This window comes from Oncorhynchus kisutch, linkage group LG14 (assembly GCF_002021735.2).
Source record: "Oncorhynchus kisutch isolate 150728-3 linkage group LG14, Okis_V2, whole genome shotgun sequence".
Classification (NCBI taxonomy): Eukaryota; Metazoa; Chordata; class Actinopteri; order Salmoniformes; family Salmonidae; genus Oncorhynchus; species Oncorhynchus kisutch.
Genome location: NC_034187.2, coordinates 48909086 through 48968161, shown reverse-complemented (window position 1 = coordinate 48968161; position 59076 = coordinate 48909086). Strand labels below are relative to the sequence as shown.

At 41.0% G+C, this 59076-nt stretch overlaps 3 protein-coding genes across 3 annotated transcripts; 1 reads left to right on the top strand and 2 right to left on the bottom strand.

The window, feature by feature from the left end:
• The first annotated feature begins 260 nt into the window (after positions 1 to 260).
• apoea (apolipoprotein Ea) lies at positions 261 to 15523 on the top strand. The gene is made up of 7 exons (XM_020500722.2): positions 261 to 494; positions 8014 to 8130; positions 8456 to 8519; positions 8766 to 8919; positions 12370 to 12657; positions 12987 to 13143; positions 14883 to 15523. The coding sequence occupies exons 3-7, from the start codon at positions 8477 to 8479 to the stop codon at positions 15051 to 15053; spliced, it is 813 nt and encodes a 270-aa protein (XP_020356311.1). The 5' UTR covers positions 261 to 494; positions 8014 to 8130; positions 8456 to 8476; the 3' UTR covers positions 15054 to 15523.
• A 1320-nt stretch (positions 15524 to 16843) lies between these two features.
• Positions 16844 to 31355, bottom strand: LOC109903785 (uncharacterized). Its single transcript, XM_020500726.2, has 4 exons — positions 31181 to 31355; positions 29945 to 30008; positions 29599 to 29748; positions 16844 to 29485 (listed from the first exon to the last, which is right to left on the bottom strand). The coding sequence occupies exons 3-4, from the start codon at positions 29698 to 29700 to the stop codon at positions 20696 to 20698; spliced, it is 8892 nt and encodes a 2963-aa protein (XP_020356315.1). The 5' UTR covers positions 29701 to 29748; positions 29945 to 30008; positions 31181 to 31355; the 3' UTR covers positions 16844 to 20695.
• A 154-nt stretch (positions 31356 to 31509) lies between these two features.
• On the bottom strand, positions 31510 to 35281 carry LOC109903786 (uncharacterized). Its single transcript, XM_020500727.2, has 2 exons — positions 35124 to 35281; positions 31510 to 34282 (listed from the first exon to the last, which is right to left on the bottom strand). The coding sequence occupies exon 2, from the start codon at positions 34212 to 34214 to the stop codon at positions 33093 to 33095; it is 1122 nt and encodes a 373-aa protein (XP_020356316.1). The 5' UTR covers positions 34215 to 34282; positions 35124 to 35281; the 3' UTR covers positions 31510 to 33092.
• Between the last annotated feature and the right edge of the window lie 23795 nt (positions 35282 to 59076).

Here is a 59076-nt window from a genome sequence, read left to right as displayed (position 1 = left end):
TTTGCACAAGCATTCTATACACTTAGTTTGTGTATCTACTGTCCGCAAACTATTCTCTGCTAGTTTGTCTTTTGTTATCAAGTTGTTGCTAAAATAATTTTGTTTAGAGGCTAATGCTAATCAATTGTCAGCTGGCTAGCTAGCTTGCTAAATGTACTAAGAGTCTGAGCAAATCTAGCTAGCTAGCTAATACTGCCTGGTACCAAGCATGTGTGTGCAACGGTATCATATAGTGGAATAGGGTCCAGCTGCAACATATCTCAGGACAGTCTGTCATGTGAACATTTTCCCAGCGTGAAATAGCTACCCACTTTGGGTGATGATTTCCACCTTTTAATCACACCATTCATATGCGTATTCGTATCCCACGTGTAATACGCGTTACCTTTTTGAATAGTGATTCCGAACTAGAAGGCCAAAGTTCAACTGGCATTACTAGGCTTCCATTTGCAGTCTTGGCTACATGGAGTAAGATTATCTAGATCCACGTACAGGTAAGTCTTTTGTTTTCGCTAGGTTTTTGTTCTTTGGTGGGGTTTTAATGGTGGACTACTACAACCCAAAGAGGTGTGTTTCTGCCACCTACTGGATGTGGTGATTCTAAGTGAATACACCCTAAATCAAGCTTATCCAACTGGCCGAATTTGGCCCGTGGGTGGTTTTATTTGGTCCCGCAAGTTTTCTCTGCAAAATAAATAAGAAATGCAAGTTTCATTCTAGATGCCCTAACAGTAGACAGATTCAGACCAAATACACGGCCGGACAGTAAGTTGTACATACTTTGAATATGTAAAAATGTAAATGTGTGACTTGTGCAATAACTTTTCAGTTTTTTGTACTGTATGTAATATATTGTGTTTGTATGCTGACGTTTGCAAATGAATTTCCATGTAAATTGTAAAAAGTACCATGTAAAATGGATTAAATTGATTTGTTTCCTCATCAATCTACACACAATACCCCATAAATGACAAGCGAAAAGTTTTTATTTCTTGAAAATAAAAAACCTTATTTACATAAATATTCAGACCCTTTGCCATGAGTCTCGAATTTGAGTTCAGGTGCATCCTGTTTCCGTTGATCATCCTTGATGAAGACTATCTGTGTCCTGAAAGGCACACATCGGTCTACAGTATATAAGGTTCTGCAAAAAAAACACAAACCATGAGTTGAAGGAATTGTGTCGAGGCAGAGATCTGTGGAAGGGTACCAAAACAATTCTGCAGCATTGAAGGTTCCTAAGAACGTTGTGGCCTCCATCATTCTTAAATGGAAGAAGACTCTTCCTAGTGCTGGCCGCCAAGCTAAACTGAGCAATCGGGAGAAGGGCATTGGTCAAGGAGGTGACCAAGAATCCGATGGTCACTCTGACAGAGCTCCAAAGTTCCTCTATGGAGATGGGAGAACCTTCCAGAAGGACAACCATATCTGCAGCCAGAGCCGGGCGGCCCTATACGCTCACTACGCAAATTGCGTAGGGCTCCGCCAATTGCGCAAGGGCCCCTTATGTCGAAGCGGGAATCAATGTTTACAACTTCGATGAGAGGATGAAGTGGAACTATCCTTCTGGTCACGAAAAGAAAAGGGGGAAAAAAACACCATGAGAGTGAATTGCGGGACAGCAACAATAAGTGCCATGAGATTTTCAATGACCACAGGAAAAGGCGGGCCGAACAGGCCTCCATTAACATTGATGGGGCTGTAGTGGAGCGGGTCAAAAGTTTCAAGTTCTTTGGTGTCCACATCACCAACGAACGATCATGGTCCAAACACACTAAGACAGTCGTGAAGAGGGCACGACAACAACTTTTCCCCCTCAGGAGACACAAAAGATTTGTCATGGGTCCCCAGATCCTCAAAAACTTCCACAGCGGCACCATCGACAGCATCCTCACCGGTTGCATCACCGCCTGGTATGGCACGGCTCTACAGAGGATGGTGTGGTGTGCCCAATGCATCACCGGTGGCAAACTACCTGCCCTCCAGGACAGCTACAGCACCCGATGTCACAGTAAGGCCAGAAATATCATCAAGGACATCAACCACCCGAGCCACGGCCTGTTTGCCCCGCTATCAACCAGAAGGCGAGGTCAGCAAAGGTGCATCAAAGCAGGGACCGAGAAGCTGTTTTTCAGTCTCTATCAAGACCAATCGGACTGTTAAATAGCAATCACTAGCTGGGTTCCAACCGGTTACGCAACCATGCCCCTTAGAGGCTGCTGCCCTATATTCATAGACTTGGAATCACTGGCCAATTTAATAATGTTTACATATTGCTTTGCTCATCTCATATGTATATACTGTATTCTATTCGACTGTATTTTAGTCAATGACACTCCGACATTGCTCAGTCTAATATTTATATATTTCTTAATTCCATTATTTTACTTTTAGATTTGTGTGTATTGTTAGATACTACTGCACTGTTGGAGCTAGGAACACAAGCATTTCGCTACACCCACGATAACATCTGCTAAATATGTGTTTGTGACCAATACAATTTGATTTGATTCATGACAACTGGGAACATGTAAAAAAACAAGGTTGAATCATGACGTCAGTGATTTTCAGGTCGGAGCTTTAGAAAGAGGCCCGAGTTACCAACTTGGAATTCCGAGTTGGATGACTGTTCAAAACGTACTTTACCAGTCGGAGCTTGTTTTTTTTCTTCTAAGTTCCTAGTTGTCTTGAACTCACTGAAGTCTAAGATTTCCCAGTTGTTTTGAGAGCGGCAGAAGTCATGCTAGATTGACAGCATGACCAATGTTTTCAACCTTTTCTAGCCCATGGTGTGGTCGCAAGTGAATGTTTAGCTTGGAAAAGAGACCCTTAAACCCAGAATTGGACCATACACCTACACCGAATAGGAGGCTAGTGATTGCTTTGCAACGCTTGCACTTAGCCACTGATTCCATTCAAACCACTCATTGTTGAATTTGGAATTTCCAACTATACATTCACGTGCACATGCATCTATCTATTCAATGTTATCATGATTTGTATAAGACATATTATACTTTAGTAGTCCACATGACCTGGTGATGTAAAAGTTTAAATTACATTATCTTCCATATTCCTAGAAATACCTTTAAAAATTGATATTCCTTCAAAAATATTGCCTGACCAGGGTAATCTGGGACTGCCTCCTGGGGGAAATCGGGCATGTGAAGACTATCTGTGTCCTGCGTCACTTAATGAGGATAGACACGAGGACCAGCAGTGGCTCTGAACCTCGCCACCGTGTGCCAGAAGTGAGGTCTGCTGCTCTGCAGGATGTTTCAAGGATGGAGGCAATCGGTGTGCGAGAGATCTTCACCTCCTACTTCTTTGAAGAGGGTGCTGTTCCCTGGCAACACCATAGACTACACTATGCACAACCAAAGGCTCTTTTAAGAGCCATCCACATTGCAATAAGAGTTTTCTTCCTTTCCTTCTGGAAATAATTCTGTATTTTTTCCACATTTTGTTACGTTACTGCCTTATACTTAAATAGATTATGTTATTTGTTTTCCTAATCAATCTACACACAGTACCCGATAATGACAAAGCGAAAACTGTTTTTTATAAACATTTGCAAATGTATAAAAATAAATACAAGAAAGATAACTTATTTACATAAGTATTTAGACCCTTTACTATGAGACTCGAAATTGAGCTCAGGAGCATCCTGTTTCCATTGATCATCCTTGAGATGTTTCTACAACTTGACTGGAGTCCACCTGTGGTAAATTTAAATTGATTGGACATGATTTGGAAAGGCAAACTCCTGTCTATATAAGATTCCACAGTTGACAGTGCATGTCAGAGCAAAAACCAAGCCATGAGGTCGAAGGAATCGTCCGTAGAGCTCCGAGACAGGATTGTGTCGAGGAACAGATCTGTGGAAGTGTACCAAAAATGTCTGTTGCATTGATGGTCCCCAAGAACACAGTAGCCTCCATCATTCTTAAATGGTGATCACTCCATAGTTCCTCTGTGGAGATGGGAGAATCTTCCAGAAGGACAACCATCTCTGCAGCACTCCACCAATCAGGCCTTTATGGTAGAGTGGCAAGATGGAAGCCACTCCTCAGTAAAAGGCACATGACAGCCCGCTTGGAGTTGGCCAAAAAGCACATAAAGGACTCTGACCATGAGAGTCTGATGAAACCAAGACTGAACTATTTGGCCTGAATGCCAAGCGTCACTTCTGGAGGAAACCTGGCACCATCCCTAAGGTGAAGCATGGTGATGGCGGCATCATGCTATGGGAATGTTTTTCAGCGACAGGGACTGGGAGACTAGTCAGGATTGAGGGAAAGATGAACGGCGCAAAGTACAGAGATCCTTGATGAAAACCTGCTCCAGAGCGCTCAGGACCTGAGACTGGGGCAAAGGTTCACTTTCCAACAGGACAACGACCCTAAGCACACAGCCAAGACAACTCAGGAGTGGCTTCGGGACAAGTCTCTGAATGTCCTTGAGTGGTCCAGCCAGAGCCCAGACTTGAACCCGAACGAACGAACATCTCTGGAGGCCTGAAAATAGTTGTGCAGCGACACTCCCCATCCAACCTGACAGAGCTTAAGAGGATCTGCAGAGAAGAATGAGAGAAACTCCACAAATACAGTTGTGCCAAGCTTGTAGTGTCATACCCAAGAAGACTCAAGGCTGTAATTGCTGCCTGATGTGCTTCAAGAAAGTACTGAGTAAAGGGTCTGAATATTTATGTAAATGTGATATTTCAAGAACATTTTTTTAGAAATTATTTATCATTTCTAAAACCAGTTTTTGAATTGTCATTATGGGGTGTTGTGTGTAGATTAATGAGGGGAAAAAAACGACTTGATCAATTTTAGAATAAGGCTGTAACCTAACAAAATGTGGAAAAGGTCAAGGGGTCTGAACACTTCCCGACTGTACTGTACACCACATGACCATAAGTATGTGGACATCTACTCGTCAAACATCTCATTCCAACCTCATGGGCATTAATATGGAGTTGGACCCCCTTGGCTGCTACAACAGCCTCCACTCTTCTGGGAAGGCTTTCCACTAGATGTTGGAACATTTCTGCGGGGACTGGCTTTCATTCAGCCACAAGAGCATTAGTGAGGTCGGGCACTGATGTTGGGCAATTAGACCTGGCTCGCAGTCAGCGGTCCAATTCATCCCAAAGGTGTTCGATGGGGTTGAGGTCAGGGCTCTGCAGGCCAGTCAGGTTCCACACCGATCTCGATAAACCATTTCTGTATGGACCTCACTTTGTGCACAGGGGCATTGTCATGCTGAAACAGGAAAGGGCCTTCAACCAAACTGTTGCCACGAAGTTGGAAGCACAGAATCATCTAGAATGTCATTGTATGATGTAGGGTTAAGATTTCCCTTCACTGGAACTAAGGACCCTAGCTTGAACCGTGAAAAACAGCCCCAGACCATTATTCCTCCTCCACCAAACTTTACAGTTGGCACTATGCATTGGGGCAGGTAGTGTTCTCCTGGCATCTGCCAAATCCAGATTTGTCCGTCGGACTGCCAGATGGTGAAGCATGATTCATCACTTCAAATGGAAGCTTTACACCACTCCAGCTGACGCTTGGCATTGCGCATGGTGATCTTACGCTTGTGTGTGGCTGCTCGGCCAGCTTCTGACAAAACAGTTATTGTGCTGACGTTGCTTTCAGAAGCAGTTTGGAACTCGGTAGTGAGTGTTGCAACCGAGGACAGACCGGTTCTGTGAACTTGTGTGGCCTACCACTTTGCGGCTGAGTCGTTGTTAATCGTAGACGTTTCCGCTTCACAACAACAGCGCTTACAGTTGACCGTGGCAGCTCTATCAGGGCAGAAAGGTGGCATCCTATGACGTTGGAAAGTTGAAAGTAACCGAGCTCGTCAGTAAGGCCATTCTACTGCCAATGTTTGTCTATGGAGATTAAATGGCTGTGTGCTCGATCTTATAGACCTGTCAGCATCGGGTGTGGCTGAAATAGCCAAATCCACTCATTTTAAGGGGTGTCCACATAATTTGTGATGTAGTGTTTGATATACACTGTGTACAAAATATTCAGAATGCCTTCCTAACGCTGAAGCTCTGCTTTATAGTGCGATTGACAATTAAAGGCATTATATTCCTGTGGTCGGGGAAAATTCATTCATTCACGCTATATGTCAACTCAATCAGAAATTACTTTTACATTTTAAAGCGGATCTTCTGCGATACAGATTGAATCCAGGCCTTTAAGGCAATGTTCCCACATTAGCAGAGACTGCATTCATGGTAAATTCTGCATATATCGGTACAGTCTGAAATTACCTTCACATTTCTATTGCGCACTCTGTAACGCTTCAGCGATACAGATAGAATATATCCCCAAGTATTGTATCAAAGGACACTTCTCTGCACTAAACATTTTATAGACCGAGGCTGGATGTAGATATTTCTGTATTTCATTTTCAATACATTTGCTAACATTTCTAAAAACATGTTTTCACTATGGGGTATTATTGTGTGTAGATGGGTGAGAAGAAAATCTATTGAATCCATTTTGAATTCAGGCTGTAACAACAAAATGTGGATTTAATTTGTATTATTTAACCTTTATTTAACTAGGCAAGTCAGTTAAGAACAAATTCTTATTTACAATGATGGCCTACCAAAAGGAAAAGGGCCTCTTGCATGGACAGGGGCTGGAATTAAGAATAAATTAAATTAAAATATAGGACAAAACACACAATCACCACAAGAGAGACAACACAACACTACATAAAGAGAGACCTAAGACAACAACATAGCATGGCAGCAGCACATGACAACACAGCATGGTAGCAACACAACATGACAACAACATGGTAGCAGCACATGGCAGCAGCTCAACATGGTACACACATTATTGGGCACAGACAACAGCACAAAGGGCAGGAAGGTAGAGACAACAATACATCACACAAAGCAGCCACAGCTGTCAGTAAGAGTGTCCATGATTGAGTCTTTGAATGAAGAGATTGAGATAAAACTGTCCAGTTTGAGTGTTTGTTGCAACTCGTTCCAGATGCTAGCTGCAGCGAACTGAAAAGACAAGAGACCCAGGGATATGTGTGCTTTGGGGACCTTTAACAGAATGTGACTGGCAGAACGGGTGTTGTATGTGGAGGATGAGGGCTGTAGTAGATATCTCAGATAGGGGGGAGAGAGGCCTAAGAGGGTTTTATAAATAAGCATCGACCAGTGGGTCTTGCGACAGGTATACAGAGATGACCAGTTTACAGAAGACTATAGAGTGCAGTGACGTGTCCTATAAGGAACATTGGTGGCAAATCTGATGGCAGAATGGTTGATGTAAATTGAGAAGAGCGTGGGAATAATGGTAGTGGTAATAACACTGCAATAACTTCTCACTCACTGTTCATTACTCCAATGAATTCCTATCCATGTGCTAGTGTCTGAAACACTGACAATGACTTCAAAGGTCAAAAGTATTCCAGGTTATAGACAGGATCAAGAAACATTGACCAATGTATTGGAGACCAATATAAACCATGACAGCATAAGACTTGCTGGCCAAAGGCCGCTAAACAACATTACATATCAGTGTGATCTGAGCGTTCTGATTGATATCAGGCATGCTCTCTGCCATTCTTGTCATTAAACATAAACCTTTGGAATAGTACATTGATAGGACACTTTCCAATTGGCTAAACACTATGAATACTGACAATTGGCTTTCTTTACTCGTCTCCTTACCTCGATCTAAAAAGATAGGGTTGGTTAAACCGATGACCAAGGGATTTGGTTTCACCTTTTAAGTCTCGTATTAGGGGCTTTTTTTCTAATATGCAACCTTTAAAGTCGCATATTAGGGGCTTTATGGGATGCTTTTACTGGACCGTATTAACCTGTATGTATCATGTCTGTTCTTTTGAGGGTGCTTGATAGCGTTTGACAGTGATAACAGCTTGATGGTGCGACGTGGAACAAAATTATAATCCAGCAATAAAAAATGACAACGCACTTTGTGTTGGGAACTTCGGACACAGGTTGGCCATTCACCGTGCTTTTATGGGATCACTTCAGAGCAATCAAAGTTGTATAAATACTCAGTGAGCGTCTGTCAGTGTTGACTTACCGTAACATCACCACAGAGGATCTCTAAGGTCAGTTATTTACTTAATGTATATTATGTTTTAATCACCCGATCATTGTTGTTTACCTTTCAAGATAGACAAAATTATACTATCCGTACCTCCTTAAACAAGAAAAGTGTGAATACTAATATTCATTGATTCCATGTTGTGTAAGTTGTGGCTCGGTTTGTTTTTGTAAACTAAGAAAGTTCCAGTGCATGAATAAGGGCATTTATAAAGTCCTGTATATCATTGTCATAAATCAGTGATCCTGTATATAATATTGTTATAAAATCACTGAATCAGAGTGGTATATTACTGTTGTATAAACAGATATTCTCCATTGTGTTCAAAGGTGTATTGTCAGCAGGTCACCATGAAGGTTGTCGCAGTAATCCTGGCTCTAGCAGTCCTCTCAGGTGACCTTTTAGTTCTACTGAGTTTGTGTCCAAAATACCACCCTATTCCCTATACAGCCTGGTCAAAAGTAGTACACTAAATACGGAATAGGTTGCCATTTGGGAGGCCGCCTACCTAAGATAATCAATCATCAGCTCTAGAAAAACATATGTTTTCTGAAACATTACCCAACAGGATAATTGATAGGGGCAATACAAATGACAACTGGTTTTAATCAATCGATTGCTCCATTCTCTTAACTATAGGCTGCCATGCATGGGTGCTACCCATGCAGGATGAGCCCCAAACTCCCTGGGAAAAGACAATTGACCAGTTTAAGGACTACATGACAGATCTGAACACTAAGGCTGATGAGAAGGTGAAGAACATCAGGGCCTCCCATCTCAGCAGAGAACTGGAGTGAGTTTATTTCTGTACCAATTTACCTTTACTTTCCTACAGTTGGCCATTAATCCTGGCAAAAACATTAAAACAAATATGATGAAATATCTCCCTGATGTGCATTTAGCTTCAAGCCTTTTTGCAGATGTCTTCAATACTATTGTGGATAATCATGCTCCCTTCAAAAAGTTAAGGGTTAAAGGTAGATCAAATGCCTGGTACATTCCGGAATTATCATTCAAGTAAGAGATTATGCTTGGGTCAAGGTCAGGCACACAGGTTTAGGCCTGGACTGGCAAGCTTTTAAGCAACTGAGGAATCATTGTGTAAGTCAAATCAGAAAGGCTAAATGATTATGTAACCGATCTTTCGGATTTTCATGGGAACCTGTCTAAATTCTGGAAAACTGTCAATCCCTCAAGAGTTCTACTTCCTCCTCTGCAACAACAAATTTATTTCAGAAACTGGCCTTATTACGGGACAAAAGGGATGCATATTATCACCATTTTATTTCAGGAGGCTCTTAGAAGTTATTTCAAAGCCTATTCACAATGATGCTGATAGAGGAAACTTGCTGAATGATCAGAGAAATGATAGTCAAAGCTTTTTTTTAGCCTATTTACAGAAAAAGAGGTCCTGGATGCTTTGCTAGCAATAGACAACAAGAAATCCACCGGGGCTGAAAAATTGGATCCTGGTCTGCTTAAGTGTGCAGCGCCCATTATTGTTGGCTCAATTAACACACATTTTCTATTTAACATTATCAGGAAATATTACAAAATTATGGAAATCAGCTCTTGTGCTGGGCGGGAATAGTAGTGTTCCTTGTCTAGCTATGATTCTTGAATCCTTGGTAAATGTAGAACTTTTTTTATCTGAGAAATGTTTTTGAATGTAAATCAATCAGGGTTTAGCCCTGAGCATAACACTATTACAGCAACCAATTTAGTTGTTAATGATCTTTAGACGCAAAATGAAATGTGCTGCTTTGTTTTTGGACCCGTTGAAAGATTTTGATACTGTTGATCATGATTATTGAATAAGTTGTCCTCGATAGGCCTGAGCTCTGACACCTGTTCATGGTTATCTTAGTGACAGAACTCAGGCCATCGTGATTGATGGGGTTAAGTCTGAATTTCTTGTACATGAAGGTGTACCACAGGAGGCGATTTTGGTACCTGTTCTCCACTATTTATACAAACACCATTGATCAATCTGTTAAAAATGTTAAACTTCATCTATATGCAGATTATATTATTACGTATGCTATTGCCCCGGCTGTTGATTTGGCTGTGTCAAAACCTAAGTCAGATTTTACAACTATGCAGGAATCCCTGACTGATTTAAAACTTGTGCTAATTACAGACAAAACTAAATAGATGTTGTTTTCAGACTTTCGTAAGGATGCTTCAGATGAACTACATGTTCACTCATTAGATGGTTCTCCAATCGAACGTGTTCCCGCATATCAATACTTAGGCATTTGGATTGATATGGATTTGACGTTTAAAAAACATATAGATGAGTTAAGATTTAGAGTTGTCTTTTTCTACAGAAACAGATATTGCCTTTCTCTAAGCAGTAGGACGCAGATTATTCAGTCAACCTTTTTATCTGTTCTTGATTAAGGTGATATTATCAGCTGCTACTACTTTTAAGCATTTGGATGCCATCTTCCATAGTGCCCTTTGTTTTGTTACAAGTGACAGTTTTGATACTAATCACTGCATCCTGTATCAAAAAGTTGGCTGGACTTCGCTAAAGACCTGTAGATCTCTACATTACTCCCTTTTTGTTTACAAGGCCCTACTTCATAAACTTCTGTCTTGTATAACTTTGCTATTGAAGTATAGTCACCTGAGTTGTCTGACCCGTTCACAGGATTGGTTAACTCTTGAGTTTCCTAGGGTCTCCACCGAGCTAGGTGAATCTGCTTTTAGTTTTAATGCACCGTATTGCTAGAACAAAATTCTAAATACATTTCATCTTGATGTTCTGGTGCCGTTCGTGCAATTTAAAGTATTGATTGGGGACTGACTGGGTTTTTCTGGGTGATTTGCAATGTTTTATTTGTTCTTCCCATTACTGTGTTTTTGTATTTTAATGTGTATACATATACAGTGCATTCAGAAAGTATTGAGACCCCTTGACTTTTCCCACATTTTGTTATTCTAAATGGATTAAAATGTAACATTTACATAAGTATTCAGACCCATTACTCAGTGCTTTGTTGAAGCACATTTGGCAGCGATTGCAGCATCGAATCTTCTTGTGTATGATACTACAAGCTTGGCACACCTGTATTTGGGGAGTTTCTCCCATTCTTCTCTGCAGATCCTCTCAGCCTGGGGAGCGTTGCTGCACAGCTATTCTCAGGTCTCTCCTGAGATGTTCGATCAGGTTCAAATCCGGGCTCTGGCTGGGCCACTCAAGGACATTCAGAAACCCATCCCAAAGCCACTCCTGCGTTGTCTTGGCTGTGTTCTTAGGGTTGTTGTCCTGTTGGAAGGTGAACCTTCACCCAAGTCTGAGGTCCTGAGCGCTCTGGAGCAGGTTTTCATCAAAGGATTTCTCTGCACTTTGCTCCGTTCATCTTTCCCCTCGATTCTGACTAGTCTCCCAGTCCCTGCTGCGGAAAAACATCCCCACAGCATGATGCTGCCACAACCATGCTTCACCTTAGGGATGGTGCCAGGTTTCCTCCAGAAGTAATGCTTGGCATTCAGGCCAAAGAGTTTAATCTTGGTTTCATCAGACCAGAGAATCTTGTTTCTCATGGTCTGAGAGTCCTTTAGGTGCCTGCCAATCTCCAAGCAGGCTGTCATGTGCCTTTTACTGAGGAGTGGCTTCCGTCTAGCCACTACCATAAAGGCCTGATTGGTGAGGTACTGCAGAGATGGTTGTCCTTCTGGAAGGTTGTCCCATCTCCACAGAGGAACTCTAGAGCTCTTTCAGAGTGACCATCAGGTTCTTGGTTCTTGGTTTTATATTTTTTCACATTTTGAGAAACCTGCGTTTGCTTTGTCATTATGGGGTATAGTGTGTAGATTTATGAGGAAAACATTTAATTTCATAAATGTTTGAATAAGGCTATAACGTAACAAAATGTGGGAAAAGTCAAATACTTTCAGAATGCACTGTATTGTTTGGGTATCATGTGTATATTTAGGTTGTATATACAGGGCGCTTTTGTAAAAGAGACGTACATCTCAATATGTCTTCCCTGTTAAAATAAAAAAACATTTAAAAATGTATATTTTCACCCAGTCCAAAGAATAACACTCACCTATTCTGATGTATTTGATAAATGTACAAAACATTAAGAACACCTTCCTAATATTGAGTTGAGTCAGATTCCCCTGGTCAGTATGTCATGGAAAGAGCAGGTGTTTACATTGTTACATTACAAATTAAATAGTAATTTAATAGGATCTATGTGTTAATAAACCTGTCTGTTTTCCCTCCCAGTACCCTGATCACAGACACCATCTCTGAGCTGAATATGTACAGTGATGATATGAAGACCAAACTGGGACCTCTCGCTAAGGACGCCGCTGAACGTCTGGGCAAGGAAGTGCAGCTCCTTGTTAACAAGTTGCAGGCTCACATGAGTGAAGCTAAAGACCGTACCACAGTGTACACCCTGGAACTCCAGACCATGTTGGAGCAGAATGCCAATGACGTCAGTCACAGGGTCAACACCTATAGCCGCAAGCTGAACAAGCGCCTGAGCAAAGACACCCAGGAGATTTGCAGGTGTGACAGAGAGAAGGCAGGAGCCGTTTGCCAGACTAAATCAATTAAAGTATTCAAGTCTTTAGATTGAAGTTTGATTGAAGATTGAAGTCTTTAGATTTAAAGCATTGTCTTATTGTGTCTAAATGTTGGCTGTTTTGTCATAATTCATCATGTATTGTTCACCGATTAAAAAAAAAAAACATTCAATACTATTTGTCTGTCACATAAGTAGTCGTGCACATAGAGGGAGTCATTTAACTGCAAACAAGTTCTGATGAAATGGAATGCTTTACCTTACTTTGACCAGTACCTGTCTTTGACATCTCCTTCCTCTACACTCTTTTTAGCAAAGTGACCACCTATTTTGAGGAGTTGCAGTCTCGAACCACCTCTGGAGTGGAATCCGTGATGGATCGCGTTGAGCCTTACTATGTCCAGATCCGTGAGCGCGCTGAGGATAAGATGGCTACCCTCAGCAAGCTGCTGGCGACCCAGGCTGAAAAGGTGAGTACTGTCTGTCTCAGTAAGTAGAGCAAGGTGCTTGCATTGCCAATAATTGTGGGTTCGATTCCCGCTGGGGCTACCCATACAAATAAATGTATGCATGATTGCAAGCGCTTTGGATAAAAGTGTCTGCTACATGGAATATACAGTGGCAAGAAGAAGTATGTGAACCCTTTGGAATTACCTAGATTTCTGCATAAATGTGTCATAACAATAGACAATAGACAAACACATTTTGCTTAAACTAATAACAAATTATTGTATTTTTCTTGTCTATATTGAATACATCATTTAAACATTCACAGTGTAGGTTGGAAAAGGTATGTGAACCCCTAGGCTAATGACTTTTCCAAAAGCTAATTGGAGTCAGGAGTCAGCTAACCTGGAGTCCAATCAATGAGACGAGATTGGAGGTGTTGGTTAGAGCTTCCCTGCCCTGTAAAAAATACTCACAAAATTTGAGTTTGCTATTCACAAGAAGCATTGCCTGATGTGAACCATGCCTTGAACAAAATAGATCTCAGAAGATCTAAGATTAAGAATTGTTGACTGGAAAGGGTTACAAAATTATCTTGAAAAGCCTTGATGTTCATCAGTCCACGGTAAGACAAATTGACTATCAATGGAGAAAGTTCAGCACTGTTGCTACTCTCCCCAGGAGTAGCCGTCCTGCAAAGATGACTGCAAGAGCACAGTGCAGAATGCTCAATAAGGTTAAGAAGAATCCTAGAGTGTCAGCTAAAAACATACAGAAATCTCTAGAACATGTTAACATCTCTGTTGATGAGTCTACGATACGTTAAACACTAAACAAGAATGGTGTTGATGGGAGAACACCACGGGAAAAGCCACTGCTGTCCAAAAAAAACATTGCTGCACATCTGAAGTTTGCAAAAGAACACCTGGATGTTCCACAGCTCCTCTGGCAAAATATTCTGTGGACAGATTTAAACTAAAGTTGACTTGTTTGGAAGGAACACACACAACACTATGTGTGGAGAAAAAAAGCACACCAACATCAAAACCTCATCCCAACTGTAAAGTATGGTGGAGGGAGCATCACAGTTTGGGGCTGCTTTTCTGCCTCAAGGCCTGGACAGCTTGCTATCATCGATGGAAAAATCAATTCCCAAGTTTAGCAAGACAATTTGCAGGAGAATGTAAGGCTATCTGTCCACCAATTGAAGCTCAACAGAAGTTGGGTGATGCAACACGACAACGACCCAAAACACAGTAAATCAACAACAGAATGGCTTCAACAGAAGAAAATACGCCTACTGGAGTGGCCCAGTCAGAGTCCTGACCTCAACCCGAATGAGATGCTGTGGCATGACCTCGAGAGCGGTTCACACCAGACATCCTAAGAATATTGCTGAACTGAAACCGTTTAAAGATGAATGGTCCAAAATTCCTCCTGACTGTTGTGCAGGTCTGAAAACGTTTGGTTGAGGTTATTGCTGCCAAAGGAGGGTCAACCAGTTATTAAATCCAAGGGTCCACATACTTATTCCACCCTACACTGTGAATGTTTACACGGTGTGTTCAATAAAGACATGAAAATGTATAATTGTTTGTCTGTCATTAGTTTAAGCTGTCTATTTTTGTGACTAAGATGATCAGATCAAATGTGATGACCAATTTATGCAGAAATCCAGGTAATTCCAAAGGGTTCACATACTTTTTCTTGACACTGTATTATATTACAACTAGCTGCACCTAAATGGCATTTATTATATCAGGTGAAGGACAAGCTTGAGTCCCGGGCTGAGGAGGTCCGCAAGCAGCTGGAGAAGACCACCGAGAACCTCCGCAGCAGCCTCGAGGACAAGACGGAGGAACTGCGCACCTGGTTCAACCCTTACGGCCTCATAATCCGTGATAAGGCTAAGGCCATCATGGAGACCATGTAAATCAACATACCACCATACAGGCTTAGGGTGGCGGTCTAGTTCACGCACTATGTCACATATTTCACCCAAGTTCAAAAATATTTTTAAAAAGGGAAGGGAAGTTGCCTTTCAGAAACCATTTAGTTTGTCACTCCATTCATAAACAAGACATAATGCATATTTGGCTGAGCACAGAGCTTTTCAGACTTGTAACAGGTTTCCAAGATCAACCAAACAAATCAACTTGTGTTAATATCCTCTCTCCCTCATTGTCATCCACCTCTACAAAAGGCACCTTTTCCAAGGCCTAGCTGATAAAGTTCACTGATATGCACACTCTAGCCATTACTGATTAACATCAAAATGTATATTAGCGGTACAGAACAGTTGGGGTAGGGGAATTGTATAAAGGGCTTTGTGAGTAAGTAATAATAACAAAACATACATTGGTGAAAGTCTGTCAATCCAATAAAAACATCTATACTAATCTGTGAATTGTTATTCTTATTTTAATTTTGTTTCTGGTGTCCTTTGACAGCTCTTTGGTCTTGGCCATAGTGGAGTTTGGAGTGTGACTGTTTGAGGTTGTGGACAGGTGTCTTTTATACTGATAACAAGTTCAAACAGGTGTCATTAATACAGGTAACGAGTGGAGGACAGAGGAGCCTCTTAAAGAAGAAGTTACAGGTCTGTGAGAGCCAGAAATCTTGCTTGTTTGTAGGTGACCAAATACTTATTTTCTACCATAATTTGCAAATAAATTCATTAAAGATCCTACAATGTGATTTTCTGAATTTTTTTTCTGTCATAGTTGAAGTGTACCTATGATGAAAATTACAGGCCTCTCATCTTTTTAAGTGGGAGAACTTGCACAATTGGTGGCTGACTAAATACTTTTTTGCCCCACTGTATGACATGATAATCATCATAAGCTACGTTTCCATCCAATTGGCAACAGATTTATGTGAATATTCTCAAATCTGAATTTTTAAAAATGCACATTTTCCCACCAAAGGTGTTTCAATTACAGATATGGAGGACTCGGGGCCCAAAAGCCCGTTTTAGCATGGGCAGCGCCATCGAGGACTTTCACCATCTTGAGGTAGTCAACTGGGTGGGACTTCCTATGGGTTAAGGAAGGATCACATAATTTGTATTCAGGCCCTTTACTCAGTACTTTGGTGAAGCACCTTTGCTACAGCCTCAAGTCCCCAGCAAAAGGTGCACCTGTGTAATGACCATACTGTTTAATCAGCTCCTTGATATGCAACACTTGTCAGGTGGATGGATTCTCGTGGCAAAGGAGAAATGCTCACTTACAGGGATGTAAACAAATTTGTGCACAACATTTGACAGAAATAAGCTTTTTGTGAGTATGGATCATTTCGGGGATCTTTTATTTCAGCTCATGAAACCAAAAATAAACCACTTGCTATGTATTGGAAATGTGCATCAACTTCATCACCGTCCATCACTTGACCATGAAGTTATTTAAATCTGCTTATAAACGCTAATGCTTTTCTACATCGCACTGGTAGTACAACGTAGCATGCAATCACGTGACTCCCAAGTTTAATTTGACATGGTTTATCATATAAATATTTGCCCATAAAAAGGAGTTTCCACTGCAACTGTGGGATATTTTTTTTTTTTAAAGATCCCACCATGTTGAAAGAACAAATTGTCTGTGCCGACACGTCGTGTTTCAATCCGTCGTCTTCATTTTTTATACGGCATGGCTTTACTTGCATAAAAACTGTGGATGGAAACGCAGTTACTGTGGAGAAACTTCAGCGGAAACAACACAAAAGTCAAAGTCAAGATACTTTTATTGTAAGACAACTGTATATAAAAACTTTTTTTAAACTTTTGCATTGATAATGAGACATCTAAAGAATGAAAATTATCAGCACAGAATCAATATAACAAATCCTTTCCATCACATCTTTGTGTTGACAATAGCTTTGCTGTACAGTGCTTAAAGATGGAATGAGTAATGTTTACTGAATGTCCAGTGACATCTTTGACACTTGAAATGACTAATTACAATAGTGTCACAAACCACACTTCACATTTCCAGAAAACAAAGATGGTAAGTAATCACCATTTACCAAACAATTGACTGTTTGGAAAGCAGATCTAACCGTTACCCCAAAAGGACACAACATAGGGTGTTTTCACATTTGTTCCCTTTCAGCCAATATTTGTGAACTCTGTGCAGTTCGCTTAATTTATTGTACATTGTTAACACTCCAGAGAAACTCAAACCCCTCAAAAGAGCCCCCGAACCGAACAGAGATCATCTCGAGAGGTGGTCTGAGTTGGGTTCGCTTGAATTCTGTGGTCCGGTTCCCATTTTTAGGACAATGTAAACACAAAAGTCCCCAGGTTCGCTTGTAACTATTCCCACACAACACACTAGACTACAGCAACACTGTTTCCCCTGCCATAAACCCTTACATTGGTGCCACGAGAGATGGAGTTTTTAGTTCAGATTATTGGTTTGCAATATGTGCTCTATATGCTAAGAGAGTTTTATAAGCTGTTTATTGATCGTGGGGTTTGAATAGTGTGAGAAGACAACATATTTGGTGAGAATCACAACCTATAAAATCTATTCTAGCTCTTAAAGGGGAAGTAGCCTACATTGGGTGTAAAATTTTCAATTACAGCATTATTTAATCTGCAGTTACTCAATTGCTATTTGTTCTGTTACCAATAATATTTACAAGTTAATCGTATCATCTGATTACAGTTATGTCTCATATTTGAACTAAAAGCAATCTATTAGCTTCCAAACTGTAAGTATGTATATCTAGCTGTCCCATAACACATTGTGATTGAATGGCTTGTCCTGCATGAGTGAATGTTGGAAAAAGATGTTGGTTCTTTTCAAAACATAGCAATGTGAATGCAAAAAAAGAGGACTCAGTCCACAAAATAGGTGAAGTGAACTGGTAAAAGAGTTGCAAAGGCAAGGGCAGTGTAACTACAAAGATAACAACATTTTGTTACCCTCCAGTTGACTTTAAAGAGGACTGATATCGGTTATTTTAAAAGAGGACTATATGTGAATACACCCTTAGAGTGTGTTACAACATCTACAACGTTAAACATTAAAAAAACATGTACAGTCCATTCTGAAAGTATTCAGACCCCTTAACATTTGAGACGTAGTAACGTTACAGCCTTATTCTATAAGGAATTGTATACACAATACCCGATAATGACAAAGCAAAAACAGGTTTAGAAATGTTTAAATGCAAATGTATAAAGAAAAAGGAATATACCTTATTTACATAAATATTCAAATCCTTTGCTATGAGCCTTGAAATTGAGCTGTTTCCATTGACCATCCTTGAGATGTTTCCACAACTTGATTGGAGTCCACTTCTGGTAAATGCAATTGATTGGATATGATGTGCACACACCTGTTTATATAAGGTCCCACAGTTGACAGTGCATGTCAGAACAAAAACCAAGCCATGAGGTTGAAGGAATTGTCCGTAGAGCTCCGAGACAGGATTATGTCGAGGCACAGATCTGGGGAAGGGTAGCAAAACAAAAAATTCTCCAGTACTCCCGAAGAAGTTTGGAACCACCAAGACTCTTCCTAGAGCTGGCCACCCAGCCAAATTGAGCAATCGGGGGAGAAGGGCCTTGGTCAGGGAGGTGACCAAGAACCCGATGATCACTGACAGAGCTCTAGAGTTCCTCTGTGGAAATGGGAGAATCTTCCAGAAGGATAACCATCTCTGCAGCACTCAACCAATCAGGCATTTATGGGTGTGGCCAGACAGAAGCCACTCTACAGTGAAAGGCACATGACAGCACACATGGAGTTTGCCAAAAGGCACCTAAAGAATCTCAGACCATGAGAAACAAGATTCTCTGGTCTGATGAAACCGAGATTGAACTATTTGGCCTGAATGCCAAGCGTCACGTCTGGTGGAAACCTGGTACCATCCCTATGGTGAAGCATGGTGGTGGCAGCAACATGCTGTGGGGATGTTTTTTTAGCAGCGGGGACTGGGAGACTAGTCAGGATTGAGGGAAAGATGAACGGAGTAAAGTACAGAGATCCTTGATGAAAAGCTGCTGCAGAGCTCTCAGGACCTCAGACTTTGGCGAAGGTTCACCTTCCAACAGGAAAACAATCCTAAGCACACAGCCAAGACAATGCAGGAGCGGCTTCGGGACAAGTCTCAATGTACTTGAGAGGCCCAACCAGAGCCCAGACTTGAACCCTATCGGACTTCTCTGGAGAGACCTGAAAATAGCTGTGCAGCGACGCTCCCCATCCAACTTGACAGAGCTTGAGTGGATCTCTAGAGAAGAATGGGAGAAACTCCCCAAATACAGGTGTGCCAAGCTTGTAGCGTGATACCCAAGAAGACTCAAGGCTGTAATTGCTGCCAAAGGTGCTTCAACAAAACACTGAAAAGGGTCTGAATACTTATGTAAATGTAACATCATTTATTCATTTTTTTGGCTCAAATTCCTAAAAACCTGCTTTTGCTTTGTCATGATGGTGTTTTGTGTGTAGATTGTTTGAGGGGGAAAAAAACTATAGAATCCATTTTAGAAAATGAAAGTCAAAGGGTCTGAAAGGGGTACTTTCCAAATGCTCTTCCAAAAAGAGAACAAATAAAACAGGATAGATTGGAGTAACTGTTTAAAAGTACGACAAGTTCGTAATCTATTCAAAAGGCACATTTTTGTAGTACTGTACAATTTGGGGGTGGGAGAAAAATCTATTCCCCGGATATATTCAAATAATATAAATAATGTTTTTTTTAAGGAAAAAAAGTTCATGTCAACGTTAAACAAATAATATACACTGAAGGAATGAAACACCTCTCAAATTGGTGATAGTCTGTTCTATGATTATTTTCACCATGGCATGATTTAACTTCTGGTCCGAAATTGTGTTGTGCCGCGTCATCACGATAAAGTTTTTGTCTTTGGAGATAGGCAATAACAAACTAGCATATTTCATAATTCTTTTAAAACAATTACCTGCACTCCAGATTGCCAAATCAAACAATAGATGACATTGACATACTAGTCTAGAACACATCCAACAGTCTATATTGTCATGACAAAGTATATATTTCATTCAAACTCAAAGTGCACCGTCAGATCAATGTCCTTTAACTACCATCACGCAAAGCGACCTTCGCAGTGCAGGCAGGGTCATTGCGTTGTCATAGCAACCTCACTCACTATTTTGAGCAAGACAATCTCCACCAGGTTGAACATGGTGAGATTGTAACTCCTAAAATTAATAGCGCAGTGTGTTTCAGGGATTTTACAGCTGACTAGCTACTTCACATGCTGATATTGATTTTGATATTATCGTGTGTAGCTATGTTTTGTAGCTAGCCAGCAATCCTGTCCAGAGAGAGCTCCAACAGATTCCTACAAAAATTATCATATGTTGCTTCCTGCCTTATAACGACAAAATGCAAAAGGCGTTATTTAACAATGTAAATCATAGTAATTAGGGGTTTTGTGTGGATTATTCCTTTAACCATTGCTATAGCTATTAAGACAACTATGGTTAACTCAGAAACAGATATCGTACTCTTCAGGTGTAAATGACCAATATCATCAAAAGCAATTATATACAATAGTGGAATTGTGAAAATATGTATTGACATTCACTTCACCCCCCTGGCATGATGTATGTAATGCTCATGTAGCTCTGAGACGTCACTAAATGTTACCCAACAATCCGCACACTCAAAGGCATCATACCCCCACTTTTTGCCCCTTGGTATCACAAATGTTGAGGCTCTAAAGAAAGCATCATGATCACCCTTAGACTTGTCTCGTATTTGGGCTGGTACATTCCGAGGACCTTTATCCAGGGGACAGGGTGAGGGTGGTTCATGTGTCGGCATGTTTGTGGTGTCTGTTTGGGGCTTTGGTGTACATTGAGTTGGTTCATCAGTAAGAACACATGAGGAGGGATATGAGGGCTGAGGTAAATCGGAGTTGCTTGCCTCACAACAATCATTGCTAGGGATGATTTGCCCTTCATGTTCAAGGGACACAGTGTTACAGGGTGTGTCGTAGACTGAGGATAAGCTAATGTTTAGAAGCTCTTGAGGCTCTTCTTCTGTGTCTGAAATAATGACTGATGGCTGTGAGGATATTTTAGGGACGACATAAAGACGATCAGGGTTAGGATACCTATACATGTTCCTTTTCTTTGACGGAGGAATTGGTATTGTCTGAGGGGATAGCAGCGTGACTCTCTGTCTTGGCTTGTTTGAAAGCTTGGAGGTAAGGGATGCAGAAACATAATTAGCTGAAATGCTGCTATATGCTTTTTCCCCCCCAATAAGATGGCAAACCTGATGGGCTTGGAGTAAGTCTGTGGTTGTAAATCTGGCATTACATTTTTCACAGCGATATGGAAATAGAAGTGGTTCCAATGGCCCTTCAGGGAGAGGGATAACAGGGCGGGCTTTGTGAGCCTTCAAGTGATTCTGTAAGGCTTGGTTACTAGGAAATGGGAGCATGCAAGGGAGACAGTAGTGTGAGCTAGCACCTCTGTGTAAAAGACGATGTTTCTCCAAGTATCTGAAACCGGTGAACTCCTTTCCACACGTGTCACATTTCAGGCTTTCACGCGGCTGGTGATTTTCACACAGATGGGTATTTAAGTCTTCTTCAATGACATAGGTTTTGGGACATAATGGACAAGCATATGGTCTCTGTGCTGCATGTTCCTGCATGTGCTCCCTATAGGAGCCAAAGAAGCGAAACTCTAAATTGCACTGATTGCATGAGAAGCTACAGCGTTTTTCTCTGTGTAGTCCCTGATGCAACCAAAGCTTGTTCCACTGGTTAAAGGATTTTCCACATTGTCCACATGAATACCTGTCACAAGGGGCATGGGTCTGTAAACAAGAGCGAACACCTGCAGGCTGTTGAACCACACGTACGGAATTACAGCTCATTACAGAAGGGGAAGATAGAGCAGGACTTGCACACATGGAGTTTGAGGGAGAAGGATGGGGTCTGGGGTCTGGGGTCTGGCAAGCAGGTTTGGGGTTTTGTGGAAGCACATCTGAGGAATACTCCTCCATAGTTTCCGGAGGTGGCAGAGGCTCAGGCTCCTTACATTGGGGATGCTGGTCATCCAAAGATAACATTTCCTGACTATCATTGTACGGAGAATCAATTTCAGGCTCAGGCGTCTGATTCTGCAGAGATTGGGGTTCGTACCAGACCTGTGACAAGGACGAAATGCATGCCCTCTCCTCTCCACTTGATTTGCAACAAACTTTACAATGAACACATAATTCCGTGACCTGGTCATACCTTTGTCCACAGACCTCACAAAGGTTTGGCCTGTTATTAGTGTGCGTTTGTAGATGAAGAATGTACTGACACCAGTGACGATTAAGTTGTTTGCAAATCTGACATTTAAAGTACATCGGGGTATTAATCTGCCCATCAGTCCTTTGCTCCACCAGGAACCCCTCAATGTCAACCTTGTTTCCATCTCCCTCATATCTAGCCTCAAAACACACTTTGGAGACTTGATGTGTGCGCAAGGATGAGAAGACGCTAAAGGCCTGTCCACATTGGTTACAGAAGAAAGGCATCTCTCCTGAGTGCATATGAGAGTGGGTTTTAAGCTCCCTAAGCAGAACAAAGCCTTTTCCACACACAGAGCAGGCATACGGTTTAACAGGCCAGTGTGTTTTTTCATGTGCATTGAAACTTAAGAACTTGCTAAACATCTTGCCACAGACTTTGCAGGTGAAACGACTCACTCCACTGTGTGTTTGCAGGTGCATCTTCAATGTGGCCTTGCTGAAAAAATATTTGAAACAAGTGGAGCATCTAAGGGTTTTCCTGCCATTAAGGGAGACTGGGGAATCTATATAATCAGCGCAAGATTGGATCTGAATTTCTCTGGCTCTTTTCGTTTTATTAATCAAACTGAACCTCTTGGTGCCCTTCATGTGGATCTTTAAATGATCAATCAAGTCATCTTTGTTTGGAGACTGAGTGACGCAACATGGGCATTGCATGAGTCCATGTTGTTTGTGGATGTTTGAGTGCGAGTTGAGCTTGGAGAGCTGAGCAAAGCTCTTGCCGCACTTCTGGCACCTGTAAGGCTTCTCACCTGTGTGAATGCGCTTGTGAATTGTGTATGCTGATATGTGACGAAATGAGCGACCACAGAAGTGGCATGACATTGGTTTCCTTGTCTTAAAATTTTGTTGAAGTACACTTGAATGCTGTAATTTAGCACGAGCTGTTAGGAGTTGATCTCCACAGTTGATCTCCCTAACATTAACTACATTGTAATCGTTTGTTACTGCTTTCACTTCGTGTGCTCTACATTCTTCTTGTTCAACACTTTCCAATGTGTAATTTTCCATTAACGAATTACAGAGGCTAGTGTTGTCAATGGTAGACTGAATCAAAACGTCAAGCCTATCCCCGGAGTTCACTTTGGAGAGTGGTCGTTTGGATTTCACTTTTGTAGCCCATCCAGTTTTATTTCTCCTGCGTCTCTTCTTCACACCAGTCACTTTATGAGGTAATTTTGTGAGATGGGGTGTTAATTGGGTAGATTCAATTTGCTGGATTCCTTGTATCGGCCCTGCATCAACAGAGAACATTGTTTCTGAAGATATGGAGGTTTCAAATTCTTGCCCTGAAATACTGGGGGAAATAGTCACAGTTTGTGAGGAGAAAATGTTGCTGGATACATCAACGATCTCCCATATGTCATCTTGCTCTTGTTTAAGAGCAATGTCTTCAATCTTCATTGCCTTGGATGCTTTAGTGTGCCTTAAGGTTGACGACGCTGGGTTCAAATTGTTCTTTTTCCCTCCCTTAGAAGTTCCCTTTGATTTACAGCTCTGTGTCTTATTCACAGAAAGTTCCCCGCTAGTGTTTGACTTCTGCTCTCCACATGACAGCCGTTTTGCCATTCTCAAAGTTCTTTTCTTGAATGGCCGACCTTGTTTATTTTTCAGTGCTGTTATGGTGGTCTGAAAATCTTGCCCCACCATCTCTTTTACAACTGATGTGGCCACTGTCGGTTCTTCCGAAATTGTCTTGGAATTTTTCTTCCCCTTGTTCTTCATTCTCTGATTCTCCAGTAAGGACGAGTCCACTAATACAGAGCTTTCACTAAGATCATCTTTAGGATTTAGGACTTTTATATCTGCATTAACAAAATCAGTACTTCTGGTGTCAACTTTTCGCTTTCTTTGTATTTCTGATATATTGCTGACACACAGAGATGTTTTTTCTGGGGACATATTAATGCATTGCTGTTCACTGGGAACGTTGGTGGTAGATGACATTTTTTGCAATCTCTTGGAAAAACGACCACCTTTTTTACGTTTTGGAATCACAGTACTGATTGTGTCTATTGCAATAGACATAGAGCCCCCTGCTTCATCTATAGGGACTTGTAAAATGAATTTGTCATCTGTTAATGCATTGCCATCCTTCACCTGAGATTGGCTGTGTTTACTTTGTGGATTCACATAGTCTATTTTGAGAATTTTGCCTTTCTTCCCTTTGCCATCTTCTTTCCCCCTATTTTCTGGGCTTTTTTCTTCCTCAATGAGTTCCTCTTTTACAAATGCTGATAAGAATTTGAGAGACATGTTGTCATCTGTGATATTCTTATCAAGACCTGTGCCTTTTGGTCTCTGAGGTTTTATCGTCTTAGGAGTCCTCATTTTATGTGACCGTTTGTTGATACAGTCAGCACTCACTAATTGAGTAATCTGTCCTTGCACTGCAATTGAGGACACTGTTATTGATACAGGACTGGTAGGGTTATTGGTGAGATCTGATGCAACCGATAGAATTACTTGATCTTGCATCGACTCAGTTGTGATATGTGAATTAGATGTGTAGGGCAGTCTGGAATTTCTTCGATTGGATATTGAACCAGTAATTTTTTTTCTCACTTTGGAGATTTTATAAGTATCAAGAATATTCTGAACCTGGTCCACATGTGTGAAATTGGTAGCCATTTCAGAGTATCCATATTCCATTCCAAGAGAAAGTTTTGAACTTGGTGGGGTTGGAGTTATCTTCCTTTTCTTGCATGCCTTTGAAATATACTTTTTTTGTGTGGGTGTGACACATCCACTGTTAGATTCTGACTTGATCTCTGATGCCAGCGAAGAAACTTGGTTGGGATGTTTATCTGAGGTAAGAGTTGCTGCTTGTTCTGATATGGAAACATTGCTGTCCTCTTCTTTCAGATTCTTTTTTGACCCCATACGTGGTTTGCGCTCTGTTTCCATATGTTTTTCCATCACTGATGTCACTGTTTCTTTTTTATGTTTAACTACATTGTTATTGCTTTTCCCATCACACTTTCCTCCTTGCTTTGCATGGATAAGGTTGGGAGGCATTTCAAGACATCCAACTTCTGCTCCAAGAGAAGGATTTGAAGTTAGCATAGCTGCTCTTTTAGCATTTGCTGGGGGTGCTTTTAAAGGGAGGTCTCTTTTCCTGGATGATTTTGACTTATTTGTTGTTGCCATTTCAGGTATGATATGTTCCATTCCTGATTCTGTCTTTGTCTCTGATGCTAGCAAAGAAACATGCTCTAATGCATTGTGGTCATGCTGTTTTAGCTGGCTGTCTGAGATAGTGGATTCTACTTGATCTGGTTTGGAAACACTACAGTCCTCTTTTTTTAGCTTCTTTCTTGGCCCTTTACGCTGATGTGGTTTGTGGGCTGCTGTTTCCAAATGGTCATCTGTCATTGATATTTCATGCTTTACTACATCATTATTGTTCTTTCCATCACTCTTTCCTCCTTTCTCTGCTTGGTTAAGGTGGGGAGGCATTTCAAGATATCCATCTTCACCTCCAATAGAAGGATCGGAAGTTAGTACAGCTGCTTTCTTATCAGTTTTAGAGAGTTTCCCTTTAAAGCATGCTTTTGACTTATTCTTTGTTGCCGTTTTGGGTACGGCATGTTTCAAGCCTGATTTTGTCTTTCTTGATGACAGAAAATAAGATTGAGGTAATTTACTATGGTTATGCTGTTCCAACAGGTTATCCAAGGCAGGAAAGGTTGTTGGTTCTAATGGAGCAACATTATCAGTCTCTTCTTTTAACTTTTTTTGTTGATCCTTAGGTTTGAGTGGTTTGTGGAGATCCTCAATCACTGCATCTATAAATGCTTCCACATGTCTCATTTCATCCATTTGTGGGATTTCAGGACTTCTATGTTTCTCTCCAGAGTAGTTTATATCCAGAGTTGACACCTGTGCTTTCTCAACTTTCTGTGAAGGTCTTTTTCTTTCTTGACAAGTAGTGGAATTCTTCTTAACTCTTTTGGATGGCGCATGCACTGTGTCAGATGAAGGACCTGAAGTTGGCATAGATGCTTTCTTATGACTTTTCAATAGGCTTTTTGACGTATGTTTCTCTTTCATGCATATTTTCGACTTTTTGGGTAGGGCATTCTTGATTCTGCCCGATTCTGTCTTTATTTCTAATGTCAGCAAAGGCGATTGAGATAATGTACTATGGTTATGTTGTTCAAACAGGTTATCTGAGGAAGGAAAGGTTGAGTATGCTGATGTAGAAACATCACTGACCTCTTTTTTGTGTAGATCCTCGGTCACTGACTCCATCACTGCTTCCATTTGTCTTGTATGATCCACTTCTGGCACATCAGGACGCATATGTTCCATTCCAAGTGAAGAATCCAGAGTTGATGCAGAAACATTGCTGGCTTCTTCTTTATTTTTGTTTCTTTGATCCACATGTTCCAGTGGTTGGTGAACATCTTTAATTACTGACTCTATCACTGCTTCCACTTGTCTCATTTGATCCACTTCTGGCACATCGGGACGCATATGTTCCACTACAAGGGAAGGATCCAGAGTTGGCACCTGTGCTTTCTCAACTTTCAGTAAAGGTTTGTTTCTTGCCTTACACATCTTTGGAATATTCTTTGTAGCCGTTCTCGGTGTCGGGTATACAGTGTCAGATTCTGTCTCAATCTTTGATGGCAGTAAAGGCGTTTCCTGAGATGCACTGTGATTTTGCACCTGCAACTGGCAATCTGAAACAGGAAGGGCAGGTTGATCAGATAATAGGACAAGTGCCTTTTCTGTACCTTTTTTATGTTGAACCCCACGTTTCCGTGATTTCTGGGAGTGTGGCACAGTAGGCGCCGAAGTCTTGGAATACACCTCATCCCTATTAGTCTGGGTGTGTATATCTCCCTGAGGAATTCCATTTGTACACGGTAATTCTGATACACCACGAGTTCTAGGCACCCATTTGCATTTACTTTTGGATCCAATGTCTTTCTTTGTTTCTTTGTCATTCCCTGTAGAGGCAATCTCAGCAAGGGCCTTGGAATCTAGTGCAAATATTGGAGGATGTCGTACTGCAGTGGTCATGTTTTTGTAAAATGGTGTGTTTTTCTTCAGGGGTTTTCCACCTCTGTGACTTTCCTGTTGAGGGGAAATATCTGCACTACATAGAGGAATGACAGACAACGGTGAGATAAGAGTTGTGTGCTCCAATTTGAGAATGGGTTCAATAAGATAGGATGAAACTGGTAACACTGGTTGGGTGGGCGTGTGTGTGAGGATTTGCATCTTTTGAACAGTTTTTGGGGTCGCTTTACACTTTCTGCTGGATTTTCTTGAGGTGCTTGTAGGTGAATTTGATGCCACGGTTCTTGTATCCGTCTTCTTTACTTTTGACTTGGGGGGGTGATAGGCAGGGACCTGCTGGAATTTTGGAACACACTCTTCAATCATGCCACAGTTCTCCGTATCATTAGATCCACCTTCCTGTGCTATCGCTAGCAGTTTAGCCATTTTAAACAATGTCTTTTTCTTGAATGGTCGACCAGCTTTCCGCTTCAATTTCAGCACATCCTCAATACTCTTCAGTCCAGAGAGAGCTTGAGTTCTCGGAGTCATTTCCCCCTGGTTTCCTACAGCTGATGTGTTAGCAGTGACATATTTGATTTCCCTCCTTATGTCACTTGGTGCCCCCTGGTCTTTTTGAGTGATAGACAAGTCAAAGCATCTAGACATCACACCAGGACATTTACCACTCCCTTCTGTAAAGTTTTTGGAGGGTTCTCTTTTTCGGTGTTCCTTCAAATTGTTCTTGACATCCAAGACACCAGTGTCTGACAAGAATTTGGGCTCTGTTTTTATATACAAGTATTTAGGCTCCATTTTTATGTCAGATGATTGTAGTGGAGTTGCATCTTGAGAGAGTCCCAAATTACAATTTTCTTGGGGTGTAGCGCTGCTACTCTGTGACTGAGTGGTCAAGAGGCTGCTCGGAGTCATTCTGTTTCTTTTGAACGCCTGAGTCCTTCTATTTCCTGCTTTGGACGTTATTGCTGTATTTTTTCCAGGTATCTTTTGTACTTTCAATGCATCCTCTGTGTTATCATCAAACGAGCAGACCGTTTCGGACAGCACCAATGTGTTTTGTGCCAGAGCTTGTACTATAGGAGAATCTTTCCCCTCTGCGGCAGTGGTCAATTTTAGCGCTGGGACTTCTTCTTCTGCTTTTTGTGTGGTCTTTGAAGTTCTCTGTCCTCTGGGCGGTTGGATAAATTCCATAGAAATGCTTTGTCCAGTTATTTGAGATTTAGATATGTCATCTGAGTGGTTTGAAGAATCAGATGTTGAATTGCATCCAAAACTTGTGGCAATTGAGGTAGTTGGGGGAAATTCTAACATTTCATCCCATTTCTTCTCATCTGTTTGTTTGCATGAGGGTGTTAGATTATCCTTATTGCGAGTCACCCTGGATATGGCATCTGAATCCCATTCCTGGGCAATTGCTGAAAGTTTAGCCATTTTCCCTAGAGTTTTCTTATATGGCTGACCAACTTTTCGCTTTTGTTGCTTTTCCATCACAGGCAAAAGTGATATTTTCTCTTTTCCTTTTTTGGTTTCCGAAAGTGGTAACATTTGATGGGATACATCAGCATAGGCTTTCTCATCCACTACCGCTCTTGAATATTGTCCGGGGTCACTTAGAGAAGAGTCTGATAAAGAAGATTGCTGTAACTCAAGGTCTATGGGTGACTGTGTGACAGTTCCCTTTATATTTTTTGACAGATTGCTTGAAAAGGGGGAGAAAGAAACTATAGTACCGATCCCCACTGCAGCAGAATCTCTACCGGTCTTCTTTTTTACATCAAATCCAGAAGCCAAAATACAACTTTCCTGAACATTGGTTAGGCCCACAGGGCATGATCTTTCTAAGAAAGGGGAACACTTATCTTGGATGACTTCTGTTGCCCCTCGTTGAAGATCTTGAGCCATGATCTTTGAATGACTGTGGATGTCCGAAAAAGGACTAGAGTCATCTTCATTCTTCACCTTAAATTCGGCCATATTCTTCTTATATGTTTTGTCAGTCAGGACCTCTTCTCCCCCTTCTGCTCCCTTTTGACAAAAAATGAGAATGGAGTACAAATAAGTGATTATTATTGAGGTTGGAATAAGGTCTATAAAACATTTACATTTCTGCTTTGTAATGTTGTTTAAGGATGTCCTACCTTGTGTTCAGTGATTTTCTGACATGAATGGCTTGGTATATTTCTAGTTTCATCTGTTGAGTAGTCTCCTGCTTCATCTATGCTGTCCCAACTCTTCTCCATGTTGTCAAAGGCTTCCAGGAGAACTTGGACAAGAAGTTCATCTGCAACCTTCATATGAGAATCAAACATAAAATACATCGTCCACTATGTTCCAAATAGAGCAATCTACACAACAACACTTATATAAGTAGCACTTATATCAGTGCTATTGTATGCAAAAAAAAATGTATGTTGGCAATGGCATCATTATGATTAAAATAGCCTTCTAGGATATATAATTTTGAAAAATATGAAATGTACTTACTGCAGATCATATCCAGACGCCTTCAGTTATCAGGAAAAGACAGGTGCTCCTTGGTTGGCTATGGCTAAAATATAAGAATTAATACATTATATGACATTTGTAAACACACTAACTTTTGTTGTTGAATTTGTGATACATCATTTGATATATTGTAATATTAGTACAGTATAATGTAGTCCAAAGGCCGGCAGAGTCGTTTCATCTTACCATCAAAAGGGAATATATGCAGCCGCTATACACTCCTTTCCCGTGGACCTGTTCGTGGATAAAACATTATCCATTCAGGCTGCAAAGCGGTCAATTTCCTCCTCAACTCAATTTAATGGCGAGAAGGGGGGGACAAAAAAATCTGGGAAAATGTGTACTTTCTTTATGAAACACCATTTTCTACTACCATGCTAATACTAGTCCCGGATGCTAGCCATAATACTAGTATCACATTCAGATAATCAGGTTGCAGCAGCCTGTTTTTTCACTACTAATCTGATAGTTTCAAAACTGTATCGTGGACAGGGACTAGCATTAGCCACTGTAGCATGGTGGTGGAAAGAAAGTATGCAAAGAAAGTATGCATCATTTCCTAGTTTTTTTTCTGCCACCTCGCTATTAAAACTAGTTAAGGCGAGAATGTTTCATGTACGAACCTGTCCATGGGGGGGGGGGGGGGGGGGGGGGGGGGGGGGATACGAGTGTATACCAGGCTGCATAGATTCCCATTGGACGGTAAGAAGGAACGACTCAATATCGCCATCTGCCGGCCTTTTGGGCTAGGCTAACTATAATGAAGCAAACAGTGAGATTTACTATGAACCAAATCCACCCTGCACCATCCTAATTGGTACAGTCCATGAAACACATGCATGCTTGTGACCACAACAAATAGTCCATATTATTGTACACATTGATTTTGTGAGTGCAGTTTTCAGATTAATATTGTGTAGCTAATTAATTTAGCCTGATGCATAGCCTAGTCGGTGGACTGGAGAACATAGCTAGCCGACAGGGTTTGTTTATTCAACTAGCTAGGGTGAGGGGTGAAAAATACTAAACTGCCATCACACCAGATGGTTTATCATTTTAATTTATGTAGTTTAAATGATACAAGCACGTGTCACTCGGCACAGAATCATAACCTCTCTAGCTACTAGTGTAACGTGTAGCCTACTAACTGTAGCTAACGCAGGGCTACCATCACCGTACATTCCCACTCCCCCCGTTTCATATGCATGCACGTACCATTAGCTAGAACGTGAACTCGTGAAGTCTCTGATCTGCAAAATTACGAAATCGAGATACATTTAGGAAACAACGTCAAAGACGCCCATTTCGAAAGTAATTTCATTCGATTTTGTTTTCCTCTGAGAACCATCTGAGGACCGGAAGTTGGTGTCTAACCATGCGCGACATAAGCACCGACTGGGTCCAATAAATGGAGTAAACGTTCCACCAAACTTTTTATTCCTGACCAGCTACGAAGATATGTTTCTATTAAATTGGACTTTTATTCACCACATTCTGCTTTTCAAACAATTAAGCTTCACAATCCTATAAAAATAAAGCCGAAATAAATCATATTCAGGTTTTTATTGAGATTTTTTTTTTTTTTACATCAACAAATAAAACAAATCTTGACATTTCACTTTATTACAGCAAACTTTCAAAATATTTTCTCTGGAACAAAACTCAAATTCACATTATCCTCAAATTAATGTTTGGTGGCTTCACATACCTATTTCCAATTACAGAGATAGATGCAGTATGTTTTACAATATGTATGTTTTTATCTGTATAGTTCAACTGCATTGTCAAAAACATTATTACAAGACAAGAACATTGAATTAATCGAAGCAACATAGAATAAGAGCCAGACCAAGTTGAAAACATGAAATTGTAAGAAACTTGTTACAGGAACGTGAAATCATACAAATTATAGATTTTGCTGTGTACCTCAATTACGATTTCTATATTACAGAAATTACAAAGTTGCAATGCAGTATGAACTGATATTGTCATGCACACAATTCATTAGAGAAATGAATAGCAGGCTAGAAGACATGTTTAACATACATGCAATCCTGAACAACATTTACATACAACTTTGCCCAGTCTGTGAAACCAAGCCATCCACTTCAGTTGAAAGCCAAGTAATAAAAAAACAAGTAAAAGAGTTGACAGCTAACAGATAAAAGTCTTAAAAATAACTATGAGTAGCGATGTTTAGTGAATTACAAGGATGATACTAGCTAACAAAAAACCCTCACAGTAGACAATAACTATACATCTTCTGGTAGAAATCTTAGTGATGATTGGATTGGAAGTTCACAGTTACCGTCTTGACACCACAAGAAAGTGCAACTATGTTTAATGGCGCCGTACCAAATGGCACCATATTCGCTTTATAGTGCTCTACTTTTGACAAGGGTCCGTAGGCTCTGGTCAAAGTAGTGCACTTTATAGGGAAGAGGGTGCCATGACAGTGACACTAACAAAATCTGTATCGAAACAAAGATGGCTGGGAAGGAGAAGTTGTTACATTCAAAGCTTTGGCAATTAAGGGAAATAAAATTACAAGACATTAGCATTTAGAAAATTGCAGGACCCTCAGGAGAGATAAGGCAACAACTAAAAGTATGTTATTAATTATTTATTAATTACAGCAAACAAAACACTGATTTAACCCATTTTAGCTTCTTATTTACCTATATGAGTAAATAGACAATTGATTCATACATTCCTAATCTTTCCCACATTGTAACATTTCGGATGGAGATGAAGAAACATCTCAGTTAAAGCTCAATGAGAATATCATGACCTAAAGGATGAGCATGGAATTAGAAACAGTATCCAAATGGGATAAGTCTGCACAGACCAATACATTAACAATTGTCAATGAAATTGTCTTCACATCATTCGAGCTATGAAGAAAAAAATTATAAAGATTCACATGGTTTCCACAAACCATCAAAAATAATAGCAAGAGCAAATAGACACGTAGGTTAATTGAGAAAACTAAAGAGTTAGGTAAAAGCTATCCCATTAATAAAATGTTAAAAACATGTCCATTCATCCTACAAGATGCTACTGATATTTTGTGTTTCCTGGCAACAAGGTGTGTTGTCTTGTTCAGTCTGCTCCACCTAGGTTCCTTTTACTTTAGAACCTTTTTGGTTGAGCCAGGCTTCCTGCCCCTCCTTTTAGAAACAACCCCCACCTTCTTTAGGGCTGCCACCACCTTACCAGGTTTGCTAGCCTTGTGATGATCACTGTGTGGATTTATTTCCTCTTCAACTGGAGACAAGTCTTCGTCCTCATTTTTCTCTGCATCTTCCTCCTCCTCTGAATCATAAGTTGTATAATCAACTTTCACAGTCTTTCTCCTGCCTCTTCGCCTCTGGGCTTGGATGGCAGCTTCATCTAACACATTTGCTTTACCATTGGTGCAGCGGTAAAGCTTTACTATTGGAGAAACAGTGCACCCCCGTTTGGCTGGGGGTGCACTATTGGAACGATCCTTCTCTGCTGCTCTCTTGGCATTGTTTGCTAGTACGGAGCCTAAGGGGCGGCCCCTCTTTCGCGGGGAACCATCTTTAACGGGTGGCTTGGAAACTTTAGAGGTTGGAGGTGGGTTCTTCCGTAAGTGGACACCTTTACCTATTATTGCCTTGCGTGGACGGCCTCTTCCCCGTGGCTCGGCAGAGGTGGCTGGGGGATCCATGCAGGGATGGATGCGCGGCCTTCCGAGAGGCTTTGACACTCTTGATCCCTTAGGTTCGCTTTTCGGTTTCTTTCTCTTTTCTTCCTCCTCAGTTGATAGTGGGTTCTTCCTCGGCCTACCCCTTTTTTTGGGTTGTTTAACTTTTTGGGGCCGGCCATGCTTCAGAGGTGCAGTTGGCTCTGCTGAAACAGCATTAGGGTCAACCACTTTACGTGGCCTGCCTCGTGGCTGCTTGTCTAGTACCCTCAGTATCTTGGGTGTCTTAGAGCCTGATCCTTTGGGCCTTCCCTTTCCCCTCTTAGGTGGTATGGGGTTGCCATTAGACAATGCTTCACCTAACTCCTCATCACTACCAGTATCAGAGGCAATTATCTGTCCTTTTTCCGACACTGTTGCCCCTTCTTCCGACATTGTTGCCCCTTCTTCCGACATTGTTGCCCTTTCTTCAGACATTGTTTCCCCTTCTTCAGACATTGTTGCCCCTTCTTCAGACATTGTTGCCCCTTCTTCAGACATTGTTGCCCCTTCTTCAGACATTGTTGCCCCTTCTTTCATCTGTTTTCTTTGTTCTGTCCTTCCAGCTCACTTTCTTGGAGGACTAGTGAACTACTTAGGGCTTCCCACTGTAAAACACACATCTCGAGAAAGTTACAAAACAAACACATTTTGTTTGTGGACCCCCTCATTGCTTCATAAAACTGACCTACATGGGCACGAGAAAGTGTAGCTAACATGTATTGCAACATGCACAGCCTAAACACTGATTTTGTGTTTACTGATTTGTAATTTATGTATATGGTAAGGTGCACAATACTAACAAAATCTGATATGAACGTCTCCATGACATCCCTAATTAAGGTTACTGCATTCAAGCGATTCTGAAATCTAGCTAGCTAGTATCCTGAATCAGTGATTGTTTTGGTTAGTAGTAGTTAGCTAACTTTACCAGCTGTTCGAAGAAACATAATATGAATATTTTAGGACAGGGTTTCCCACACTCGGTCCTGCCCACCCCTGGGTGCACATTTTGTTTTTTCCTAAGCACTAAATAGCTGATTGAAATAATCAAAGTTTGATGATGAATTGGATATTTGAATCAAATGGGTAGTGCTTGCGAAAAAACGTGCACACAGGGGGAGGGAGGGGCCCAGGACCGAGTTTGGGAAACCCTGTTCGAGAAGTAACGTTAACTAAATGGACTTGAAAATAAACTAGCTAATTGGCTCTACGTAGCATCGCCAGCTATTTCTCTAGGTAGCTACCTAACTAGTTATCTTGACAAAGCCAACTAACTAGCTAGCTAGTTAAATAAAGGTTAAATAAAAAAATAAAATAAAAAAAGCTAACATGCAGTAGCACGAACGCTTGCGACAGCCATGGATAACAAGCTAGCTAGCTGACGCCGTTAGCTTGCTAGCGAAACTAGTTTAATGAAAATACCACACTGCGCAGCATACGCCTCACCTTGGTAAAATCCTTGGTTAGATATCGTTTAATCTCATGAAAGTTGACAGATGGTTAATTTGTCCTTGCTGTTGTTTTTTTTAGCTAGCTAGCGATGTAAATTTCAAACGGAAGTTGTGGGGGCTGATTTGTAAACCCCTACTACTAAGGGCAAGTGGGACCACTTTTTTTAGTTCCGATCCTTGAAATCAAAAATCTGTTGTCTATGACCTCTTCCTTCACAGGACACTGATGACACTTGTGGTTAGTGCTACACCTAGAGAGTTCGCCATAGTCTTTGATGCTATTCCATCTGGAACTCTCCTGTCGTTTAGAGTTGTAACCAGACCTCATTTTCTTGACCTACTCTCGCTTAATCCAGTTGAGTCTCCAATAGGAAAAATGTGTTTCTCCTTGCTCCCTCAGAACAACAGGTCTATACGTGCTTTATTTCAAAGGGGTATTGTATCCACTCCTTATGTAATATCTGTTGGGAAAAAGTCTGGTTATTATCACACAAATACCTGCTTGTTAACAAGGTCAATTAACAAGGTCAAAGAGGTCTCTTTCAGAATGATCCATAAGTATTACCCTGCAAATCATTACCTGAAGAAACTCAAAAAAAGACATTAACTGTACTTTTTTGTGTTGAGCATCCAGAAACCGTTTTGCATTTATTATGGCATTGTCTACATGCAAAGAAATTATGGAAAAATATTCATAGTTTTATAATTGTTCATATTCTTGATGACTTTTGGGTTTTTTTTATGGGAGAATGTGCTGCTCGGTTTCCTTAACTATAAAAAGGATACAGAAAAACAATGTAAATTCACTAGTGAAAAAACACTCTTCTGTGTTTTCTATAAGGAATTCGAGCAGTACATTAAGACCATTCTACATTCTTCCAACAAGAAAGCTATTAATTAATATTAATTTCCACGAAGTTTGCTGCTTCAGTGTCTTTAGATATTTTTGTCAGATGTTACTATGGAATACGGAAGTATAATTACAAGCATTTCAATAAGTGTCAAATACTTTTATTGACAATTACATGAAGTTGATGCAGAGAGTCAATATTTGCAGTGTTGACCCTTCTTTTTCAAGACCTCTGCAATCCGCTCTGGCATGCTGTCAATTAACTTCTGGGCCACATCAATTAACTTCTGGGCCACAACCTCTGTAATCCGCTCTGGCATGCTGTCAATAAACTTCTGGGCCACATTAACTTCTGGGCCACATCAATTAACTTCTGGGCCACAACCTCTGCAATCCGCTCTGGCATGCTGTCAATTAACTTCTGGGCCACAGCCACATAATCAATGCTTGGAGTTTGTCAGAATTTGTGGGTTTTTGTTTGTCCATGGGATTAAGGTCTGAGGAGTTTCCTGGCCATGGACCCAAAATATCGATGTTTTGTTCCCCGAGCCACTTAGTTATCACTTTTGCTTTATGGCAAGGTGCTCCATCATGCTGCAAAAGGCGTTGTTCATCACCAAACTGTTCCTGGATGGTTGGGAGAAGTTGCTCTAGGAGGATGTGTTGGTCCCATTCTTTATTCATGGCTGTGTTCTTAGGCAAAATTGTGAGTGAACCCACTCCCTTGGCTGAGAAGCAACCCCACACATGAATGGTCTTAGGATGCTTTACTGTTGGCATGACACAGGACTGATGGTAGCGCTCACCTTGTCTTCTCCGGACAAACTTTTTTCCGGCTGCCCCAAACAATCGGAAAGGGGATTCCTCAGAGAAAACGACTTTACCCCAGTCCTCAGCAGTCCAATCCATGTACCTTTTGCAGAATATCAGTCTGTCCCTGATGTTTCTCCTGGAGAGAAGTGGCTTCTTTGCTGCCCTTCTTGACACCAGGCCATCCTCCAAAAGTCTTCGCCTCACTGTGCGTGCAGATGCACTCACACCTGCCTGCTGCCATTCCTGAGCAAGCTCTGTACTGGTGGTGCCCAGATCCCACAGCTGAATCAACTTTAGGAGACGGTCCTGGCGCTTGCTGGACTTTCTTGGGCGCCCTGAAGCCTTCTTCACAACAATTGAACCGCTCTCCTTGAAGTTCTTGATGATCCAATAAATGGTTGATGTAGGTGCAATCTTACTGGCAGCAATATCCTTGCCTGTGAAGCCCTTTTTGTGCAAAGCAATGATGACGGCACATGTTTCCTTGCAGGTAACCATGGTTGACAGAGGAAGAACAATGATTCCAAGCACCACCCTCCTTTTGAAGCTTCCAGTCTGTTATTCAAACTCAATCAGCATGACAGAGTGATCTCCAGCCTTGTCCTCGTCAACACTCACCGCTGTGTTAACGAGAGAATCACTGACATGATGTCAGCTGGTCCTTTTGTGGCTGGGTTGAAATGCAGTGGAAATGTTTTTCTTGGGATTCAGTTCATTTGCATGGCAAATAGGGACTTTGCAATGAATTGTAATTCATCTGATCACTCTTCATAACATTCCAGAGTATATGCAAATTGCCATCATACAAACTGAGGCAACAGACTTTGTGAAAATTTATATTTGTGTCATTCTGCATTTTGGTAAAAAATTTTGTAAGAAGACTGCCAAAATGTGCCTTATTTGTTTATTCATAACTTTTCATGTTCAAAACTGTGCACTCTCCTCAAACAATAGCATGTTATTCTTTCACTGTAATAGCAACTGTAAATTGGACAATGCAGTTAGAGTAACAAAAATTTGTCAGATATGTTTGGGAAATGTTCTTGTTACAACCTCATATGCTAATTGCATTAGCCTACGTTAACTCAACCGTCCCGCAGGGGACCCACCAATCCTGGAGAAGTTAAAACAATCAATAATATCTTTTAAGGTCTTTGTATAGTCTCTAATTTGCTGTACCCCCTAGCATATGTTACCATTGTCTGTTTGTATACTTCTTGTATGCATACTGGTTTTTCTGTAATATATAAAATAATATATAAAAAATAACTTGTGGTTACTACTTCTATTTAGTATTGTTTTGTTATGTTCATAATTGCATCATGACCTCAAATTGAGTTCCCATGGGGGACCAGTATGAAAATGTATACACTCACTACTGTAAATTGCTGCTAAATTACAATTAAAAAATTAAATCAATTGAAAGCTGAAGAAAATGCATGCATGCGGTTGCAGTGTCCCCTTGTGGCTACTCTGGAGAAGAGCTGATCTGTCCATCATTGCGAGTGAATATTTTATACAGTGCCCCTGCTAGATCTTGTACAGTACCAACAGCAGCCAACCCTGCCAGATCTACTCGTCTTTGGATAATGAAAATTAATAGCTCATCAATTAATTTGTTATTCATTGCTAGATTTACCTTTTTTTCTTGAGACTTATCTTGAAATTCCAAACTTTTAGATATAAATATATGTATATATATATAAAAAGTAGTTTATAGTATTGTAGCAAACAGAGGGGCAGGGACATAAACCTGTGTCACTGGTGTGTAAGGTAAACATTGCGCCAATAGGGTAACCCACTTGGAAATTTGTAGCGAGGATTGCTACACTGCCCCCTCGGAATGGGAAGGCTCATGCTCATACTACTTCTGACACCAATGTAGCGAACGGAGGGACTGGGAAGGCTCATGCTCATACTACTTCTGACACCAAGGGACTGAATGGCAAACACCCTATGGCTCATGCCAATAGGATTAGCCCACTTGTTGGGAATTGCAGGTGGCTCATTAGGGACCTACAGTATGGTTGAGAACTTTTACAGCAACTGGATAAAGTAATGGCATAGGTCTATAACTTTAGAAATAATGAAAATATACAGTATACCAGACACTACTATTGTAAAACTTTTTAGAAGGCTTGATTTTTGCACGACTTGATACCCTACACCTTTCTTTGGCCAGAATAGAAAGACAGGAACAAGACTGATGGATGGAGGGAGAGAGAGGGTTTATGAGGAGGGAAGGAGATTAAGGGAAAGAAGAGTTATTAGGTCATGGGTGAGTGATGGAAGCAGCCTGAATAAGAAAAAGATAGGCAAATTGTGTGTGTGTGCATGTGGGTAACACTGTACGTGCCTCTGTGTGGGGTAGGGAGAGAAGCAGGACTGGCTGTTTAGTGTGATACCAGGACAACAACCTCTCCCTCCATGTGAGCAAGACAAAGGAGCTGATCGTGGACTACAGGAAAAGGTGAGCCGAACAGGCGCCCATTAACATTGACGGGGCTGTAGTGGAGCGGGTCGAGAGTTTCAAGTTCCTTGGTGTCCACATCACCAACAAACTATCATGGTCCAAACACCCCAAGACAATCGTGAAGAGGGCACTACAACACCTTTTCCCTCTCAGGAGAGGGTACCCAGCTCCTTAAAAAGTTCTACAGCTGCACCATCGAGAGCATCCTGATGGTTGCATCACTGCCTGGTATGGCAATTGCTTGGCATCTGACCATAAGGCGCTACAGAGGGTAATGCGTACGGCCCAGTACATCCCTGGGGCCACCCAGACTATTTACATTAACACTGCTGCTACTCGCTGTTTATTATCTATGCATAGTCACTTTACCTACATGTACAAATTACCTACCGGTACCCCCTGTATATAGCCTCGTTATTTTAATTTTATTGTGTTACTTTTTTGTTTTTTTTATTTTATTTTATTTGGTAAATACTTTCTTAACTCTTTCTTGTACTGCATTGTTGGTTAAAGTAAGCATTTCACTGTAAGGTCTACATCTGTTGTATTTGGCGCATTTGACAATTAAAATTTGATTTGATTTTGATTTGATAAGAAACAACCCCAGAGAGACTGTATGTTGAACCCTCTTCCCACTAATACCCCCACCACCTCCCTGCGTTCTTTGCCATGGTTACGAGACAGGTCTGCTGATGTAGGCAGTTAATAAAGTTTTTCAGCAGCAGGGGCAAGCAACAGTGGCAAGCTGGGTGCTAATGTGTCTCGGTCTGTATCCCCAGAAAATGGCACAATCAATATCAACTGTCCCAGGATGCACAACCACTACCAGAGGGCCAGAGAAACAACCAAACTGCCAGCCAGGGTTGGATAATGTAAGGTGATTGAAATATTCTGCTTTTATAAAATATTATGCTGTGAAAATAAGAGTAATTAGAGAGAAATTTTCATTTATTTTTGTACAATTATATTAGTACAATTTATTGTACAAGAGCTTCCTTTTCATGTCACCTATTTTTGTTTTCAGTAAATTATTTTGATACCTACAGTCAGGAATAAAATGATTGGCACCCTTGATAGAGATGAGAAAAAAAGGCTGTATAAAATATATAATACAAATACTGAGCAATATTGTCTGTTCAAAAAAATTGGGAAATTATTTTATTTTATTGCTCAGAGAAAGATGTTGTTTACCCAAATGATTGGCACCCCTGTTTTCAATACCTCACCTTGCAAGGATAACGGCACCAAGCCTTTTTCTAAAATGTTTCATGAGATTGGAGAACACATTGGGAGGGATCTTAGACCATTCCTCCATACAGAATCTTTCCATATTCTTGATATCCTTTGTCTGCTCTTATGGACCGCCCTCTTTAATTCAAACTACATGTTTTCAATGGGGTTCTCAAGTCCGGAGACTGAGATGGCCATTTCAAAATATAGATTTTGTGGACAATTAACAATTTCTTTGGTGGATAATGATGTGTGCTTAGAGTTATTGTCTTGCTGGAAGATCTACTTGCGGCCAGGTTGGAGCCTCCTTGCAGAGGCAACCAGGTTTTTTGCTAAAATGTCCTGGTACGGGGTAAAGTTCATGATGCCGTTGATCTTAACAAGGGCCCCAGGACCAGTGGAAGCCAAATAACCCTATAACATCAAAGATCCACCACCATATTTCACCATATAGCTCAGTATATGTATTATTTATATACTATATTATATTTATATAATCTTTATCAAGGGTGCCAATCATTTTTGAACTGACTGTATATCTATTCAGTTATTGCACAACAGGTACGTACATAGGTCCCCCATCAGTAAAATATATGCATAATGTTTATCATGTACATTATTGAAATACATGATTAAGTGACAGTGAATATTACAGTTCCCAAAACCAGTAAAATAATTGGAACAACCAAATGAATCACATTTTATGTTACTTTATTGAAATGAAACATGTTTATAGCAACCCATCAAAGTGTTCTGTTTTTATTGATTTGCAACACAAACTCAACAATAACGGACACAAGATGACTATAAAAGTTCTATCTGTCTCTGAAAGGACTTCTATTGTCATGTACAGTGCCTTGCGAAAGTATTCGGCCCTCTTGAACTTTGCGACCTTTTGCCACATTTCAGGCATCAAACATAAAGATATAAAACTGTATTTTTTTGTGAAGAATCAACAACAAGTGGGACACAATCATGAAGTGGAACGACATTTATTGGATATTTCAAACTTTTTTAACAAATCAAAAACTGAAAAATTGGGCGTGCAAAATTATTCAGCCCTTTTACTTTCAGTGCAGCAAACTCTCTCCAGAAGTTCAGTAAGGATCTCTGAATGATCCAATGTTGACCTAAATGACTAATGATGATAAATACAATCCACCTGTGTGTAATCAAGTCTCCGTATAAATGCACCTGCACTGTGATAGTCTCAGAGGTCCGTTAAAAGCGCAGAGAGCATCATGAAGAACAAGGAACACACCAGGCAGGTCCGAGATACTGTTGTGAAGAAGTTTAAAGTCGGATTTGGATACAAAAAGATTTCCCAAGCTTTAAACATCCCAAGGAGCATTGTGCAAGCGATAATATTGAAATGGAAGGAGTATCAGACCACTGCAAATCTACCAAGACCTGGCCGTCCCTCTAAACTTTCAGCTCATACAAGGAGAAGACTGATCAGAGATGCAGCCAAGAGGCCCATGATCACTCTGGATGAACTGCAGAGATCTACAGCTGAGGTGGCAGACTCTGTCCATAGGACAACAATCAGTCGTATATTGCACAAATCTGGCCTTTATGGAAGAGTGGCAAGAAGAAAGCCATTTCTTAAAGATATCCATAAAAAAGTGTTGTTTAAAGTTTGCCACAAGCCACCTGGGAGACACACCAAACATGTGGAAGAAGGTGCTCTGGTCAGATGAAACCAAAATTGAACTTTTTGGCAACAATGCAAAACGTTATGTTTGGCGTAAAAGCAACACAGCTCATCACCCTGACCACACCATCCCCACTGTCAAACATGGTGGTGGCAGCATCATGGTTTGGGCCTGCTTTTCTTCAGCAGGGACAGGGAGATGGTTAAAATTGATGGGAAGATGGATGGAGCCAAATACAGGACCATTCTGGACGAAAACCTGATGGAGTCTGCAAAAGACCTGAGACTGGGACGGAGATTTGTCTTCCAACAAGACAATGATCCAAAACATAAAGCAAAATCTACAATGGAATGGTTCAAAAATAAACATGTCCAGGTGTTAGAATGGCCAAGTCAAAGTCCAGACCTGAATCCAATCGAGAATCTGTGGAAAGAACTGAAAACTGCTGTTCACAAATGCTCTCCATCCAACCTCACTGAGCTCGAGCTGTTTTGCAAGAAGGAATGGGAAAAGATTTCAGTCTCTCGATGTGCAAAACTGATAGAGACATACCCCAAGCGACTTACAGCTGTAATCGCAGCAAAAGGTGGCGCTACAAAGTATTAACTTAAGGGGGCTGAATAATTTTGCACGCCCAATTTTTCAGTTTTTGATTTGTTAAAAAAGTTTGAAATATCCAATAAATGTCGTTCCACTTCATGATTGTGTCCCACTTGTTGTTGATTCTTCACAAAAAAATACAGTTTTATATTTTTATGTTTGAAGCCTGAAATGTGGCAGAAGGTCGCAAAGTTCAAGGGGGCCGAATACTTTCGCAAGGCACTGTATGTATTCAGCAGCTGGGCAGAAGTCTTGAAAGTCTCAGGTAAAACATACAGTATACAGTGGGGCAAAAAAGTATTTAGTTAGCCACCAATTGTGCAAGTTCTCCTACTTAAAAAGATGAGAGAGGCCTGTAATTTTCATCATAGGTACACTTCAACTATGATTGACAAAATGAGAAAAAAAATCCAGAAAATCACATTGTAGGATTTTTAATGAATTTATTTGCAAATTATGGTGGAAAATAAGTATTTGGTCACCTACAAACAAGCAAGATTTCTGGCTCTCACAGACCTGTAACTTCTTCTTTAAGAGGCTCCTCTGTCCTCCACTCGTTACCTGTATTAATGGCACCTGTTTGAACTTGTTATCAGTATAAAAGACACCTGTCCACAACCTCAAACAGTCACACTCCAAACTCCACTATGGCCAAGACCAAGGAGCTGTCAAAGGACACCAGAAACAAGATTGTAGACCTGCACCAGGCTGGGAAGACTGAATATGCAATAGGTAAGCAGCTTGGTTTGAAGAAATCAACTGTGGGAGCAATTATTAGGAAATGGAAGACATACAAGACCACTGATAATCTCCCTCGATCTGGGACTCCACGCAAGATCTCACCCCGTGGGGTCAAAATGATCACAAGAACGGTGACCAAAAATCCCAGAACCACACGGGGGGACCTAGTGAATGACCTGCAGAGAGCTGGGACCAAAGTAACAAAGCCTACCTTCAGTAACACACTACGCCGCCAGGGACTCAAATCCTGCAGTGCCAGACGTGTCCCCCTGCTTAAGCCAGTACATGTCCAGGCCCGTCTGAAGTTTGCTAGAGAGCATTTGGATGATCCAGAGGAAGATTGGGAGAATGTCATATGGTCAGATGAAACCAAAATATTACTTTTTTGGTAAAAACTCAACTCGTCATGTTTGGAGGACAAAGAATGCTGAGTTGCATCCAAAGAACACCATACCTACTGTGAAGCATGGGGGTGGAAAAATCATGCTTTGGGGCTGTATTGCTGCAAAGGGACCAGGACGACTGATCCGTGTTAACGAAAGAATGAATGGGGCCATGTATCGTGAGATTTTGAGTGAAAACCTCCTTCCGTCAGCAAGGGCATTGAAGATGAAACGTGGCTGGGTCTTTCAGCATGACAATGACCCCAAACACACTGCCCGGGCAACGAAGGAGTGGCTTCGTAAGAAGCATTTCAAGGTCCTGGAGTGGCCTAGCCAGTCTCCAGATCTCAACCCCATAGAAAATCTTTGGAGGGAGTTGAAAGTCTGTGTTGTCCAGCAACAGCCCCAAAACATCACTGCTCTAGAGGAGATCTGCATGGAGGAATGGGCCAAAATACCAGCAACAGTGTGTGAAAACCTTGTGAAGACTTACAGAAAACGTTTGACCTCTGTCATTGCCAACAAAGGGTATATAACAAAGTATTGAGATAAACTTTTGTTATTGACCAAATACTTATTTTCCACCATAATTTGCAAATAAATTTATTAAAAATCATACAATGTGATTTTCTGGATTTTTTTTTCTCATTTTGTCTGTCATAGTTCAAGTGTACTTATGATGAAAATTACAGGCCTCTCTCATCTTTTGAAGTGGGAGAACTTGCACAATTGGTGGCTGACTAAATACATTTTTTGCCCCACTGTATATGGGGGTCATGACCAATGTTCCCTCAAATTCTTTTCATCACTGAGCAAATTTCAGGTCTGCAGAGCGCAAACTAGAACGTTGTAAAAATTCAGTGCAACTTCCTGCGCACGTTTACTGTGAACACTGAGGCTGTACTCGCTTTAAGTTACAGTTTTAACAGTGGCCAAGAGGATGGTTGAAGTTTTACATGCTCCTAACCAACTGTGTTATTTTGTTCGTTTTTTTGCGTTGTTTGTTCTTTAAAACGTATTTTGTACATAATGTTGATGCTACTGTCTCTTATGACCGAAAATAACTTCTGGACATCAGAACAGCGATTACTCACAACGAACTGCTGAAGCTTTTTCCTTTAAAGAATCCAACATGTCCGCCATGAAGAATATACTGCTTTCTCGGGAACAGGCCCAAATCCCCCTCACTTGCGTGAAGAGAAAAATGAGAAAAGAGGGGCGGAGATCAGGCTGCCTTATGAGAATTCATAGGCGAGCGAGTAAACCCCCTTACTGCCATCCGTTCTATTGGCCAACATGCAAACATTGGAAAATAAAATCAATGACCTACGAGCAAGAATAACCTACCAACGGGACATTCAAAACTGTAATATCTTATGTTTCAACGAGTTGTGGCTGAACGACGACATGAACAGCATACAGCTGTCGGGTTTTACACTGTATAGGCAGGATAGAACAGCAGCCTCTGGTAAGACAAGTGGTGGCGGTCTATGTGTATTTGTAAACAACAGCTGGTGCACGATATCTAAGGAAGTCTCAAAGGTTTTGCTCGCCTGAGGTAGAGTATCTCATGATAAGCTGTAGACCACACTATCTACCTAGATAGTTTTCATCTGTATTTTCCGTAGCTGTCTACACACCCCCACAGACCGATGCTGGCACTAAGACTGCACTCAATGAGCTGTATACCGCCATAAGCAAACAGGAAAACGCTCATCCAGAGACTTTAATGCAGAGAAACTTAAATCCGTCATACCAAATTTCCACCGGCATGTTAAATGTGCATCCAGAGGGAAAAAAACTCTAGACCACCTTTACTCCACACACAGAGACGCGTACAAAGCTCTCCCTCTCCCTCCATTTGGCAAATATGACCATAATTCTATCCTACTGATTCTTGCTTACAGGCAAAAATTAAAGCAGGAAGCACCAGTGACTCAGTCAATAAAAAAGTAGTCAGATGAAGCAGATGCTAAGCTAAAGGACTGTTTTGCTAGCACAGACTGGAATGTGTTACGGGATTCTTCCAATGGCATTGAGGAGTACACCACATCAGTCACTGGCTTCATCAATAAGTGCATCGATGATGTCGTCCCCACAGTGACTGTACGTACATACCCCAACCAGAACTCATGGATTACAGGCAACATCTGTACTGAGCTAATGGGTAGAGCTGCCGCTTTCAAGGAGTGGACTGTAAACCCGGAAGCTTATAAGAAATCCCGCTATGCCCTCCGACAAACCATCAAACAGGCAAAGCGTCAATACAGGACTAAGATCGAATTGTACTACACCGGCTCCGACGCTCGTCGGATGTGGCAGGGCTTGCAAACTATTACAGACTGCAAAGGGAAGCACCTGACGGGCCTCCACCAGGTGGTAAGGGTAGTTAACAACACATCTGTCACCCTGATCCTCATCACGGGGGACCCTCAGGGGTGGGTGCTCAGTCGCCTCCTGTACTTCTGTACCAACAACGATGAGACAGACTATGGGGAGGTCAGAGACCTGGCCGTGTGGTGCCAGGACAACAACCTCTCCCTCAACGTGATCAAGACAAAGGAGATGATTGTGGACTACAGGAAAAGGAGGACCGAACACACGCCCATTTGATTCATTGTGGCTATTCGAACATAACCAGAGTTGCCTACCATCAAAAACAATAGAAAAAATACATCCCATAACATTTTAACATGGAAATAGCTGTCATTCAGCCTACATTTTAACATGGAAATAGCTATCATTCAGCCTACAGTAGCAGTCAATGTAGGCCTACATTCCATGAGACTTGCACGGCTTGACATTAACCTGTTTATTAATGTGTCCTTCAGACAAGGAGGTGACTGAAAATGTTGTTGTGTTGTTTGATGCAAGAAACCACTTTACAAAATAAAATGTATTATTATTCCCATGCCTTTATTACAGAGAATCAAACCAATTATGCTACCCTCTGCTTATTGGCTACGTAGCTTATTCAAGCCTGTCTCAAAATACAACACTGCCCCTTCAAGAACAAAAAAAAGCTCTTCACCTGACTCCCTTTTCAAAGATGTCTAGAAATGTACACGTTTTGTGCTCTTGTAGGAAGCAGTCACTCCCCTATTGCTGACTTACACATGATCTATAACTCGGTTAATAACTCACTAAATAGCAAATGATATTAACAAAATGGTCTCTCGCTCTGATCTCAAAAGAAGCGCATCTACTCACAACCGCTCATGCCGTTAACAGTCCAATGTAAATGGCACAGATCCATAAATAGCAATGATCTATTTGCATATAGGCCTACTGCAGCTCTGATTGGTTACGCCGCACTGGTCTGTGTGTAGAGTATGGGCTGAGTCGTGCGTGTCAATGCAATATTATCCTTCTCCTATGCGTTCTGCCTACAACAAAATCTATTGGATAATTAGATTTGCATTGAAAGTGGCTAATATTGCGTTAATTCGATCACAATTGCCACAGTAAAGGGAAACATTAGTGGTGTTACCTAACAGGGAAACTGTAGAAAGAAAGTTGAGTGAACTTCAATTTCATGCTTCTCTCCATGGGCTGATTCTGTATTTGTTGTGCGCGGCAGTCCGGGGAGATGCGCTGCAAGAAGGAACGTTGGTCATGACCCTTATAGCGTTCTTCTTATTGGACCATATTAGTGGTCAGAGCATAAATCCGGCCAATAGGGAATGCCCCTCCAGTGGTATCCCATTGGTTGCTCATGGCGTCTAAAAAAACAAATACAATTTAACCAGCAACCCCCCAGAGTTTGGAGAATAAACAGAGCGCCAGAAATGTGTTAAATACGTAAACGAAAAATAAATAATACCTTTATCATTACAAATGTGGACATAGAGGACAGAGAAAAGCCAACCCCCAATATAGTTTGGGTTGCCAATCAGCCGTACATTAGGGGGATGATAATCTCATACTCAGCAAAAAATTACATCTGATTTAGAAATGAAAATTCAAGACAAATAAATCACTATTTTAGAAAAAGCCCATAAAAAATCTTTACAGGGTAAAGAAGAAAAAAAGGACGGAACTTCAGCAGGAATACGATCTTTTACTTTGAAGAGAGCCAACAACTACAGGTTAAACTCAAATAAAGCATGCTGTTTAATGGCAAATCAACCTGGTAAATATCTCGCAGCTCTCACAAAACGAATACATGCTAAATAAGTTATCATTTTAAAAGTTAAAGATACAAAAGCACTAATTAGAAACAACGTGATTTTAAAAGATTCTCTGAAAATGTATGTAAATCAGAATTGAACAACAGTTGGACAGATCCTATAGCATTCTTAGACTCAACAACTCTGGAGCAATTATCAGCAGACAAACAAATAATCACTAAAAACAGAGATCACCCAAGAAGAAATATTAGAAACATTTGCATGGAGAAAAGCACCTAGAATTCTACTCAACATTTTGAGACAAAGTAGCCCCCCTATTTACACAAATGACAGCACACATCACTCAAGTTGGTAGAGCATGGTGCTTGTAAGGCCAGGGTAGTGGGTTCAATTCCCGGGACCACCCACACCAAAACGTAAGCAGCATCCAAAGTAGCTTTGGATAAAAGCGTCTGCTAAATGGCATATATTATATTACTCAATTCAGTATTTCCTAGTTCCATGTATCAAACAGTTACTTCAGTTATATTGAAACCAGGAAAATCTGGATAGTCCCTTGCTGATTATAGACCCATACGTTAAATAAATTGTGACAATAAAATAATAACTGAGCTTATATGCAATAGAATGGCAAAAGTCTTACCAAACTTGATACATATTAATAAAACAGGGTTTATTAAAAAATAGACACCTACAAACAAATACAAGAACATGTTTCAGTTTAATACAATACACACAAGATATAGATTCATCAATAATGGCTGTTGATGCCGAAAAGGCTTTTGATCATCTTTAATGGCCTTTTCTATTCAAAACTTTGGAAGCTTTTAACTTTCCAGCTAAAATAATACATTTCAAATAAATATTATATAAATGTCCTGAAGCAAAAATATACACAAATAATACATTATCTCATTAAATTGCTTTGGAAAGGGTACAAGACAGGGATGTCCCCCCTCCACCCTCCTGTTTGCACTGGCAATTGAATCGCTTGCAGAAAGAATTAGACAGGACCTAAACGTAACAGGTATCAGTATTGATAACCATGAATATAAGCACATTTTATTTGAAGATTATCTTCTGATATACCTGACCAATATTGAAAGCTCAATGCCCTCTTTTTGCTACAAATATTTTCAGAATACTAAAAAATCTCATGACATAAAATGAACGTGGAAAATTAACGAAATAATGGCAATAGAAAAAATAGAAAAAACTCAAATCTACAGAAATCAGTGGACCACCAAAAATATGAAATAATTCGGATAATTAATAAGTGACCCATCCGACAACAAATATATATCGAACAAAAATATAAATGCAACATGCAACAATTTCAAATATTTTACTGAGTTACAGCTTATATAATGTTCACAGATACCTTTAAAAAAGGTAGGGGCGTGGATCAGAAAACCAGTCAGCATCTGGTGTGAGCACCATTTACCTCATGCAGCACGACATATCTCCTTCTCATAGAGTTGATTAGGCTGTTGATTGATTGTGGCCTGTGGAATGTTGTCCCACTCCTCTTCAATGGCTGTGCGAAGTTGCTGGATATCGGCGGGAACTGGAACACGATGTTGAACACGTCGATGCAGAGCATCCCAAACATGCAGGCCATGGAAGGCCAGTATGCAGGCCATGGAAGAACCAGGACATTTTCAGCTTCCAGGATGTGTGTACAGATCCTTGCGACATGGGGCCGTGCATTATAATCCTGAAACATGTGGTGATGGCGGCGGATGAAAGGAACGACAATGGGCCTCAGGATCTTGTCACGGTATCTCTGTGCATTCAAATTGCCATAGATAAAATGCAATTGTGTTCGTTGTCCATAGCTTATGCCTGCCCATATCATAACCCCACCACCACCATGGAGCACTCTGTTCACAACGTTGACATCAGCAAACCACTCGCCCACACGACTCCATACACATGGTCTGGGGTTGTGAGGCCAGTTGGACGTACTGCCAAACTCTCTAAAACAAGGTTGGAGGTGACTTATGTGACAAAACTCCACATTTCTGTGGCCTTTTATTGTCCCCAGCACAACGTGCACTTGTTTAATGATCATGCTGTTTAATCAGCTTCTTGATATGCCACTCGTCAAGTGGATGGATTATCTTGGCAAAGGAGAAATGCTCAATAACAGGGATGTAAATAAATTTGTGCACAAAATATGAGAGTAATAAGCTTTTTGTGCATACAAAAGCTTTCTGTGATCTGTTATTTCAACTCACGAAACATGGGACCAACACTTTACATGTTGCGTTTATATTTTTGTTCAGTGTATGAAGATAACTTTATTCTATTACTCAACAATATGAAAGCAGATCAAATTAAAAACAATAATCTTTCCATAAATCTTACAGGCAGAATAAACCTCTTTAGATGACATGGCTCCTAAGGTTTTTGTATTTATTTAAGCAATATAAATTACCCCACCGAAGACATTCTCTAAAAAAGTATTTTCGGTCATAACAGACTTTCTATGGTCTAGTAAAATATTGACATTTTCCAGTCTTGGAATTGTATCAACTCGCTACTCAAGGCTTTTACTTGCGACATGTAGTTAAATGCACTAAAGAGGAACAATGGGTACATATTGAAGATGTGCATACTCATCCACAGAATCTTTTTAAGTGTCTATTTTCAAAGGATAAAGCAAAGAACATATGGAAGAAAATTGTATATCACTTCCTAAAAACACAACCTTATGGCCAATCCTTTGCTTTCAGCATTCCACGATAACTTGGTCCACATGGAAAACTAAAGGCATAGACACCGTAAATTACTTGGGAAAAGGAAATACATTTATTTCCATTACAGAATTAAATAATAAAGGACCAGTCAAAAGTTTGGACACACCAACTCATTCAAGGGATTTTCTTTATTTTTCTACATTGCAGATTAATAGTGAAGAAATCAAAAATATTAAATAACACATATGGAATAATGTAGTAACCACAAAAAGTGTATTTTGGCTGCAATCTGAGGTGCAGTTATTAATTAATTTATCCTTTGCAACAGATGTAACTCTTCCTTTCCTGTGGCGGTCCTCATGAGAGACAGTTTCATCATAGAACTTTTCCGGATTAAATGACGTTTATAACTTAAAGTAATGATGGACTGTTATTTCTCGTAACTTATTTGAGCTGTTCTTGATATAATATGAAATTGGTCTTTTACCAAATAGCTGGTTGAAAGAATGCCAAGAGTATGAAAAGCTGTCATCAAGGCGAAGGGTGGCTACTTTGAAGAATCTAAAAGTCTATTTTGATTTGTTTAACATGTTTTTGGTTACTACATGATTCCATATGTGTTATTTCATAGTTTTGCTGTCTTCACTATTATTCTACAATGTAGAAAATAGTTTTAAAAAAACAACAACACTGGAATGAGTAGGTGCTTCCAAACTTTTGACTGGTACTGTATATATTTATATGGCCAATCAACCAATCGCTCCAATCTTAATTCCAACCCTCAGATGTCCATAGACTAACCCATCTTTCCCAGTACACTACCATTTTACTATTTCCCTTTGCAATACATCCTTCTATTTTACTGTGATGTTTTACAAGGGTCTTGAACCTCTCTATTTATAGAATTTCTATCGAGATTGCCCTAAAAATAAATATTTTTTACCTAAGAGTATAATCATATTTCCCATTGATTGATGTTTGTTTTTCAAATCTCCTAACAATACTGTTTGTAGGTCCATCTGATGACAGACTTTATGATTTATTATAGAACGGGTGGGCCTAATCCTGAATGCTGATTTGTTAAAACCACATTCCAGCTGGTGTTTATTCCACAAGTTACCACCGGTGCCTGTTCCATCTGCGCAATCTACTGTCTCATCAGCCCAGCCAAGAAATGTATAAACTTGATCTCTACTATAAAAAGCATCTAGACATTATCTCACATTTCTTCTAGACTAACATTTCGTTTTCTACAGCGAAGATTTGTATAAACCTTGCTGCCTGTCTCTCGGACATTTGCAACATTGTTTCAATTTTCAAATTTGATCTCCAGCTGTCCCATAGTAATGAATATGTCTGGAGTCCAGACGAGACACAGGCAGGCAGCGTATCTCAGCCAGTCGAAATCATGAATCAGCTGGCATAACTTTTTATGGATATATACAAAGAAATGTCAATTGAAAAAAGGTCAAACAAAAGAAGATAGTTTGCAGTCTTTCCAGTTTCAGTTTGAAGTGATTGTGTTAGCTGTGTTGTTGGCTAGCTCCTCTGAACAACAGTGTCCTGATGAGTGAGCAAATTTTCTTTGCCAGGCGAAATCGCACCTCATTCGCTCATTGTTATGGATGTATCGAAATTAATGTCACTAGAAAACAGTTTAAACAAATGCAAACGTGGTTACTTTGCTGTTATTCTGGCTGCACTTTTTGATGTGACTGTAAGTTAGCTAGTTAACTAGTTGGCTAGCTAGCAAGCAGAACGTTGCCAGCCAGTATGTCAATGGAACATTTAGAATGAACGACTGGGTCGCGTCCATAGATACAAAACAAAAAATACTGAAAGTTTTTAAAGAAAATATGTCAATCATTATTTGAATATGTTGGTAAGCCGTTGTATAAAAGTGATAATGCCCCCGAAGCCGGTGTTTGAAGGATATATTGGCACGGTTTGCTCGACTTCGTCTCAGGCCTAACAACACCCGTGCCAGTATTTAAATCCAAACACTGGCTTCTCTGGCATTATCACATAAACAACAACTCCTGGTCCAAAAGTGAGTCACCGAAGGACAATGTCAAAAGAGATTATCTATTGATAATCCTCGTGGTAGAGTCCGCACAGAGCCGACTGTTCAATGCCCCATATATTGAGCATTATTTTAGTGGGGAGAATGTAATTTTTTAAATAATAATCTCCCCAATTTCATGATATCCAATTGGTAGTTACAGTCTTGTCCCATCCTGCAACTCCCGTACGGAATCGGGAGAAGCGAAGGTCGAGGGCCAAGCCGCACTGCTTCTTGACACACTGCTTGCCAAACCCGGAAGCCACGCGCACTAATGTGTTGTAGGAAACACTGTACAACTGACGACCATGTCAGCGTGCATGCGCCCGGCCCGCCACGGGAGTCACTAGAACGCGATGGGACAAGGACATCCCGGCCGGTCAAACCCTCCCCTAACCCGGACGACACTGGGCCAAATGTGCGTCACCTCATGGGTCTCCCGGTCACAGACGGCTGCGACACAGCCCGGGATCTTACCTGGATCTGCAGAAATGCCTCAAGCACTGCAGTGCCTTAGACCACTGCGCCACTCGGGAGGCCACGTGGTGAGAATTTTATATAATGGTTACATTGAAAAGAACGGATTAATGCGTCAATTGTTGTTTTGTATATCAGTTCATAAACCTGATCCCATGGTATTGGGACATCAAAAATCTGTTCCCAACTATCTTGAATTTTATGCAGGGTTGAAAGTTCCATTTTGAGGCCTACAACTGTACATATATGGATGTTAAATGAAACTGATACATTTTACGATTTATACTATTCATTTTAAGCCATGCCTGGTGGCAGAAAAAACAATTAATTCCTTTCTCTTTTGAGAAATTGTCTTTCATTTTTGTCATAAAGCTGTGATGAGTTGGTTATATGCCATACATACCTTTGTTAATTGCTTGTGTGACATCATTTTACCATCCTGATTTACAATGCCATTCATTGAACATGATACCTTCCTTATCCATATTTTCCAAGAAAATAGGTCTTTCCTCTATCTAGTACATTGAACTTTAGCGATATTATTTGCTAATAGTACACATATGATTATTCTATTAAATAATTTTGTGAGGGCAACCTACTGGAAATGTAAATGCTCAAAACTTGTTTGATTTACTATCATTTCACAATAACACATTTTCTTGTAACACAAGTCGTATTTTAACACATTAAAAAAGCATTCCACCCGTCTTTGCTTTCACAAACACCTTAAAGGTTGTTTGGAGTGCCTTTTTAGTTTCTAAATACATTGCAAATGCATTGGACACAGGTTATCAAGTTATTTCACATGCAATGGAACATGTTACAATTCTGGTAGGGTAACTGATGCTTTTGGTGATGATACGTCCATGCTTTCTTGCTTGTTCATCTGATGACATCTTCTTGATCCCGATTATATCATTCAACCCCTCTTCTAGTTTTTTTTTCATTCACCCAAATTCTGATGAACATGCATGCAGCCTTGTTCCCAAGGACCTCACCTGTGACCTTTAAAGTAATCACAGGTTAAGGGTCTCAGGGACAACGAAACACCCGTAGATATGTCTCTAAATAGACTCATGTGAATCTATTTGAAGATTAAAATACAACACAACAAAGATAATGAGAGTAAATATAATATTAGCACGTCACAATCAGAGACATTGGTTGAATGATGGTGGGAGGTGTATAAAGGCTTTTGTTACAAAATGGCGAACAAAAGTTAATGGTAAACTTACTTATGACGTCCCCTGAAAGTAAGAGTCAATCTGACAGTAGTTTGGATACCATAGTGTTGAGTGTGTTCTTGGGTTGGTGGACGGCTCCACCTCATAATGGCTCATCTCTTAAACTCCAAACTCCAAGCTGGAGATATTACCTGAAAGAGGAAAAGAAGACAGGGGTAAGAAATAATTGGGAGGTACTGATACACAGAACTATTCTAGTGTTTTCATTTGAATCATTCAGGGACACAGGATACGGGACACGAAGATTTTGTATATGCATGTCCGGGGGTGTCCACAGTGTCTCCTGACCCCTCCTGTCTCAGCCTCCAGTATTTATGCTGCAGTAGTTTATGTGTCAGGGGGCTAGGGTCAGTTTGTTATATCTGGAGTACTTCTCCTGTCCTATTCGGTGTCCTATGTGAATCTAAGTGTGCGTTCTCTAATTCTCTCCTTCTCTCTCTCGGAGGACCTGAGCCCTAGGACCATGCCCCAGGATTACCTGACATGATGACTCCTTGCTGTCCCCAGTCCACCTGGCCGTGCTGCTGCTCCAGTTTCAACTGTTCTGCCTTATTATTATACGACCATGCTGGTCATTTATGAACATTTGAACATCTTGGCCATGTTCTGTTTTAATCTCCACCCGGCACAGCCAGAAGAGGACTGGCCACCCCACATATGCTCTCTCTAATTCTCTCTTTTTTTTCTCTCTCTCAGAGGACCTGAGCCCTAGGACCATGCCCCAGGACTACCTGACATGATGACTCCTTGCTGTCCCCAGTCCATCTGACTGTGCTGCTGCTCCAGTTTCAACTGTTCTGCCTTATTATTATACGACCATGCTGGTCATTTATGAACATTTGAACATCTTGGCCATGTTCTGTTATAATCTCCACCCGGCACAGCCAGAAGAGGACTGGCCACCCCACATAGCCTGGTTCCTCTCTAGGTTTCTTCCTAGGTTTTGGCCTTTCTAGGGAGTTTTTCCTAGCCACCGTGCTTCTACACCTGCATTGCTTGCTGTTTGGGGTTTTAGGCTGGGTTTCTGTACAGCACTTTGAGATATCAGCTGATGTACGAAGGGCTATATAAATAAATTTGATTTGATTTGATTTCATTCCTGTCCATCCAATATCTATATACAGTGGGGAGAACAAGTATTTGATACACTGCCGTCTTTGCAAGTTTTCCTACTTACAAGCATGTAGAGGTCTGTAATTTAACTGTGAGAGAAGGAATCTAAAACAAAAATCCAGAAAATCACATTGTATGATTTTTTTGTTATTAATTTGCATTTTATTGCATGACATAAGTATTTGATACATCAGAAAAGCATAACTTAATATTTGGTATAGAAACCATTGTTTGCAATTACAGAGATGATACGTTTCCTCTAATTCTTGACCAGGTTTGCACACACTGCAGCAGGAATTTTGGCCCACTCCTCCATACAGACCTTCTCCAGATCCTTCAGGTTTCGGGGCTGTCGCTGGGCAATATGGCCTTCCAGCTCCCTCCAAAGATTTTTATACTGGTTTCAGGTCTGGAGAATGGCTAGGCCACTCCAGGACCTTGAGATGCTTCTTACGGAGCCACTCCTTAGTTGCCCTGGCTGTGTGTTTTGGGTCGTTGTCATGCTGGAAGACCCAGCCATGACCCATCCTCAATCCTCTTACTGAGGGAAGGAGGTTGTTGGCCAAGATCTCGCGATACATGGCCCCATCCATCCTCCCCTCAATAAGGTGCAGTTGTCCTGTCCCCTTTGCAGAAAAGCATCCCTAAAGAATGATGTTTCCACCTCCATGCTTCATGGTTAGGATGGTGTTCTTGGGGTTGTACTCATCCTTCTTCTTCCTCCAAACACTGCGAGTGGAGTTTATCTCTATTTTTGTCTAATCAGACCACATGACCTTCTCCCATTCCTCCTCTGGATCATCCAGATGGTCATTGGCAAACTTCAGACGGGCCTGGACATGCGCTGGCTTGAGCAGGGGGACCTTGCGTGCGCTGCAGGATTTTAATCCATGACGGCGTAGTGTGTTACTAATAGTTTTCTTTGAGACTGTGGTCCCAGCTCTCTTCAGGTCATTGACCCGGTCCTGCCGTGTAGTTTTGGGCTGATCCCTCACCTTCCTCATGATCATTGATCACCACGAGGTGAGATCTTGCATGGAGCCCCAGACTGAGGGTGATTGACCTTCATCTTGAACTTCTTCCATTTTCTAATAATTGTGCCAACAGTTGTTGCCTTCTCACCAAGCTGCTTGCCTATTGTCCTGTGCCCATCCCAGCCTTAGCCCTCCTTACACAGTTCTCTGGTCTTGGCCATTGTGGAGAGGTTGGAGTCTGTTTGATTGAGTGTGTGGACAGGTGTCTTTTATACAGGTAACGAGTTCAAACAGGTGCAGTTAATACAGGTAATGAATGGAGAAGAGGAGGGATTCTTAAATAAAAACTAACAGGTCTGTGAGAGCCGGAATTCTTACTGGTTGGTAGGTGATCAAATACTTATGTCATGCAATAAAATGCAAATTAATTACTTAAAAGTCATACAATGTGATTTTCTGGATTTTTGTTTTAGATTCCGTCTCTCACAGTTGAAGTGTACCTATGATAAAAATGACAGACCTCTACATGCTTTGTAAGTAGGAAAACCTGCAAAATCGGCAGTGTATCAAATACTTGTTCTCCCCACTGTACCTAACGTCACCCCCTAGTGGTAGACAGACAGACAAACAGTTACTGTTGAAAGAGTCTGGCAGGCTAATTGTTTAAACTAACCAGACAATTACTGTTTGAGGAGCATCTGATGAACATACAGTCACCAGGCTCCACTCAATGTGTGACTGTCCTCATTGAACTCAGTAAAACAAAACCTAAGTGTATCGGCTACACCGCCATGACGTACATACCGTGTGTACTTGTATGGCGCACATCAAAAGCCAGCTGTAGCAAGAAATGTTAAAAAAATCTATGCATACATACATGTGCAAAGGAATACAAATAAACCCAACACAAGAAAAGTGCATGGAGCATGTACTGCGCTGTCTGTGAAATTAGACCCCTCTTTCCTCTTTTCCCCTTTGGTTTCCCCTGTCCCAGTTTTACGAGCTCCTCCTTTCTTGCCAAAGCATGAGAGCACAAGAGGGAGGTGGATGGAGAAAACCAGAGAGAGGGTGAGTATAACAAAAACAAATTGTGAAAAAAACGAAGAAAAAATTTAACTGTGAGAGAAAAAAATGTAAAGAGGATAAAGGAGGCTAGCCCGCAGAGGTCAGATAGATAGCTTTTGATAGATAGGCTACAGCCCTGAAAAAAGGAAGACAGTGAAGATGGAGCCGTTTTCGATTATGTCCACTCACCATTTTGGCTCTAGCTGGTACTTACGTGTGTTGCTTACATGAACACACACACATGACTGTGTGCACATACTGTACATACATACACAAGAGTGAGCCACACACACACACGCATACATGCACAGTTGCACACACACACATTTGATAAGTTATTGATCCATTATCCCCCTGAGAAATTTTTTAATTATTCAATCGGTAAAGGAAATAAAGCACAATAAACCCTAAAACTGCTCCATCTTCACTGTCTTCCTTTTTTCAGGGCTGTAGCCTAGACAGTAAAATGAAAAAGGTGGCCGCTCTACTCCCCCAGCTTTCTCTTTCTTATTTGTCTCTCTCTCCTGCTTCTTTTCATCTCCCAGGCTCTGTCCCTGCCTGTTGTGGCTGTCTCCCTGTGCTAAGTCAGATCCCTAATTCTCTGGGCGATTAAAGTCCAAGCAGCCAGGGTGTGAGACAGGTACACAAAGACAATCACATTGATTCCATTACTGCTGCACCTATAGCCATAATTTCCCAACACAATACCACAAACACCAGCCGGCGCCTCCATCTCTGACCCACTCCCTTGATAAATCTGTGTCACCTACATGCATCCCCCACACACAAACACACATATGCAAGCCTACAGTCCCTATCTTTCTCTGTCGCCTGCTGACTCTCTCACCACTCTGTCCCAGCCTCCCCATCTCTGTCTCTCACTCCATTTCCCCTCATCTCATCTATTTCGTCTTCCTACTCCCCCCTCTCTTTGTCTCTCTTTCTTGCTCATACTCTCACCCTTTTTTCAGGCGTGACGTCTTGTCTCGCCCATCTTGAAGTCTAAGTGTGTGCGCATGTGTGTCTGTATGTGTGTGCACGTGCACATGTGTGGTGTGTGTGTGCACGCTGCTGTGCTCGTGCATTTGGGAAAGAGAGCAAATGTGTGTGAGAGCTGGAGGGAGGAAGAGTGGAGGACGTAGGCATTAGCGGGAGCAGATAGACACCAATGCCCTGTTTACATCCAGACATGTTTAATTTTGCCGTGCCGTACGTCATCTTCACAGAGTCTTGCCCCACTACTGAATAGTTAAGTGTAGCACAGATAGAACAATGAGACACATATTTCACTGGATGTAAAAAATGTGAAGCATCCGGTTGGAGTTTCCACTCACTACCAGTGAGAAGAAGCCCACTGGCGAGCAGTGGGTGAAGATGGAACAAGATTTTGGCCGACATTCTGCAAATGTTCTCATAAATTTAACATTTATTCTCAA

Coding starts and splice junctions, on each gene's coding strand:
- apoea (XM_020500722.2), top strand. CDS start 8,477: ATGAAGGTTGTCGCAGTAATCCTGGCTCTAGCAGTCCTCTCAG. Junction 8,520..8,765: donor GGCTCTAGCAGTCCTCTCAG/GTGACCTTTTAG, acceptor TCTTAACTATAG/GCTGCCATGCATGGGTGCTA. Junction 8,920..12,369: donor CATCTCAGCAGAGAACTGGA/GTGAGTTTATTT, acceptor TTTCCCTCCCAG/TACCCTGATCACAGACACCA.
- LOC109903785 (XM_020500726.2), bottom strand. CDS start 29,700: ATGGAGAAGAGTTGGGACAGCATAGATGAAGCAGGAGACTACTCAACA. Junction 29,486..29,598: donor AGAAAATCACTGAACACAAG/GTAGGACATCCT, acceptor TTTTGTCAAAAG/GGAGCAGAAGGGGGAGAAGA.
- LOC109903786 (XM_020500727.2), bottom strand. CDS start 34,214: ATGAAAGAAGGGGCAACAATGTCTGAAGAAGGGGCAACAATGTCTGAA.